This window comes from Antechinus flavipes, chromosome 1 (genome assembly GCF_016432865.1).
Source record: "Antechinus flavipes isolate AdamAnt ecotype Samford, QLD, Australia chromosome 1, AdamAnt_v2, whole genome shotgun sequence".
Taxonomy (NCBI): Eukaryota; Metazoa; Chordata; class Mammalia; order Dasyuromorphia; family Dasyuridae; genus Antechinus; species Antechinus flavipes.
In genome coordinates this window covers 330,070,653-330,133,016 of record NC_067398.1, presented here as the reverse complement: position 1 = coordinate 330,133,016, position 62,364 = coordinate 330,070,653, and the positions used below count along the sequence as shown (strand labels likewise).

At 38.8% G+C, this 62,364-nt stretch overlaps 1 protein-coding gene across 2 annotated transcripts; it reads right to left on the bottom strand.

Annotated features, from left to right (window-relative positions):
• Nucleotides 1-2,057: 2,057 nt before the first annotated feature.
• SLC5A11 (solute carrier family 5 member 11) lies at nucleotides 2,058-52,349 on the bottom strand. Of its 2 annotated transcripts, XM_051967284.1 has the most exons (16): nucleotides 51,873-52,349; nucleotides 44,303-44,476; nucleotides 43,173-43,244; nucleotides 41,937-42,041; nucleotides 40,560-40,619; nucleotides 37,091-37,195; nucleotides 35,851-35,956; nucleotides 32,254-32,334; nucleotides 19,132-19,337; nucleotides 13,801-13,936; nucleotides 12,132-12,239; nucleotides 11,587-11,737; nucleotides 10,851-11,019; nucleotides 8,737-8,952; nucleotides 8,409-8,574; nucleotides 2,058-4,227 (listed from the first exon to the last, which is right to left on the bottom strand). In XM_051967284.1, exons 2-16 carry the CDS (start codon nucleotides 44,435-44,437, stop codon nucleotides 4,022-4,024), a joined length of 2,022 nt encoding a protein of 673 aa, XP_051823244.1. In that variant the 5' UTR covers nucleotides 44,438-44,476; nucleotides 51,873-52,349; the 3' UTR covers nucleotides 2,058-4,021. The 2 variants fall into 2 exon arrangements, with proteins under 2 accessions (XP_051823244.1, XP_051823253.1); XM_051967293.1 differs by lacking the exon at nucleotides 8,737-8,952.
• Nucleotides 52,350-62,364: the final 10,015 nt, after the last annotated feature.

The following is a 62,364-nucleotide window of genomic DNA, read 5'->3' as shown; positions in this document are numbered from 1 at the left end:
TAGATCCCCAGCTACAAGAACCAGATCTTGACAAATCAAGGTGAATCACATGATGGAAACACTTTTAAATAAAGCATACTGTGTCCCCTTTTAAATAGGAAAACAGCCAATCTTAAATGTTAGGAGAGCTGGGAAGTTCCCTGAAACCACTGCAGCTTCTGAGAGACGATGCTGTTGGGTGGGACCCTGTCACATTCACAGGAGCTTAAGATCATGGAATCTTGGGGTATCAAGCCACTGAAAGATCAGAGGACGAAACAGATCCAGGGGTAATGGATGCTCTGTCAGCCCAGGCCCTTTCATTCTAAGCCTGGTCCCTTTTCCACTGAACCATCGTGGCTCTTGGAAGACTGGAACATGGAAGCAAAGAAGAGATTAGAAAAAGTGAAGCTGCTGGGAGAGAGGGATGGGACAGCTAATGAGCACTGAAGACATTAAAAGGAGCCTAGACATATGGAGAGGAAATTATTTCAGGCTGTGAGATCTCTACTCTCCCTCGCAGCTCGCGATTTCAAGCTCCATGTTGATTTTAATCCCACAGTACTGTTTCTTATTAAAGCCAAGCCCATGATCCAAGAGAGGGAAAGGAAGATTTTCTAATCTAAATTCAGGGTGAAGGTGCCTTTGAATAAATCCCTGTAGAAGCAACCAACCAAAGTTTGTGTTGATTGCTGAGAAGCAGCTGCTAAGTGCTTTTTCTCCACTCTTCACTTCCTCCTCTGCCTTCCCGTTTCATTATTGGTAATAGTAATTTGTAGGAGAGTTGAACCGTGCTGAGAGTCCCAAGTAAGTAAACATAGTTATTATTCCCTATATACCCCAACCCTAATTAGGTCTCCTAATTTTCAGGCTTGACAACCAGTTTTTTCAACCTACCTTTATATGGCAGTCTCAGTTTTTTTTTTTTTTTTTTCTGCTCACCAACCCTCTGCAATATTTACCAGACATGACCGGACCCAGAATGAGCGGCAGCTCCACAAGAGGCCAAACCTACTTGTGGTCTGAAAGGGAAACTAGATGGGTTCCACTCCCAGCCTGTGGAAATGAGACCTTTCAAAAGGTGCTTCCTCCACATCTGTGCCATAGGCTTACACACCACAAAGAATTAAAAGGTTTGGAGTCTCTTCCTTAATCATCAAGATGATACTAGACTACTTCCATCTCATTGTCCTCTACTATCATTAATCTTCATGCAAAACAAAGGTTAGGAAGCAGCCTAGATGGAGTTCAGGAGTTTATCTGGTCAGAGAAGAATATGGCATGGAAGGTGTTTACCCAGGCTCTTGGTTGATTGCTTCAACGTTCCCTGGGCTCTTGGTTGATGGTGTCTATTATTCACCAAGCAGTTGAGTAGCTTCTTGGTCTAAAGACTTGCTGTTCACATTACACCCAAAGTCAAACATTTGTCCAGGACAGTGATGATAGTGATAGGGTGAGGGGCTTGAGGTCCCCGTTCACAATATGATACTCACTAACCCCTGTACATGGCTAAGCTCCATCTCATTTCACACCTGATTTATGGGTACCTTTTAACAGAGAAAGGACAAATAAGCCATGGATTTTTCTTGATCTGTCTGAGCCTTCACTAGAGAAGTGCCATCTCAGTTGGCTGAGTCACCTACTCTACCTCTTTCAGTTCTTTCCATCCAATTCCAACAAGACCCCTGGGAGTCAGGCTCTTAAAATGACAACCATGAGAAAAGGAGACAGCTTAAGGCCCCGTGTCCCTGAGGACCATAAAGAGTGTGGTTTGGCTGCTCATTTTCACCTTTTCCTGATGATATCCCCAATGGGAGAAAGCAGAGAAACTGGGGCTAGCATTGGAAATGTTTAAATTCCTTGGTTTTTCTACAGCTCAAACTTATTTGCTGGGAACCAACTCATCCATTTTTTACCAGTCATTTCCAAGAGCCAAAGTTCCTGTGAGAATGAAATTGAAAATCTACCTTCTAGTCTCAGGAATAATAATTTACTCAGAGACCAGGACTATGGTCTTGGATGGGAGGATGCCCTTTTCACAAGTATGCTGTGTTGGGAGGCCTGAGAAAATTGGTGTGTAAGTTGTTAACAATTTTATTTTAAAAGTCACAGAACATATATATGTTTACCATATGAATGAGACTAGAAAAAAGAGAAAGTCTGCTCAACAGGCCCTTTATCACACATGGGCTGAGTGATACAGTACAAATGTGAATATAAACAAGTGACATACATTAAAAGTTTTCTGATGAGGAACAGAGCCTAGATAATTGCTAAATTGACATGCTCACTCTCTCTCACACACACATACAATTCTTCCTCACCTCCAAAGTCATTAAAAAACAGGAAGGGATTTTTGTACGCGTGCACACGTGCACACACACACACACACACACACACACACGCACACTCCCCTTCCCTCCAAAACAAAAAAGAGGAAGGAATTTTTGCTAGTTAAGTAGTGAATTGTGTGTTCAGACTAATGCAGTGGCAATCATTAGATTAATTAAGTATATAGCCCAATAGTAGAGGGATAGGCCATCTTCTATTAAACATTTTGTAGGGGAACAGAACTGGGTTTTTGTCACCCAAAGTTATCCTATACCTCCCTTTTGGGAGGGGGGGAGTGGGAAGGAATTTCCCTTGGTTAATGACTCTGAAATCAGGAGACAGCATGTCTAAACTCCCTATTTCCTGGCTGTTGTCAGATGGAGACTATTCTCCATCAATTCCTTAGATAATTGCTAAATTGGTCTCCTAATTTTCAGGCTTGACAACCATAGTTTTTCAATCTACCTTTATAAAGCAGTTTCAGTTTTTTCCTTCTGCTCGCCTTGTTGAGAAGGCTGACTAATGAAGACCCTTGGTACAATCCATAGAGTATGAGAATATCAGAACTGGAAAAAGGACTAAAGCATCATCTAATCCATCCTCCCTTTCCTCCTACTCCTTTCCACATGGTCATGCTGTTTTATAAATTTATGAAGAAAACAAAACACAGAAGGGAAAATAAAAGAGCTCTGGTTGAGCTCTAATTAGGGACTGTACTTAGAATTTCATTGATAGATTCCCCAGATAAGGAGGGTCCCTTCTTACCATCTTCTCTATAACTTTATTGTCCCAGAATTGCTTTTTAAGTGACAGACCCCAAATAACAACTAGTATAGTATGTGTCAGGCAAAACTTGTACTCAAATCTGCATGGCTCCCAGGCCCACCCACTACAGATTATGCCAGCTGCCTCTCCATAAAAAATAAAAGTAAAATGTGTAAAGAATGAACACAAAATGGTACTCACTAACCCCTTTACTTGGTTAAACTCCATCTCATTTCACACCTGATTTAAGGGTACCTTTTAACAGAAAGGACAAATAAGCCACAGATTTTTCTTCTGTCATTTAAAATCTCTTCAATCAATGAACTATGCATTTTTCCAGCAAAGGACTTTAGAAAATGTCAAGGGTTGAAACTCTGAATAGGTGCACTGGAATCAGACAATGAAGCATTTAAGGCTAATTACCTATTGGACAATACTCTATTAGCATATGCTTGGGAAATGGCCCTTCTCACCATTCTAAGCCGGCTCGACCTTTTAGTGTATACAGATAAATTGTAGGAGGGATTAGGGGGTGGAGTAAGACAAGCCAGAGTCACTTTGGAAGAGGCCAAGGAGAAAGGAGATTGTGGAGTGCTTGTAGCAGAGTCTTATCCATCCCCTTCACTTCTTCCCCTAAAGACCAAGAACTTTTGCTTATTCTGACTCAGGCTGATTCTAAGGCATCCAGGGTGCTAATCTGGACCTCAAAAGAAATGAAGATGGGTTTGTTTTTCTCCTATCTTTTCATCTCCCCTCTCACAAAAATGCAGATCTAAGATTCATTTGTCTTGAAGGTTTACCATAGAGGTTTAAAAAACAAAACAAAACAAAACAAAAAAACAAGATAAAAAACCTACCAACTATTATGTTTTTATGAAATAAAAAATCATTAGAGTAAAACCTTGAAATCCATTTGAGTCTTTGCTTTCCATCCCCCATACCATCATTAGGCAAAGTAGGCCCAGAGAAATATGGCAGTGCTAATACAAATAATCAGATTGACATCCAGAATCCTTCTGACAAGAGTATTTTCTTCTAAGGAAGCCACAATAGGTTCAGGTTTCTTCACAGGTGTCTCACTAGCCGTAGTGTCCATTCCACAGAGCCATATGATGGCTGTCTTTATTTTGGATGGTTTTGTGGTAACATTACCTAAAAAAAAACTACAGTTTAAAAAATGCCATGTGTTCTACCTCTCCTGGGTTTAAAATGTAGCTATGATGGCTCGTTATTTGTTTTCTGTAGTATTTTATTCTTCCAAACACATGCAAAGATAACCCTCAACATCCCTCCCTGTAAAACTTTGTGTTCCAAATTGTTCTCTCTACCGCCCTGTACTCCAAGACAGCAAGCATGTTAAAGATGTACAATTCTTCCAAATATTACTGTATTTGTCGTGCTGTGTAAGAAAAATCAGATCAAAAGGGAAAAAAAAAAAACACAAGAAAAAAATAAGCAAACAACTAAACAACATAAAAAAGGTTTAAAAAAATGCCGTGATTTGATCTCCATAATTCTCTCTCTGGATGCAGGTGGCTCTTTCCATCACAAGTCTATTAGAATTATCTTGAATCACCGCATTGTTGAAAGAAGCCAAATCCATCACAGTTGATCATCACATAATCTTGTTGCCATGTAAAATAATCTCCTGGTTCTGCTCATTTCACTCAGCATCAGTTCATGTCTTTCCAGGCTTTTCTGAAACATCCTGCTGATCATTTCTTATAGAACAATAATATTCCATTACATTCATATACCATCTCTTACTCAGCCATTCTCCAACTGATAGACATTCACCCAGTTTCTTGCCACTACAAAAGGACTGCCACAAACATTTTTGCACATGTGGGTTCTTCCCCCCATCCTTTATCATCTCTAAGTTACAGACCAGTAGAGACACTGATGGATGAAGAGAATGTACAGTTTGAGAGCCCTCTGGCATAGTTGTGATGATTCATTAAGCTTGTTTCTCTAACCATAAAATACCAATTTGTGCCTCTAAGAGAGAGAACTATGGATGTGAAGTCCAATGGAAATGGATCCTAGAGCAACATGGTATGATTTAAGATCCTTAGTATACACCCTCTCTACAACCAATTGTAGCAAGACTTTCCTTGGTCAGGGAAGACTGGCAGAGGGAGTATCAAGGGGCTCTCTGATACTTTCTAAAGAGTTAAATTCAAGATCTTAATGTCAAAGGAATGTTACTCCACAGAACATATTCTAATAGAACCTCAGCAGCACTCCTTCCAAGAGATGGAGAGCCACTTTTGAGGACACAGTCAAGGATTGAAAATAGCACTACGAACTTTCAGATGGTGAAACGGATGGGGACTAAGTAAAGGGATATATCTGGAGAATTCATGAGAAGGTAGAAAAGTAATAGCTGAGTTTTACTGTCTCTGCTGACTTCAATACTAATAGGAGAAAATGGTGGAAAATATTAAGAGTTATAGTTTAAAATCAAGAGATGAGAGAATAAAGGGTTACTTCTAGAAGTTTCACATGGGAATATTATGAATATCTTCTTCAAGAAATAAATCATAGGGTACTGGACATGAAGAATGTAACATAAATCATAAAAATGAAACTTTCTTTTTCTTGTGAAGTTGTTTTTCAATTGTGTATGATTCTCTGTGACTCCTGTGGGAGTTTTCTTGGCATTTCCTTCTCCAGTTCCTTTTACAGATAAGGAAATGGGCAATCAGAGTTAAGTAGCACACAACTAGTTAAGTGTCTGAGGCTAGATTTGAACTCAGGAAGTTAAGTTTTCCTGATTGCAGGCCCAGCATTCTGCTAGGTGCCACTTAGCTATCAAGAACAGCTGATACAGACCAAATCTAAAACAGAAGTCCAGTCTGGATATGACATAATTTTGAGGCTGTAAAGGAGGGGTTCTTAACTTTTTATGTGTGGGTTATGGAACTCTTTGGAAATCTGGTGAAACTATAGGCTTCTTTTCAGAACAGTGTTTCTATGTGCATAAATAAGACATAGGATTACAAAGGAAATCGGTTATACTGAAATACGGTTATCAAAATATTAAGCAAGTTCAAAGACCCTAGGTTAAAATCAATTTCCCAACTACTTGAGAGGGGAAGAGACAAAATGATTACAAAGAATCATGTATTTTTTGGGGGGGTGACTACTGACATATCTGGTTTCTTATCTCTACAAATTATTTAGAAACCAACAAACATATTGAAACAATACTGTATTGTTTTTGTAAATGTCACTATAACTGATCATTTCTTTACAAATATTTGATTGAACAGTGCAGAGTAAAAAAAAAAAAATCTCATTGTGCTAATTATTTGTTAACCACTGGAAAAAAACTGACTTGAATGAACAAAATGCACCCTTGAAGGTTCTCTTTAAATAAGATGACATTCATATATGTTAATATCCTAAAAGATTCCTTCATATCCAAGACAATCACAATAAACTCTAGATAGAAAACACCATCTGCATTCACAAAAAAGAATAATGGAGATTGAATGTAAATCAAGACAGGTTACTTTCACTTCTTTTTTCTGTTTTTGTGTTCTCTCTCATGTTTTTTTTGCTCTTGCGTGAATTTTTCTCTCCTAACATGATTCATAATATAATGTATATTAAAAATTAATTTAATTTAATTTAAATTTTTAAATAATTTTTCATAGATACAACAGAGACAACTGCTGTTAGCTCTGATATGATATGGGCGACCCACAGATGCTTTTTATGGAGGATATCATGAAAAACAACTAGAGAGGAAGTCTCTATGAAATGTGAAGTCTCCTAGTTGCTGGTTTGTGGATGGCATTATATTAAGTGAATTAAATCCCACAATATTTCAGAGCTTCTAAATGAGGTTATATTCACTTAAAAATGTATACTAATGGGTTATGAATCATGAAATATTGAGGACAAGAAATAGTGTGTCTGCAAACTTCCAGATCTTGGGATGAGGTAAAGGTGGAAGGAATGGGGTTAGAATATCATCCACTCATTGTTCTAGATTTTTTGGTGGGAGCACATTAAGAGAGGGAAGAAATTCCTGAATATACCTGGGCCTTTTTTCTCAGGAAAAACCCTGACTGGAGGATTGTTTTGGTTTGTTTCAGACCTGTGATTTCAACTTCTAGATAATTCCTGGTGTGGAAACTTCTTCCACTGATGCAAATTAGCAAATCTTCTATACCTTATAGGCTGAGACTTGTCTAAGGTGAGACAGAGGGGTAAATCTGAATCCAAGATATTCTGACTCCAAGGCCATCCTGCTATACTACACTATTACATGGTGTTATCTAATGGCAGGGGGGGGAGGTGGAGAGAAGCCTTTGCTTTAGAAAAAGATTGTGTATAAATTTGTGAGGCCTTTTCATTTTTATCTTTATTTCTCTCCACTCCAAGTGTCTCATTTTTTGAGACTGATTTTAATCTGGATTCTTGGGGCTCTAGGGGTTGGGAGGTGGGAGCAAATAAACAAGGAATATTAGTTTTGTTTCACACAACAGGGACATTTACACCTCTAGGGAAGAAGACACTCACCCAATATGTCCTTTAATGTCAGATTGAACTGACAGCCCAAGTGTTGACTTTAAATCCTAGGTCTTGGACCCAGGACACTCCATTGTAGTTAAAATTAATTCATCTGAGCCTCAGGCCTATTTCTTTAAACAAAAACTATTTTAAAATCAAAGACAGACTCTGTAGTGGCAAGGAACTGGAGATTGAGTGGATGCCCATCAGTTGGGGAATGGCTGAATAAGTTATGGTATATAAATGTTATGGAATATTATTGTTCTGTAAGAAATGACCAGCAGGACGGTTTTAGAGAGACCTGGAGAGACTCCAATGAACTGATGCTGAGGGAAATGAGCAGAACCAGGAGATCATTGTACATACACTGCAAGAACAAGATTATACAATGATCAATTCTGATGGACGTGGCCCTTTTTAACAATGAGGTGATTCAGGTCAATTCCAATGGTCTTATGTTGGAGAAAGCCATCTGCATCCAGAAAGATTGTGGAGATTTAATGTGGATCACAACATAGTATTTTTACCTTTTTTGTTGTTTTTTTGTTTTCTTTCTCTTTTTTTTTCCTTTTTGATGTGATGTTTCTTGTGCAGCAAGATAATTGTGGAAATATGTATAGAAGTATTGCCCATATTTAACATATATTGGATTATTTGCCGTCTAGTTGGGGGAGGGGGGGAGGAAGGAAGGGAGAAAAAATTTGGAACCAAAGTTTTGCAAGAGTGAATGTTGAAAACTAACCATGTATCTTGCAAATAAAAAGCTAATAAAATAAAGATCCAAGGCAGAAAGGGAAGGGCTCACTTACAGCTTTGGGGTTTAGAAGCCGTGTCCTGGGTGATCTCGAAGCGGGCCCTGGCGCCGCTGCCCTCGGGGGCCCCGTTCTTGGACAAGCTCGGGGGTGAGGGCTCCGCCAGCCCCGGCTCCTGCTGGATCACGGGATCGTGGCGAGTGCCCCAGGTTAAGCGAGTGACCTAGGCAGAAGAAGCGGCCTGTGAGGAGCTGCTCCCTCGGCCCTCCCTCTCCCCCCCCTCCCCCACCGGGAACGGGCCTTGGGGCGGGGCGCGCAGGGGGGCTCGCGGGAAGACCCCAGACTCCGGCGGGGCCCTGACCTCCCCCGCCAGAGCCGAACGTACCATCTCGGCAGTGGGCGGCTCGCTGAGCCAGCTCACCGCGACCACAGTGACCAGGGTGACGGCGGACAGGATCATGGAGAAGTAGAGGTAGTGGATGTACCTCACCACGCCCGGGCGCTCGTCGGGCTCGTCGCAGCGAGGCTGCGCGTAGATGAAGTCCAGCACCAGCCGGATCATGCCTATGGACAGGCCCACCAGCAGGCCCCAGAAGGCGCCCTGTCAAGCAACGGGCGGAGCCCCGCTCAGTGAGTCGGGCCTCCGCCAGCGGCGCCCGCAGCCCCTGCTCGCCCCCTTCACGACTGTTCCAGCCTCGGCCTTTGGCGGAGACAGGTTCCCCCGTGCGGAGCGCCTCCCCACACTTCCTAACTCCCTCCGTTTGCTCATCTCCGCAGCGGGCAGCGACAGCGCCTTCCTCTCGGGGCGGCCCCAGGAGCAAGCGCGAGGCACCGTTTGTAAACCACCCAGCGCAGCGCCCGGCACGCAGCAGGTGCCGAATAAATGCCTGCTTCCTTGCCCTCGGCCCTGAAAGTCTGCCCGTGTGCGGACCTTCCGGTCCTTACGTCCTCTATGTTTCAAAGCCCCTTGGAGCGCCGAAAGCCCAGCCTCCGGGGCCTGAGGCCTGATATTCTGTCTTCTCAGCTGGGGGGAAAGGGAAAAGTCACCCCACCCCTGCTCCCTCTCGCCTGAACCGATTAACTGATCCACCAGCACACATTCAGTGAGGACCCGCAATGGGCCACAAGCCGGACCGGTCTGGCCCTCTGGGAGTTTTTTCTCCCCAGGGATTCTTAGTCCGCTCACTTACAAGTGAGCACAAGACATACAGGAAACAAATATGCCCGATTCGGGGGCGTGGGGGCGCTAACATAGCAGAGAATCGGAAAAGCCCTCCTAAATTAATGAAGTGGGACCGTGCGGAGCTCTGCAGGGAGAAGGGGAAAAGCCATCAAGCAAAGGGCAAGAGCGGGTGGGGGGGGCAGCCAGTGGGGACGCGTAACACTTCCTAGCTGTGTGACCCGGGGCAAGTCACTTAACCCCAACAGGGAGGAAGAAAGGGAGGGAGGGAGGGAGGGGGGAGTGAGGGAGGGAGGGAGGAAAGGAGGAAGGAAGGGAGAGAAGGAGGGAGGAAGGGAAGGAGGAAGGGAGGGAGGGAGGGAGGGAGGGAGAGAAGGAGGGAGGGAAGGAAGGAGGAAGGGAGGGAGGAGGGAGTGAAGGAGGAAGGGAGGAAAGGAGAAGGAGGGAGGGAGGGAGGGAGGAAAAGAGGAAGGGAGGGAGAGAAAGAGGGAGGAAGGGAGAGAAAGAGGAGGAAGGGGAAGAAAAAGGGAGGAAGGGAGGGAGGGAGAGAGAGAAGGAGGGAGGGAAGGAAGGAGGAAGGGAGGGAAAAGGGAGGGAGGGAGGGAGGAGGAAGGGAGGGAGGAAAGGAGAAGGAAGGGAAGAAAAAGGGAGGAAGGGAGGGAGGGAGGGAGAGAAGGAGGGAGGGAGGAAGGAGGAAGGAAGGAAGAGGGAGGGAGGAGGAAGGGAGGGAGGAAAGGCGAAGGAAGGGGAAGAAAAAGGGAGGAAGGGAGGGAGGGAGAGAAGGCGGGAGGGAGTGAGGGAGGGAGAGAAGGAGGGAGGGAGGAGGGAGTGAGGGAGGGAGAGAGGGAGAGAGGGAGGAGAGAGGGAGGGAGGGAGGAAGGAAGGAAGAAAAGGAAAGAAAGAAGGAAGGAAGGAAAGGGAGGAAGGAAGGAAGGAAGGAAGAAAAGAAGGAAAGAAAGAAGAAAGGAAGGAGAGAGGAAGGGAGTGAGGGAGGGAAGAAGGAAAGAAGAAAGGAAGGAGAGAGAGAACGAGGGAAGGAGGAAAGAACAAAGGAAGGAAGGATCCCTTTTCTAAGTATGGATTAGAATAGGCAAATTCTGAAATCCTGGGATTTTATGGAGGTTTCTTCCTATTCAGAAATTCTGTTTTTGTATCTTTCAGGTCCCTCCTGGTTGTGATTATCTATGTTCTAAGGCCCAGCGTTCCCTGTGGTATTGTCTATATGAAGGGCCCTTCCAGTGGCCACACTGAACATCCCAAAGCCTCATTTCAACTTTGACATTAGACAGTTCTACAAGTACAGACTCCACAGACTCTACCTTTTCATTTGTTCTCTTCCAGAAACAGCCCATGATGAAAACGATGGCCACGGGAGGCTGCAGGTACGAGCTGATGGACTGGATATAAATGAAGAGCTGGCCGCCTTGACTCGCCTGCACCAACGGGATCCAGAGGATTGACACCACAACCAGCAGCAGCACAAACACTCTGGTCCAGCCAGGTCCCACCCAGAGAAAGGCCCAACATTAGCTCCCCCTTCTCTCCATTACCCATCCATGGGAAAAGGCCTCCCCCTGCCCACTGAGCCAGAAATCCTGCCAGCCCTAGAAGGTAAGATGGGGAGGGGGAGCAGGGAAGGGGGGCGAATCACGGCACCTTCCAAGCCTGTAATGGAAGAGCTCATTGGCAAGACATTCGCATGTGTTGCACAGGTTATGCTTTCAGTGTGAAGATGCAGATATTCTTTTCTTTCATCCCAGTCTCGTGGTTAACAGCCTCAACCCAAGATCGTCTCCTTGTCAATCTGGGCAAAATCTCCCCACACTTGAAAGAACTCTCTTCCACCTACCCCCTGACGGCAGGGGCTGCCATCGTGGAAACATTACTGATTGGGTTCTATCTCGGAACTTGAAGTTGGTTACTGTATTTTTTTTGTTTTGTTTCCTCCCTCCCAAACAGCACGGATTGATTGCTCCCTTGTCTCCTTCCAAAAAAAGCTATGAGACTTCGGAGAGGGTCAGGATTTGTGAGGGGAGGTCAGCGTCACCCCCTCACCTGCCCACAATCATGAGTTCCCACTCAGAAGATTTGGGCCGGAAATGGAGCCACAGGTCCATGGTGAAGATGGTACTGGAACTATTGAAGATGGAGGTGAGGGAGGACATCAGAGCAGCCACCATCACGGACATCATCAGTCCTCGGAGCCCTGGAGGCAGAGGAAAGGAACTGTGGACCACAGGCTTCTCAGTAACAGTCATCATCCCCAGCTTCTTCTGTTCCTTTTTCCTCCAACAATCCCTGGGGCCCCTTTTGTTTTTAGCAATCCCTGCCATCACAGGGTAGTAGGCGAGTAGAAGGAGGGTCCTCTGGGGGGATGGGAGAGATCCTGATCAGCCCCTCTTAGATGAGACCACTGGGTTATCTTTTACCTTAATCCTTGTCTTGGGTAGAAATATAAGCAGCCCAGTCTGGAGCCCAGAGCCTGAAGCCGAGCCTCGGGCCACCTTGGAATCCCCGTTACTCTATAACCAGAACCCAGAGCAGGACGATATTCATCAAAGACCCCCCCTCTCGCTCTGTCTTCATGGGAGGTCTCATACCTAGGGGCAGGAGCTCCAGAACAAGTTTGGGGTATGCGATGTCAGAGCATCCAGCAGGGTTGCCGCAGACTTTCTGGCAGATCTCAGGGGTAGCGCAGGCAACCAAATCTGTGCAGGAAAACATGGGGAAGAGCTCGAGATGTGCTTTGGCGAAGGCTTAGCAAGCAAGTTCTGGCAAGGCCCCCCTCTTGCCTCAAGTTTGGTCCCAGAAAAGTGGGAAATCTAGCAAGGCATGGATCTGAATCCATCTAGTCCATCTGAAAGCTGGTCCTGGATCCATGACTGTCAATGGGGACGGTGACACTGGCTGGCTAAACTAGTCCCATCCCGCAGAGCACAGGGAAATCATTACCTGGCTCCCCAGAAGCTTCTGAAACCCTTCCTAGATCTCCATACCATGCAGTGACGTAGCCCAGAAATTATTAGTGTCTCCTTTTATAAATGGGGAAACTAAGGCATAGAAAGGTTAAGGGAGCTTCCAAGTCACATTCCTAAAATGATGGACCAAAGATTGAAAATCACGTCTCCTGATTCCCTATCAGACCTGGAAGGAACAAGAGGGCAGAGACAGCTGAAGTCTTGCCCATTTGCTCTCTCCACCATCCTTCAAGGTTCAAACCATCAAATTTCTAAAGAGATCTCACAAATCTTTTAGTCTCACCCTCTCGTTTCACAGAGGAAGAACCTGGTTGGCCTGACCCTCTAAGCCACAGCTGTCTGGCCAATGGAGGCTGGCCCACCATTACTGTTTGAATAGGGCCATAATATAATAAAAATTGGGGAGGTTTTTTTTTTTTTGAGAAAAGTTAGTGACACTGCTTTAGGGAAGCAACTGAACAAAAATTATTTCACCACCAGGAAAATAAATCCAAAACCCCAAGGCCAATCCAATTACATAAGATCATACAGTCAGAGCTAAAAAAGACCTTAAAAGATCATCTCACATAACTTCCAATTTAAAAAATAATTCTAAAGTTCAAGACCAAAAAAGAGCATTTCCTCACATACACACAGAGAAACCCCCCCAAAAAAGATTCTATATGAAAATATGAGTTATATCAGACTGTTGGCTTTTTAAAATATGTAAATTAATTCCTTCACATGACTTTAAAAGCTATTTTACTTGTCTCTATTTCCTTGTGAGCTTACTTCTGTCCTCTTGTGCATTTTTTAAAAAATGACAATGGCCCTCCTTTTCTTTTCATTTCTATTGCTACTTCAAGCCCTCAATTAAAAAAAAAAAATGGGGGAATGGAGAACTGTTGTAACAAATAAGTACAATCAAGCATCCTTGTCCCAAACTGTTGGTCTCTTTCTGCACCTTGTGTCTGTCACCTCAGGTAGTAGGTGAGTAATGTAGTTCATCAGAAATCCTTTGAAGACATACTAACTCCCTCCTTTTATAGACAAGAAAATGAAGCTCAGATATATTGTTATTTGGCCAAGGTCATACAGGGAGTCAATAGCAGAGGGGAATTTGAATGGAGGTCCTCCAAATCTAAACCCATGGTCTTTCCAAGAGCTTCAATCAGTTCAGTCAGTAGTCCGCCCATGGCTCCCCTCCTACACCCTAATTGATTCGATCAGTAGTCCAGTCATGGCTGCCCTTCCACTCCCCAATGGGTTTGGTCAGTAGTCCGGCCATGACTCCCCTCCCACTCCCCCTCACCTGGGAAGAGGACACGGCTGACCATTCCAGGCATTACCATCAGGAAGAGAGGCAGAACCTTCATGTACGCGGCCATCAGCGAGCCCCCTTTGGCATGGGAAAGGTTTTTGGCAGCCAGGGACCGTTGGACAATGACCTGCAAACCACAGAGTGTTTGGGAGGGCCGGGAGCCGCTCTGCGTGGGGCTGCGAGCTCGGCCTGAGAGCAGCAGGGGACTCGGAAGGGATGAGCGGGTTACAATCACAATCATTGTTCATTGGAGGCAAAGAGCTTGGAGGTTCTCTCTCTAGGGGGAAAATGCTTCTAAGTCAGCGGACTCAATACTCCCATTCCCATCACTTCCAGTTCTTTCCATACAGCTGCTCTGATGAAGAGTCCTGATTGTTTATTAGTTATTAATTTTGCCTTTTATCTGTGGCCTGCCATAGTCCTCTAATTGCTGTAATATGTCTCCACTAAGCAAGGCTTGTGGGGATCACGGACATTTTTCTAGTTTTATTTCATGGTCTCTTCCTCACAGCAGACTATACCAAACCAGTTTTCTGGCTGCCTCTCTCGAACCACTGAAGCTTTCCAGCTCAGGATCATGGAATTCTTAACTATCTTCCAATCATCTCTCCTCTCCTCTCTTTCTCTTTCTTTCTAGCAATTGGGATTAGGTGACTTGCCCAGCATCACACAACCAGGAAGTGTTAGGTGTCTGAGGCCACGTTTGAACTCAGGTCCTCCTGACTTCAGGGCTAGGGCTCTATCCTCTGCACCACCTAGCTGCCCCTTATTTCTTTCTTGAAATTATTTTATCTAGGAAATTATTTCCTTATCTGTGAATGGTCATGGAAGTTCAAGGATAAGAGCATTTTCTTTTTTTTCTTTTTCTTTATATCCTTAGTGCCTAGCACTGTGTCTTGTAGACAATAAGCCTTTAAAAGTTGTTTGTGGAATTGTTTGATTGAAGCAAGAAGTTCTGATTAGGGTTAGTGCTAGCCCTGCGTCTAAAAGTGATGTTATCCGTTGTTAGCAAAGGCATAACGATGGAAAGAAACAATATTTTAAATACCTACTATGTGGACAACATGGTGCAAAGTGCTTTACAAATATTTCATACTCAGAACAACCTGGGAGGTACATGCTGTTAATCATTTTACAGTTGAGGAAACTGAGGCAGAAAGAAATTGAGCAACTTGCTCAGTGCTTCATAGTAAGTAAAATAACAAGCCAGATTTAAACTCAGGAAGAGATCTATTGCAACACCCACCTGTCTCTAGAAGGATGGGGATGGGGTTTTGAACAATAGGGCATTTGTGGCCAACATCTCTCTTCCTTGTGAGATATTTATGCTGTTGTTTTTTTTTAAATTTTTATTTAATAATTACTTTATATTGACAGAATCCATGCCAGGGTAATTTTTTTTACAACATTATCCCTTGCACTCGTTTCTGTTCCGATTTTTTTCCCCTCCCCTAGATGGCAAGCAGTCCTTTATATGTTGGATATGTTGCGGTGTATCCTAGATACAATATATGTTTGCAGAACCGAACAGTTCTCTTGTTGCATAGGGAGAATTGGATTCAGAAGGTATAAATAACCCGGGAAGAAAAACAAAAATGCAGATAATTCACATTCGTTTACCAGTGTTCTTTCTTTGGGTGTAGCTGCTTTTGTCCGTCATTTATCAATTGAAACTCAGTTAGGTCTCTTTGTCAAAGAAATCCACTTCCATCAGAATATATCCTCATACAATATCGTTGTCGAAGTGTATAATGATCTCCTGGTTCTGCTCATTTCACTTAGCATCAGTTCATGTAAGTCTCGCCAGTCCTCTCTGTATTCATCCTGCTGGTCATTTCTTACAGAACAATAATATCCATAACATTCATATACCACAATTTACCCAGCCATTCTCCAATTGATGGGCATCCATTCATTTTCCAGTTTCTAGCCACTACAAACAGGGCTGCTACAAACATTTTGGCACATACAGGTCCCTTTCCCTTCTTTAGTATTTCTTTGGGATATAAGTATGCTGTTGTTTCTTTATGGCAATTAATATGTATTGAACACATCCGTTTTCAAACAGATCAAAACATTTCAAGACTAAATGTAGTGTCCCAAAAGTCTTAGTGCAGTTTAAGCAATAAAATAAAGCAATAAAAACAAGTTTAAAGCAATAAAAAAAATTAAAATTGCACTAAGACTTTGGGACAACCTGCTTTCCAAGGTTAGGTGTTATTTGGGATCATCAGCAATAGTTTTGCTCTCTGTCCTAGATAATCAGGAGCTATGGATGAAATGCATTTTTTATTGATGTATAATCACTAAATGTCAACATATGAAGAAATCATTTAACCATGACACCTTCAGGAATATTCCACTGACTCCTTCACAACATCCAGTGTCAGGGAACACCATCCCTTGAGACAGCTCATTCAGTTTTTTTGGACAGTTCTAATTAAGTTGACATCAGCCTATAATTTCTATCTACTCATTTTCATTTTGTCCTCTGATGTTATCCAGTATAAGTTCACATTCATTTAGAGACAGCTGAGTGGTGCCATGGATAGTGTTAGACTTGGAGACCGAGTAGAGGCAGCAGTTCTATCAGTGGGCAGAACACTGGGTCTGGAGTCAGAAAGTCCTGAATTCAAATCTAGCCTTAGATACTTCTTGCCTATGTGCTCCTGGACACTGATTGCCTGATAAAAAGATCCGCTAGACCAGAAAATGACAAACCACTCTAGTATCTTTTCCAAGAAACCCCATGGACAGTATAGTCCATAGGGTCCTAAAAAATTGAACACGCATGAACAACAACAACAAAAAAAATGGAATATATTCCTCTTACATTTAGTGAACTCAATGAAATACTCCAAATGTTTTCTGACTGGGAATCAGGGAGATCACTTCCCATTTTTGGAACAACATGCTTCTATTATATGAAATCAAACCTCACATCAATCCTATCTCCTTCCTCCTTTTTTTTTTTCTGAGAGAGAGGCAATCATGTATAATATTTGACTTACAGTAAGCCAAGAAGCATTAAAACTCTTAGGCCTTCTTCATATGAACTATCCTCCACTCATTTCCTCAATTTTTTGTTCCTCAAATGATTTTGATAATAGTGTCGGAAGTTCTATTAATTCACAACCTTTCAAAAACACTGAGGGCTTTCAATGAAGAATTCACCTTATGAGTCTGCTGTTTTGCACCTTATAGGGCATCCAATTAAGTATTAGGGTTTTAATGACCTCTTTTAGTTCTTGCCATGGTGATTTAACATTAAAAGGAAAAGGACATCAATTGACTTCAAAACTTGCTTGATCTTTTGAGTTATTCTGAAATTTTAAGCAAAAATTTCAATTTAGATCAACTCCAAAGAATTTGAGGCCATGGATGATAGGAAGAGCCCTCTAGAGACCATCTAATTTACCTCTCTTCTCTTTCCTTTCACCTTTAGGCAAGTAGAGAATTGAACCAATTCTGACATTTGTCTAAACAACAGATGAAAAGCACATAGCCAATAACACTCTCAAGTGGGACTGAACCAGATTAAAATGCAATTGGGAAATAATTTTAAAAATAAAATAGAATGTAGATAATGTTAATATGTAATTTTCAAAGTCAACATGTGGTCCCCACAGAGATCCTTATGAACAGTTTATTGGCCCCTGTTTGTATTTGACAGCACTGGACATTGCCCTTTTATGCCTCTCCAGCTACAGAGAGATGCTAGAAACTCCCTGGGTCTTTCACTCTGCTGTCAGATTCATCTCAATGATCGTACAATTACTACATCTATCTGAAATGATCCCTGCCTGAAGTTGTTGAGTCTCTGCAAGAGACTGGAATGGATCACTGGGCCTATACTTGGAGCCTTTTCAGCTTGTCAGAACAGCCTGAGCCTTTATTTCCTACTAAAGCCTTCAAGAACCCAAGACCACAAAGAGACATCAGAATAAGATGATAATGAAAATTGACTCTGTTCAAACAGACCCAACAAACTTAAAATGTCATAGTAGAATGTATTTAACTTTAAAAATTAGACATTCAACAAATAACCGTATTATAACATTTATAATCACACTCAAAAGACCAGCTGTAAAGGAGAGCTTTTTGCACTGGAGAAAACAGCATGTGAGAGAGATCCCAAATACTGCCAGGAAAGCTACAAGCTTGAGGGGCAGATAGGAAGGAGTTCATCTGAAATATGGTCACCAAGGAGAAGAAATTTTCAGGAAAACTAAATCCTTTGAAGAGGCTACTGAGAGCATGGAAAGTATGGGAGCAGAACTAGATTGGAAAGGGGGTTCATAAGTTTCCCTAGTAGCTGCTGGGTAGTTGTTTCTGGGCCTTCTTATTTTAATTCATTATTCTTGCTAAGGAGACATTAATTTTGTTTGTTTTTATGACCCAGGGAGACTTACAAAGGCCATCAGCACTCTGTAAATTTCAGTTATCCAGAATAGTGTCCCTGCTGCCTGCCCTAATTATTAGGGTTTAATATTCAAATATACTGAAAAACTAAATTGAAAGCACAGGCTCTCAACACTACCAAAAATTTAACATATTGGAGAAATCTTTAGAACATTTTCTGTATTTTTAGAAAATGCTTTTAAAAATAACTACTTTGAACAATCCCCACCCCCACCCCAAAGTGACCTATTTTGGGATAGATTGCTTTCTATTTATTTTTAACATAGAAGGTAAAATTGCGCTGAAAAATACAACACTGTTCACTTACAAGTGAGAAGTACTGTCTCTTTAAGAGTTATGGGCTTCAGATTATTTTTACCTTCTGAATCCGATTTTTCTTATGCAACAAGAGAACTGTACAGATCTTTACACATATATTGTATTTAAGATGTACTTTAACATGTTTAACATGTATGAGATTGCCTGCCATCTAGGGGAGGGCGAAGAGGGAGGGAAGGGAAAAGTTGGAACAGAAGTGAATGCAAGGGACAGTGTTGAAAAATTACCCATGCATATGTTCTATCAATAAAAAGCTACAATTAAAAAAAAAAGAATTATGGGCTCCCCCACCATTTTGCTAAAGTTGGAATTTTAGGTTGATTTAAACAGAGTTTGGGAACTTAAGGAAGTAGGAGAAAAAAAGGAAAAAGAAATCAGAGCAGAACTCCAAGAAGACAAGATTAGAAAGAAATAGGACCTAGGAGAGAAAGTTTGTTTAAACAATATACAGTCCAGAGGGAAGATTAATTCACTTGAGCCACATAATGGCTGCAATGACATACACTGAATCACAGAATTAAAGGAATGTGCTGAAATCAAGCTATGCAAATTGAACACCCAACAAGTGAGGTTGACCTGTACCTGATCAGTACACCAGTACCAAAGTGAAGGGATTGACATTCCAAGAAGAATCCCTGGCCAGGGAAGATCAGAATTCACGGGGTCTCGAAAAATGTGGAAAGCGTCATCTCTAGGCAATCCACAGCTGTTGTTGGCACTCCGATTGCTGGCCACAGCTGTAAAGTATTTGTTCTTCAGCCCTTCCATACCACCAACTGCAGCAAAACCTGCAATTTATAGGAAGCATCAATTACCTGTGAGAATGACCCTTTAATCCTGCTAGATGATGACTGAAGCTGGACAGATGTACTCAACCAAACCTCAAAACCAAAGGCAGAAAAGCAGAAGTATGAAATGCTTCTTTTTCAGACCATAATGCAATAAAAATTAAATGTAATAAACAGATCAAAAGTTAATCAGAAATTAATCTAATTATAAAGAATAAGCAGATCAAAGAACAAATCAGAGAAACGACCAATGATTTCATTAAAGAGGACAACAATGAGACAATATTCCAAAAATTTGGGGGGGTGGGGAGGCTGAAGCAGTCCTTAGAGGAAAATTAATATCTATTTATACACACAACAATCAAGTGAGAAAACAGATTAATTGAATATGCAACTAAAAAAGTAGAAAAAGAGCAAATTAAAAATCACCAATTAAATGGAAATCTTGAAAATTAAATGTGAGATTGATAAAATTGAAAGCAAGAAAACAATTGAATTAGTAAATAAAATTATAATCTGACTTTATTTTAAAAATCTAATGAAATAAATCATTGATTAATTTGACTTAAATCAAATTAAAATACAATCTTAATTACTATTATCAAAAATGAAAAGGATGAATATATCAATGAAGATGAAATTAAAGAATTTATCTTGAATGATTTTGTCCAATGACTTACTAGCAAAACTAAGATAGGACTTACATATTTACGAAAATATAAATTGTCCAGATTAACAGAAGAGGAAATAACCACTTAAATGTGGTTAATTACCACATTTGGGGTTTCTTGGCTAAGATACTAGAGTGGTTTGTCATTTCCTTCTTGTCATTTTGCAGATGAGGAAACTGAGGCAAATAGTAACCCTATGTGACTTACCAAAGAACAGAGAGCTAATGTGTGTCTGAGACCATATTTGAACTAACAAAAATGAGTGACCCTAGATCCATCACAGCACACTTATCTCCTGCATGTGGAATATTGAACTAGTCCCACTGTTTTAGAGAACAATTTGGAACTATGTCAAAAGAACTATAAAAGTATACTTACCATTTGATTAAGTATCACTAGATCTTTATCCCAAAAAGGTAAAAGGGAAAAAAAGGCTATTTATACAAAAATATTTATAGTAGCTCTTTTCTGATGACAAAAATTAGAAAATCAAAGAAATGCCCATCAATTGAGAAATGCCTGAATAAGTTATTTCATATGATTGTTATGATTGTGATGGAGTACTATTGTATTATAAGAAATGGTGATGGGAATGATTTCAGAAAAACCTACACTGCCTATATATGTGAACTCTATGCAAAAGGTAATAAAAATATGGTAAGATTGATCAACTCAAAAAGATCTAGCTCCTCTGATCAAGACAATAATCTGAAACAATTCCAAAGGACTCATCATAAAAGATGCTATTCACCTCTAGAGGGAGAAATGATGAGCTCTGAATATAGTGTGAAGCATAATTTTTTTCTGATTTATTTTATCCTTTTTTTATGTTTTCTTTTACATCATGCCCAATATGGAAATATGTTTTGTATAACTTTACATATATAATCAATATAAAATTGTCAACCTTCTTCAAAGGGGGACAGCTGGGAGAAAGGGGATTTGGAACTCAAAATTTAAAAAAAATGAGTTAAAATTTTTTACATGTAATTGGAAAATACATAGTGAAATAAATAAATACAATTTTAAAACATTTTTAATTAAAAACAAGCTCATAGACCCCAAGTGAAGAATCTTCATAGTAGATGATCTCTAAGGGCCCTTCAAAATCTACTTGGTCATCTAATTACATACAGAACATCATGTTGTCTTAAATGGAAATCTAGTGGTCAATGAAGGTCACCAAGGATTTTGGATCTGTGCCTGGCACATAATAGAGATATTTAATAGATGCTTTTTGATCTCTAATTGTTAGATAAGAAAGCAGGAAGGGCTGGGGTTAAAAGTCAGTGTTCTCTGAAACCAGGCCAAAGAAATGCTGAAATCCTAGGGAAGCTGACCAATATCAGCAAAGCCTAAGGCTCAGGGAAGGATTGTGAAGGATGCACTGGTAGAATCCTACTAGAATTAGTAGAAAGGACAGTGAGTTTAGGCAAGAGAAGAGAGTCCTTTTATAATCTATTCACATCACAGACCAGAACGGTTTTAAAGGTGCCTCCTGGGTGACTGGGTGATCAGTCTGGGTACAAGCAGAGGGTAAAAAAAGGAATTTGCCTGGAAATGGGGCTGAATAAGAGGTATATGGAAGGAACCGATTTCTAGCTGTGGGCCATTCTGATCCATCTCCCAAGAAGTACAGATGCCATGTCAACAGCTGGAAAAGAAGCAAGCATATTTTACTTATTTCAATTATACTTGGCAATTCTCCAGGAGATAGCTTCTTTCAAGAGTTATATTAGAGCAGGGGTCTTATCTAAACTTTGTATCAGCTTCGCTACTACATGCTAGTATTTAATAAATATTTGTTGAATTGGATTGGACTGATGTGTTTCCTCAGAAATCACTCATTTTCCTTAAATAGTTAGATTTTTCAGGTACCCTAACAAAAATTCCAGAGACCACACGCAGGCTCTGCTAACAGGACTTGTAACTTATGTGTGACTGTATGTATCAATCACTTTCAGTCTCTGCTTAAAAAGTCCTCTTAAAATTCCAGGGTTTTTTTTTAATGTTCCTAATGCAATATTCCCCTAATAAAAAGCACTTTCACAGAGAAATGTCTGAGAATGATTGTTTGCATCAGATGGTAGTTTATAAAAGCTTAGAGTTTCTAAGATATTGAGAACATTGTACATAGCAACCACAAAATTTTGTGATGATCTACTCTGATGGACCTGGTTCTTTTCAACAATGAGGTGATTCAGGCCAGTTCTAATAGACTTGTGATAGATCTGCACCCAGAGAGAGGACTATAGGGAATGAATGTGAATCACAACATAGTATTTTCACCTTTTTTGTTGTTTGCTTGCTATTTTTTCCCTTTTTAAAAAAAATATTTTATTTTATTTTATTTAATAATTACTTTATATTGACAGAATCCATGCCAGGGTAACTTTTTTTTACAACATTATCCCTTGCATTCATTTCTGTTCCAATTTTTCCCCTCCCTCCCTCCAACCCCTCCCCTAGATGGCAAGCAGTCCTTTACATGTTGAATAGGTTACAGTATATCCTAGATACAATATATGTGTGCAGAACTGAACAGTTTTCTTGTTGCACATGGAGAATTGGATTCAGATGGTAGAAATAACCCGGGAAGAAAAACAAAAATGCAGATAGTTCACATTCGTTTACCAGTGTTCTTTCTTCGGGTGTAGCTGCTTCTGTCCATCATTTATCAATTGAAACTGAGTCTTTGTCAAAGAAATCCACTTCCATCAGAATATATCCTCATACAATATCATTGTCGAAGTGTATAATGATCTCCTGATTCTGCTCATTTCCCTTAGCATCAGTTCATGTAAGTCTCGCCAAGCCTCTCTGTATTCATCCTGCTGGTCATTTCTTACAGAACAATAATATTCCATAACATTCATATACCACAATTTAACCAGCCATTCTCCAATTGATGGGCATCCATTCATTTTCCAGTTTCTAGCCACTACAAACAGGGCTGCCACAAACATTTTGGCACATACAGGTCCCTTTCCCTTCTTTAGTATTTCTTTGGGATATAAGCCCAGTAGTAGCACTGCTGGATCAAAGGGTATGCACAGTTTGATAACTTTTTGGGCATAGTTCCAGATTGCTTGGATTCGTTCTCAGTTCCACCAACAATGCATTAGTGTCCCAGTTTTCCCGCATCCTCTCCAACATTCATCATTATTTTTTCCTGTCATCTTAACCAATCTGACAGGTGTGTAGTGGTATCTCAGAGTTGTCTTAATTTGCATTTCTCTGATCAATAATGATTTGGAACACTCTTTCATATGAGTGGTAATAGTTTCAATTTCATCATCTGGAAATTGTCTGTTCATATCCTTTGACCATTTATCAATTGGAGAATGGCTTGATTTCTTATAAATTTGAGTCAGTTCTCTATATATTTTGGAAATGAGGCCTTTATCAGAACCTTTAACTGTGAAGATGTTTTCCCAGTTTGTTGCTTCCCTTCTAATCTTGTTTGCATTAGTTTTATTTGTACAAAGGCTTTTTAATTTGATGTAATCAAAATTTTCTATTTTGTGATCAGTAATGGTCTCTAGTTCATCTTTGGTCACAAATTTCTTTCTCCTCCAAAAGTCTGAGAGATAAACTATCCTATGTTCCTCTAATTTATTTATAATCTCATTCTTTATGCCTAGGTCATGGACCCATTTTGATCTTATCTTGGTATATGGTGTTAAGTGTGGGTCTATGCCTAATTTCTGCCATACTAATTTCCAATTATTCCAGCAGTTTTTATCAAATAATGAATTCTTATCCCAGAAGTTAGGGTCTTTGGGTTTGTCAAACACTAGATTGCTATAGTTGACTATTCTGTCTTGTGAACCTAACCTTTTCCACTGATCCACTAATCTATTTCTTAGCCAATACCAAATGGTTTTGGTGACTGCTGCTTTATAATATAATTTTAAATCAGGTACAGCTAGGCCACCTTCATTTGATTTTTTTTCATTAATTCCCTTGAGATTCTCGACTTTTTATTGTTCCATATGAATTTTGTTGTTATTTTTTCTAGATCATTAAAATATTTTCTTGGAAGTCTGTTTGGTATAGCACTAAATAAATAGATTAGTTTAGGGAGTATTGCCATCTTTATTATATTTGCTCGGCCGATCCAAGAGCACTTAATATTTTTCCAATTATTTAAGTCTGACTTTATTTGTGTGGAGACTTTTTTTATAATTTTGCTCATATAATTCCTGACTTTCCTTTGGTAGATAGATTCCCAAATATTTTATGGTATATTCTGAATGGAATTTCTCTTTGTATCTCTTGCTGTTGGGTTTTGTTGGTGATGTATAAAAATGATTTTTTGGGGGGATTTATGGGGATTTATTTTGTATCCAGCTACTTTGCTAAAATTATGAATTATTTCTAATAGCTTTTTAGTAGAATCTCTGGGGTTCTCTAGGTATACCATCATATCATCTGCAAAGAGTGATAGTTTGGTTTCCTCATTGCCTACTCTAATTCCTTTAATATCTTTCTCGACTCTTAGTGCTGAGGCTAGTGTTTCTAATACGATATTAAATTGTGATAGTGGGCAACCTTGCTTCTATCCAGATCTTACTGGGAAAGGTTCCAGTTTTTCCCCATTGCATATGATGCTTACTGATGGTTTTAAATATATGCTCCTGACTATTTTAAGGAAAAGTCCATTTATTCCTATGCTCTCAAGTGTTTTTATTAGGAATGGATGTTGGATTTTATCAAATGCTTTTTCTGCATCTATTGAGATGATCATATGGTTTTTGTTTGGTTGGTTATTGATATAGTCAATTATGTTAATAATTTTCCTAATATTGAACCAGCCCTGCATTCCTGGTATAAATCCTACTTGGTCATAGTGTATTATCCTGGGGATGATTTTCTGTAATCTTTTTGCTAATATTTTATTTAAGATTTTAGCATCAATATTCATTAGGGAGATTGGTCTATAATTTTCTTTCTCTGTTTTCAGCCTACCTGGTTTAGGTATCAGTACCATGTCTGTGTCATAAAAGGAGTTTGGTAGGACTCCTTCAATCTCTATTTTTTCAAATAGTTTATTTAGCATTGGAGTTAATTGTTCTTTAAATGTTTGATAGAATTCACATGTAAATCCATCTGGTCCTGGGGATTTTTTCTTAGGGAGTTGATTGATAGTTTGTTTTATTTCTTTTTCTGAGATGGGACTGTTTAGGATATTTACTTCTTCCTCTGTTAGTTTGGGCAAGCTATATTTTTGGAGGTATTCTTCTATTTCATTTAAGTTGTCGAATTTATTGGCATTAAGTTGGGCAAAGTAACTCCTAATTATTGCTCTAATTTCCTCTTTGTTAGTGGCGAGTTCTCCCTTTTCATTTTTAAGACTAACGATTTGATTTTCCTCTTTTCTTTTTTTAATCAGATTTACTAAGGGTTTGTCTATTTTGTTGGTTTTTTCATAGAACCAACTCTTAGTTTTATTAATTAATTCAATAGTTTTTTTACTTTCAATTTTATTGATCTCTCCTTTTATTTTTAGAATTTCAAGTTTAGTGTTTGACTGGGGGTTTTTAATTTGTTCCTTTTCTAGCATTTTTAGTTGCAAGCCCAATTCATTGACTCTCTCTTTCTCTATTTTATACAAATAGGCCTCTAGAGATATGAAATTTCCCCTTATTACTGCTTTGGCTGCATCCCATACATTTTGTTTTTTTGTTTTTTTGTTTTTTTTTGTGTGTTGGAGATTTTTTTTAATTTAATTTTATTTAATAATAACTTTGTATTGACAGAATCCATGCCAGGATAATTTTTACACAACATTATCCCTTGCAATCACTTATGTTTCATTTTTTCCCCTCCCTCCCTCTTCCCCCCCTCCAAGATGGCAAGCAGTCCTATATATGTTAAATATGTTGCAGTATATCCTATATACAATACATATTTGCAAAACCGAACAGTTCTCCCGCTGCACAGGGAGAATTGGATTCAGAAGGTAAAAATAACTCAGGAAGAAAATCAAAAATCAAATAGATCACATTCATTTCCCAGTATTCCTTCTTTGGGTGTAGCTGTTTCTGTCCATCATTTATCCAATGAAACTCAGTTAAGTCTCTTTGTCAGAGAAATCCACTTCCATCAGAATACATCCTCATACAATATCGTTGTCGAAGTGTATAATGATCTCCTGGTTCTGCTCATCTCACTTAGCATCAGTCCATGTAGGTCTCTCCAAGCCTCTCTGTATTCATCCTGCTGGTCATTCCTTACAGAGCAATAATATTCCATAACATTCATATACCACAATTTACCCAGCCATTCTCCAATTGATGGGCATCCATTCATTTTCCAGTTTCTAGCCACTACAAACAGGGCTGCTACAAACATTTTGGCACATACAGATCCCTTTCCCTTTTTTAGTATCTCTTTGAGGTATAAGCCCAATAGAAACACTGCTGGATCAAAGGGTATGCACAATTTGATAACTTTTTGGGCATAATTCCAGATTGCTCTCCAGAATGGCTGGATTTGTTCACAACTCCACCAACAATGCATCAGTGTCCCCGTTTTCCCGCATCCCCTCCAACATTCATCATTATTTTTTCCTGTCATCTTAGCCAATCTGACAGGTGTGTAGTGATATCTCAGAGTTGTCTTAATTTGCATTTCTCTGATCAATAGTGATTTGGAACACTCTTTCATGTGAGTGGTACATCCCATACATTTTGGTATGATGTCTCATTATTATCGTTTTCTTGGGTGAAGTTATTAATTATGTCTATGATTTGCTGTTTCACCCAATCATTCTTTAGTATGAGATTATTTAGTTTCCAATTATTTTTGGTCTACTTCCCCCTGGCTTTTTGTTGAATGTAATTTTCATTGCATTGTGGTCTGAAAAGGATGCATTTACTATTTCTGCCTTACTGCATTTGAGTTTGAGGTTTTTATGTCCTAATATATGATCAATTTTTGTATAGGTTCCATGAACTGCTGAAAAGAAAGTGTATTCCTTTCTGTCTCCATTACATTTTCTCCAGAGATCTATCATATCTAACTTTTCTAGTATTCTATTTACCTCTTTGACTTCTTATTTATTTTGTGGTTTGATTTATCTAATTCTGAGAGTGCAAGGTTAAGATCTCCCACTATTATAGTTTTGCTGTCTATTTCTTCTTGCAGCTCTCTTAATTTCTCTTTTAAGAATTTAGATGCTACCCCACTTGGTGCATATATGTTTAATATAGATAGTGCTTCATTATCCATGCTACCCTTTAGCAAGATATAGTGCCCTTCCTTATCTCTTTTAATTAGATCAATTTTTGCTTTAGCTTGATCTGAGATCAGGATGGCTACCCCTGCTTTTTTGACTTCACCTGAAGCATAGTAGATTTTGCTCCAACCTTTTACCTTTAACCTGCATATATCTCCCCACTTCAGGTGTGTTTCCTGTAAACAACATATTGTAGGATTCTGGCTTTTAATCCATTCTGCTAACCGCTTCCTCTTTAGGGGGGAGTTTACCCCGTTCACATTTATGGTTAGAATGACCAATTCTGTATTACTTGCCATCTTGTTAACCCCGGTTTATGCTTTTCTCCCTTTTTTCCCCTTTACCCCCCTTCCCAGTATTAAGCTTGTGAGCACCACTTGCTTCTCACAGCCCTCCCTTTTTAGTATCCCTCCCCCCGCCTTAGAGTTCCTCCCCCTATCTTATTCCCTCCCAGTTTCTGTATTCCCTTCCGCTTAGCTTATTCCTTCCCTTTTCACTTTTCCCTTCTCACTTTTCAATGAGGTGGGAGAAGTTTCACCATAGATTGAATATGTCTAAAATTTTTCTTTTAAAGCCAATTCTGAAGGCAGTAAAATACTCACTATATTCATCCCCCTCCATTCTTTCTCTCAGATATAATAGGTTTCCTTTGCCTCTTCATGAGATGTAGTACCCCCACTTTACCCTTTTTCTGGTACAATGTCCTTTCCACATCAGTTTCTAGAACAAGGTATACATGTATTATTTATACATCTATATAGCCGAAATATAGTTCCCAAGATTAATCTTTACCTTTTTAGATTTCTCTTGAGTTCTATATTTGTAGATCAAACTTTTTGTTAAGTTCTGGCTTTTTCATCAAAAAGAGGTGAAATTCGCTTACTTCGTTGAATGTTCATCTTCTTCCCTGGAAAAAGATGCTCATTCTAGCTGGGTAGGTTATTTTTGGTTGCATACCAAGTTCCTTAGTCTTTCGGAATATCATATTCCAGGCCCTTCGATCCTTTAATGTGGATGCTGCCAGATCCTGGGTGATCCTTATTGTGGCTCCTCGATACTTGAATTGGGTTTTTCTAGCCGCTTGCAGTATTTTTTCCTTCGTCTGAGGCTTCTGGCATTTGGCCACTATATTCCTTGGTGTTTTGATTTTCAGATCCCTTTCAGTGGGTGATTGATGAATTCTTTCAATGTCTATTTTATCCTCTGTTCCTATGACTTCTGGGCAGTTCTCTTTGATAATTTCCTGGAAAATAGTGTCCAGGCTCTTTTTTTCATCATACTTTTCTGGGAGTCCAATGATTCTCAGATTGTCTCTCCTGGATCTGTTTTCCAGCTCTGTTGTCTTCCCCAGAAGGTATTTCACATTCTTTTCCATTGTTTGATTTTTTTGGATTTGCTTGACTGATTCTTCTTGTCTCCTCGAGTCATTCAATTCCAATTGTTCAATTCTGATTTTCAGTGAAGTATTTTCTTCACTCACTTTTTAAAAATCTTTTTCTAATTGTCCCATTGAGTTCTTTTGTTCCATGGAATTTTTTTCCATTTTGCCAATTTTGTTTTTTAGAGAGCTATTTTCTGTTTCCAGTTCACCAATCCTGTTTTTCAAGGATTTGATTTCTTTATCCAGTCTCTCTTTAACTGAGTGGGATGACTTCTCCAGACTCTTTTGCCAAGCCTCCCTCTCCTTTTCCCAAGCCTCCCTCTCCTTTTCCCAAGCCTCCCTCTCCTTTTCCCATTTTTCTTCTAGCTCCCTTGTGAGAGCCTTTTTAATTACTTCTATGAGGTTCATCTGTGCTGAGGAACAGATGATCTCCTCCTTTGGGGATTCACCTGGAGACTGTCTGTTTTTAGTCTCCTCAGGATTTAGAGTCTGCTCTCTATCTGTATAGAAGCTGTCAAGGGTTAAAGTCCTCTTCAATTTTTTGCTCATTATGTCAAAGAATCAAAGACAAACTAGCAAAGAAAAGAAGAAAAAACTGGATTCTTTCTTTGGGGGAGGGGCTGGGTGGTGTTACCGAGCTTCCTCTGCAGACTGCGGGGGGCACCAGTGAGCCACTAGCAGGACTGTGTGCGCCTGCGCTCTGAGATCCCAGAGCGTGCTGAATCACTGTGGGGGGGGGGGGAAGGGGGGGCGGCCAGGTCCCGAGAGACTCCAGCTGTTTGGGGTTGTGTTCTTCACCCCCGGTGTTTTTAGCTTCTCTGCTGGGCTGCTGACTTGCTGCCAGGGCAAAGTATCCAGTCCTGTAGCGAAGCTCTCCCGCAGAGACGGCTGCGATCACTCCCCACCCCCTCTCCAGTATGCTCCCGTGCTCTCACTGCCGCTGCCCTCAGCCTGCGCCCGATCTAAAACCGTCCCAGCCCTCCAGTAAAGACAGACCTTTCTTGGCGAATCTCAAGGATGGCTTCTCTTGGTAACTATTTGTGGGTTTTTTTTTTTTTTCATCAAGCATTAATTCAGAGGCTTGTAATGAAATGGATAATGAGAGAAAATGCGGAGCTTATGCAGCTGTGTGCCTCCTCTCCGCCATCTTCTATTTTTTCCCTTTTTAATCTGATTTTTCTTGTGTAGCATGATAAATGTGGAAATATGGGTAGAAGAACTGCATATGTTTAATCTATATTGGATTATTGTATAAGGAGGACAAAAGGGAGAAAAATTTGGAACACAAAAGTTTTTCAAGGGTGATTGTTGAAACTATCTTTGCATGCATTTTGAAAAAAAAAAGCTATTATTAAAAAAGAAAGGAAAATATTGTATTTAAATTGCAAGTGACATCTGGCAAAACAGCTAGTAGATAAAAGCGGGAATCTTGACATTTTTTGTGGTAAGGATTCCTTTGGAAGTCTGATGAAGCCTACAGAATCCTTTTCAGAATTATGTTGTTAAATGCATAAAAGAAAAGATACAGAATTGCAAATAAAATCAATTATATTGAAACATATTTATCAAAAACTTGTCAATTCGTTGGTGTTGTTTTCAAAGTTCATTGTAAAGGTTTGAAACTCTTGAATCAATGCATTGAGGTTGCTTTGAGCACTTAAGGCTAACTACTGATTGGACAATACTCTATGGGCATGTGCTTGGAAAATGGCCCTTTCCACTATCCTATGCTGGCTCGATAATTGGTGTATATAGAGAATTGTAGGAGGAACTAGGGGGTGGAGTAAGATTAGATAGGGTCACTTCTGGGCGGGAGACAAAGAAGGAAGGTTGGGGAGATTCTGCTTCCATCCAATTCAATCCTACTTCTAAAGACCAAGAGAAAAGACTAAGGACTTTTGCTTATCCTAACTCTGGCTGATTCTAAGGTATCCAGGGTGCTAACGCGGTCATCACAGTTCATAGACCCTACATTAAAAACCGCAAGCTAAAATTTGAGAGAGAAATTGGGCCTGGATATGATAGATGAATCATTTGCCTCTACAGAAGTTATCTTTGAACAGTTGAAATCCTTAAGGGAAATAGTGCAGAAAGACACAGAACAGAGCCTTGGGAGATGCTTTCACTTAGCAGATGATTAAAAGCTGAAGATTCATCAAAGGAGATTGAGAAAAAATGATTGGATAAAGAAGAAGAGAACCAAGAGATGCAGTGTTATGAAACCAAAGGAAGAAGAATGACCAAGAGAAAAGGACCACAGCATCAAAAGTTACAGAAAGATCAGGCAGAATAAGGACTGAAAAAAGGCAATTAATTTAGCAATTAAGACATCATTTTCTAATCCTTAATGTAGCTTGCTGGAATCTGGTTATATTTGAACTGGATACCAGGGCTCAGAATTATAGAATGGGGAAGAAGAGAGGACTCACTAATCTCAATTGTCTCAGTTAATTAAGAGACAAACTCCTCTGCTAAGAGATTATAGAGAGGAGCTGTTATTGGAGCTTTTAAAAAATAGAGAATGTTTGGAATAGTCAGGAAAAAGAAAAAGATTTCCTGGAAGCAATTAGGGTCTGACTGAGATTAATTAACTAAACTGGAAGTAGGCTGTGTGACTTTCTCTGGAAGCATTCAGCACCATATTACTGGGAATGGAAAAGACAGGTGATGAGAGCAATCCAATTGGATTTGGGCAAGAAGAATGGTAGTGGAAGAAGAGAGCAAGTTTCAAGGATCACAGGTCAAAATCTAAAGAAAAGTCCAGGTCAATTCCAATAGACTTGTGATGGAGAGAGCCATCTGCATCCTGAATGGGACTGAATATGGATCATAACATAGTATTTTCACATTTTTTGTTATTGTTTGCTTGCTTTTTGTTTTCTTTCTCATTTTTTCCTTTTTGATCTGATTTTTCTTGTGTAGCATGATAATTGTGGAAATATGTATAAAAGAATTGCACATGTTTAACATATAGTGGAGGGGTCTCAGAAAGGGGTGGGGGAAGGAAGGGAGAAAAAAATTTAGAACACAAAGTTTAACAAGGACGGATTTTGAAAACTATCTTTGCATATATTTTGAAAATAAAAAGCTATTATTTAAAAAATTAAGAAAAGATCCAAAGTATAAAGGACAGAAAAGATGGCCAGCATAAAGTTTGTGGATAGGGAGAACAAGAAGAGATAGAAGGACTGGAGCTCACAGGGAGGATGAAGAATAGACTTAGGAAATATAAAGCAGAGACTGAAGAATGGAAGGTGATGGTCATTGAGAAGAACCTCAGAATTCTGGACTATAACAGTTATGAATGATGGATCTAACCTATGCCAGTGTGCAATAAAAAGAATGGTCCTAGAAATAAATGTAGAAAGTTAATGAAGAAGGCATTCATTCCCTAAGAATGAGGGCTGACTTTACTATTTTGTGATTTACAACCACTCTGGCAGGTTGGTAGTCCAAATGTTATTCCCATTTTGCAAAAAAGGAGACTCAGAGTTGGGTTCTTTCCACTAAATCATTCTGCTAGCTAGGTGGCAATATACAGCTATCTCTGAAACAAATTTTAAAATACCACAAGAACAGCAATTTAATGAGGTTCAACTTGGAATGCCTGGGAATACTCACTGTATCCCATTAAAGTGAATGCTCCTCCTAGCATGATGACAGTCTGCAGAGCATCTGTGTAGATCACAGCTGCCAGGCCACCTGAAGGGAAGACAGAAAGAATGAGGATGGAGGTAAGCAGGATTTACTCTGAGCCATGACCTAAGGTGGTCTTAGTTATTAAACAGTATATTCCTGCACATATTTAACCTATACTGGATTGCTTGCTGTCTTGGATAGGGGGGAAGTGAGGAAGGTCGGGAGAAAAATTTGGAACATGAGGTTTTGCAAGGGTGAATGTTGACAAATATCTTTACATGTATTTGAAAAAGCAAAATCCTGTTGTTGTTGTTTTTAAAGAATATATTCCGAGTACGAGCATCCCACTATGATCAAATTAGGCAAAATGCTGCCTGGTACTGACAATGACTTAGGAAGAAAATTTAAGGGCTGGCCAATTACCTTGCTGGGCTTGAAGGGTAGGGTATAAGTATGGGATCTGACAGCAGCACAGTGATACTTTGATTTAACTCAAAACCTTGAACTTGTTGGCTTTTCTCTCTTCCTCATTCCCCACATTTAATCTGATTTTAAGGCTTATCAATTCAACCTCTAAAATGTCCCTTACAGTTATCCTTTCCTTTCCACTACTACTCTGATTAAAGCCCTAATTCAGAACCTTGTCTCTTGGCAGTCTCCTAATTGCTCTCCTTACAGTCTACGACTTCTTTAATCCTCCTTTATGTTGCTTGCTGCATGAGCAGCCTGCCTAATATGCTGTACCCATCACATAGCTCCTTTACTCAGTGGCTCCCTCATCGCCATATCTAAGATTCAATAAGAGAAGATTGGACTGAATCATATTTGGGGAAATAAGGCAGTCCTTTCACTGATTCCCAAATTTTCACTCTGCTTGAAGTCTATCTTTTTCACATCAACATTTTCTTCATAAGGCTATATGACTGGGAAATACCAAACCATACAAATCTTAGAAGAATCAGTTTCAGGTGATCCAAAAGGCAATGAAAAAGGACATGTCAGGTTACTGTTAAGATGACTTGTAGGAGAAAAATGTCATAAAAGACACAATTAAGGACATGTTACTGGAAAAAAAAAAAGATGTAGTTAGGTCATATAGTAACAGTGAAAGATAGCAGATGGATCACCCATATGCTGCATTTGTGAAGAATTAAAATAACCAAATAACCTCCATTGCATTGGACTCTCCAATGGAGAATTTATGGGAAGGAAGAATGGAAAGAAAGGAGAATGGAAGGAAGAGAGGGAGAGGAAGAAAAAGGGAGAGGAGATAGAAGGATGTAAAGAATGGAGAGAAAAAATCAGAGAGAGAAGAAAGAAGGATGTAGGGAATAAAGGAAGGAAGGAAAGGAAGAGGGGGAGAGAAAAAAGAAGGATGGAAGGAACGATGAAAGGAAGGAATGAGAATAAAAGAAAGGCAAAGAGGGGAGAGAGAGAAAAGAGGGAGAAAATAGAAAAGAAGGGAAAAAAGGAGAGAAAAATAAAGAGGGAGAGAAAGAGAGGGAAGAAAAAGAGGAGAGAAAGAATAGAAAGAGGAGAGAGAAAGAGAGAGGGAGAGAGAGAGAAGAAAGAGAAAAGATTTGTTAACTACTTAGTGTTGTACACTCTGCTAAGTGCTTTATAAATATTATCTCATTTAATCTCCACAACTACCATGGGAGATAGGTGCTATTTATTATCATCCCCATTTGATAGATAAGAAAACTAAAGCCTCGCAGGCTTCAAAGATTTCCTCAGAGGTCACATAGCTGGTAAATATCTGAGGTCACATTTGAACTTAGGTTTTCCTAACTCCAGGCCCAGTACTCTGACATGGAGTAGTTACAGGTACTTCAAAGTTACTCCAACACCAAAAAGTCTGTGGTTGCTTAAAATATTTAAGTTCTCCTAAGGAGACTATAAAAAGAAGGCAATTCAGTTTAATTCAAGCATTTATTAAGTTCTGACTATCTGAAAGACCTGGAAGACCAAGATCAAAACTTTGGGAAAGATCTACAATTAAGTGGAATGTTCAGGTAGACAGGGCATGAACAGATCAATTTGGTTGAAGAGGAGGGCTTTTAGGAAAATAAAATAAGCTAAAATTAAGATATGTGGGGGCTGTATTATGGAGACTCTAGAATAACAAAGCTCTGCCCTTTATTTTACTGGCAATGGGAAACTATTGAAAGACTCTAAGCAGCAGCCCTTTTTGTGGTGGCAAGGAATTGGAAATTGAGTGGATGCTCATCAATTGGAATGGCTGAATTAGTTATGGTATATGAATGTCATGGAATATTATTGTTCTATAAGAAATGATCAGAAAAACCTGGAAAGATTGTCATCAACTGATATTGAGTAAAGTGAGCAGAACCAGGAGAACATTGTACACAATAACAGCAAGATGATCAACCATGATGGACTTAACATCTTTTCAGCAATACAGTGATTCAAGACAATTCCAAAAGACTTGAGATGTCTGTTTTGAGTCCAACAGTCTTGAGAAAATGTCATTCATATCTCAGAGAGAGAATTATGGAGACTGATTGTGGATAGAAGTATGCCATCATTACCTTTTTTTGTTTATTTTTTTTCTCATGGTTATTTTCCCTTTTGTTTTGATTTTTCTTTCACAACATGATTGATATGGAAACATGTTTAAAATGCTTGTGCAAGTATAACCTATATCAGATTGGGGAGTGAGGAAACAAAGGAGGGAGGGAAAAAACTTGGAACTCAAGATATTCTTTTCTTTTCAATAGTATTTTATTTTTTCCAAATACATGTAAAGATAGTTTTCAATATTCATTTTTGTAAGACTCGTGATAGCAAGTAACCTGAGACAAGTTAAATATGTGCAATTCTTTTAAATGTATTTCCATATTTGTCATGTTGTGCAAGAAAAATCAGATCAAAGGGGGAAAAATAAGAAAGAAAAAAGAAACAAACAACAACAACAAATGAAAATAGTATGCTTCAATCCACATTCAGTCTCCATAGTTCTCTCTCTGGAAGTGGATGGCACTTTCCATTCCAAGTTTATTGGAATTGTTTTGAATAATTTCATTGTTGAAAGAAGTCAAGTCCATCATAGTTGCTCATCACATGTTGTGTAACAGTATTCTCTTGGTTCTGCTTACTTCACTATGCTTTAGTTCATATAAGTTTTTCCAGATTTTTCTGGAATCATCCAGCTGGTCATTTCTTACAGAACAATAATATTCCATAACATTCATAGACCATGACTCATTCAGCCATTCTCCAATTGATGGGTATCCTCTCAACATGGGACACTATTGTTTCTTATTATTAAATATTTCTTATGCCAGTGAATATGGAGATTTGCCATATGATTTCACTGAACCAAGTCTCATGTTCCTCCTCTGAAAGGGGGTCATGATAAATAGGATGACCATTTCTAATGAACGGTTTTGTGCTTCCAGTATTGGGAAGGGACCTTGATTACCTATCAGACAGTGTTGTTGGATGGAAGGGTGCAGAAATCATTTCTGGCAAAAAGTGCTCCAGTCTCCTGGACAGTACCACATTAATTGCTAACTTGAGACCTCCCAGTGACATCCCCAGGGGTTTCAGCCTTACCTGCCACTGTGTACAGAGCTGTAATTGCCAGCAGCCCCACCACTGCAAGGTACAAGTCCAGGTGTAAGGATTGCTGGATAAAGATGGCTCCTGCATACATGTCCACCTGAGGAAATAGGTAATACCACTGAGGTAGAGCAGAAAGTCCATTTAATACAACTCTCTGCTTTTAAAGATGAGAAACCTAAGACTTAAAGATGTCAGAGGTGAGATATAAAGTCTGGTCTTCCACACACCGAGTCCAATACTTTTTCCATTCTATCACTCTATGCTTCCTCCTCAATGGAAAAGCTGCTTCTTCTTTCCCCTCCTTCCTTCCCCTGCTTGATAAATTCCTATTTTCTTTTGTTCACTATTGGAAAGACAAATAATTCACTTTGATTGACACCCAAAATCTTTTTTCATCCACTACTGGAAAAACAAATAATTCATTTTGAATATCTTACTAGAGTTAAGGTTGGCATCCTCTCCCTGAATTCAGGTCATTCTTCCCTAACCTGGACCCTGGGATTGCTGAAATAAATCATTCCCCATTGAGAGGTGCTTTCCTTGTCCTTTAGCTTGTTTGATTGTTCAAAGGGTGCATGTGTGGGAAGGTAATTATGGGAGCAGTGAGCCTTAACATTCAATTTTCTAATACCCAGGTCACTTTATTAAAGTCAGTCTTGGAGGATTGCCTCGAAGTATGATCTGCCAAAGGAGCTGACCCTGGAATGATGTACCTCCTATGAAGAAACTAGGTCCAGCTTATTTAGGACTGGAAAGCAATGACTAGTCAGTAGCTCATGCACCTTCACTAAGTTTTACCTTTTACCTTAAGCCAAGGAGTAAGCCAGTTGTCTAGCTACTCTTGGCCACTTCCAGGAAAGAGAAGAATCCCTGGTACCTACTTCCCCTCTCATCTTCTCTTCCTATTTTTTATTTTTTTCCTCCCTACTCCTCCCCGCTTTTTTCCTTTCCTCTCCTTATTCTTCTATCCCTTTCTTTTTTTTCCTTTCCCTACCTCTACCTTTCTTTTCCACTTCTCTTTTGAAGTGTAATTCCCATTTCCAGATGGAAAAAGTCACCACTGAGAAAAGAGGAAATGAGGAAAAGAAAAATATGGCAGCTAGTACTTTCCAAGGAGTGACTGGAACTTGATCTGGTGATCACGTAGACACCTGCACCAGTTATGAGGGATGCAAGTCTTTGTCTTTGGAAGGATGACTGATAAGGAAAGGCTTTAAAGTTGAATTCTTACCGAGATTTTGGTGAAGATGTAGATGAACAAATAGAGAATAGCCAAGAACAAGGGAATCCGTTTGCCTCCAAATCTCTTTCGTAAGTATTCAGGCATGGTGGTGACCTGAGAGGAGGGAAGATAGATCTGGTATTAGGTGCTCCAAGCTGATTTATAACTCACTAAAGTGAGGAACCACACTCATAGCAGAGCTCCCCTGCTCCAAAGCACAGGCTGCTGGGCTCCCAGGATCTCAGAAAAAGATAGTGGTGGTTTCCCAACTAGTACAGAAGAGATCAGAAAGGAGGAAATCAGGAAGTCGGAAGAAAAATGTAGCACTAACCAAATGAGTCCCATGCTTGATCAGGAAGTTGGATAAAAAATGTACAGGGATAATTAATAAATGATTTAAAGATATGAACAGTGGCCAAAGGGCTAACCATAAAATCATGCATATCCTTTGACCTAATAATACCACTACTAAACATGAATCCCAAAAATATTTTTTAAAAAAGGACCTATAGGTACGAAAATATTTATAACTGCTTTTCTCAGGTCAAAGAATTGGAAATTGAGTGGATGCCCATCAGTTGGAGAGGTGGCTAAATAAATCGTGGTATATGATTATGAAGGAATATTCTGTTCCATGGGAAACAATGAGCAGGATGCTATCAGAAAAACCTGGAAAGGCCTCCATCAGCTCTTACAAAGTGAAATGTACAATGTACAAAGTAATAGCAATGTTCTGGGAGGATCAGCTGTGGACTACTGTGAAGGACTTATGATGAAAAATGCTAAGGGAAAAAAACTGATTGTGTCTTAATACAGATTGAAACATACTTCTTTTTTAACTTTATTTTTCTCTGGAGTGGGAATTTATATATTCTTTTGCAACATGACTTTTATGGAAATGTTTTGCATAACATCACATGTGCCTTCTTAATGGGGGGGGGGAGTGGGAAGAGTGGGGAGGAATGGAGAGCATCTGGAACTCAAAGTTTTAAAAACAAATTTTTACATGTAACTGGAGAAAATAAAAAGTATATATCAAATGAAAAAAAATTTAAGAAGTGAGAGAAGAGGTAGATTCACCACCTGGTAAATCTTTTCTTAAAAAAGAAAAAAAGGACTATAGATTTAAAGCATAAGGAGACTTTAGAGGCCATGGAATCCTATTCATTTATTTTACAGATGAGGAAACTGAGGCACAGAGAGGCTATGACCTGTTCCATCTCACACAGTTCCTAAGTGTCCAAGGTAAGATTTGAATCTGAATTCTTCCTGACTCCAATCCAATGTTATATCCTATCCATTATATTACATGACCTCTCAGAAAGGAATTTGAAGATTTCTTGACTCCACTCCAATGTGATATCCTATCCATTATATTATATTATCTCTCAGAAAGAAATGTTATACACAAATAAGGGGGGGAGAAGACTAAGTTAAATCCAATTCTAAATTATTGATCTTGTGGTTTTCACCAGTGTGAAGAATTCCCAGTGAGGAAATTCTCTCCTTCAATGCCAATTTAACCTATATGGCTTAGTGAATAAGTTTCAGGGAATTTTCTCAAAGAAATTAGATCAATAAGTACCCATTATATGCTAGCCATTATGTTTGTACTGAGGCTACAAAGTAAGGCAAAAATCAATCCTCTGCTCTGAATGAGCCAAATGTAAGCAATTACATACAAATAAGATTTAGATAGGATAAATTAAAGAGTATCTAAGAGAGAAGGCACTAATATTGAAGAGAATTGGGGAAAATTTTTAGAAGGTAAGATTCAGCTAAAACTTGAAGGAATCAAGAGAAACTAGGGGGTGGCAATAAGAAGGAAGAGATTTCAGGAATGGAGTGAAGATGCTCATCTACTTGCTTTCCTGTCATAATAAAATGCATCAATAATTGGGAAAAATGTGATTTCCTCACTAAGGAGCTCTTCACTGAGATAGATCTCCATCTTTGCCCTAGAAAGCAAAATCCTTGTGTAAACCAATTATTTCATTCATTGCTTTTGTATCACCAGTGCCTATCACAGTTCCTGATATACAGAAGGTAGTTATTAAATGCTTGCTGATTGAATAATAGATGGTACTAATTAATTGCTGAGACCAAACAAATTCTCTCATTCTGGGGCAACGAATCAATTTGCTGATGATGAGCTTCTTTCTCCACACTTAGCTAATCAGGCCCATAGCTTCTTACCATATAGAGCTGAAGTTTCTGCCTACTTCCCTCAACTATAGGGCCAGAAATTGGCCTTTCCGTAGTCAAAATGTGCAACTGACGCTCTAGGATAATTAGTTTTGTAACCTTCCCAGAAGGTTTGGGGCACATTGTACTATGGATACATATTTGAAAGATTAGTCCAAAGATGTCTAATTGATGACCACTCTTCCCCACGGTAGCAATAAGAGGGAAGTGCAAGTGGATTGATGAAAAATTGTTGGGATACGTGGGAGTACTCCTATCTTGGAGTCCTGATTCTGATGCTAACTTTTACACAAACTTTAGGGTTAATGGAGTTTTGTGTTGAAAAGATTCTCAGGAGCAGAGGAGCAATGATGAAACATGTTCAGCATTCACATCTCTGAAAGGATTATATATACTCAACTTGCAGAAATAGATATTTTTGAACATGGACAATGGAGATAATTCTCTTGCTTGACTATGTATATTTTTTACAGGGGCTTTTTTCCATTTTGGGGAGATGAGAGGGAGATGGAGATTAGTCATGGGGTTATCAAAGAAGAAAACTATGAAAATCACTGCAGAATTTATTAAAAATGCACAGAAAAGAACAGAAGGAAATAGACAAGTATGACAGCTTTGAAAGTTATATGAATTTATCCTGCACTTAAAAAGGAAAGCAATTTATATGTAATAGACAGTTTCATTCTCGTTTTTTGTTCCATTTTATGTATGGAAATACTCATTTTATTGGTGTTAAGGTCAGAATAAAAAATAAACACTTTTTTAAAAAAGGAAAGCCAAATTAGCATTTGGCTAGATACTTTACAGATGAAGAGACTGAAGTCCAAAAAGGGGAAATGTGTCCAAGTTTACATGTATACTGAGGACAAAGTTGGAATTCAAGGGCAGCTAGGTGGTGCAATAATATAAAGTCAGGACCTGAAGTTAAAAGACTCATTGGCTTGTCTTTAAATCTGGCCTCAGACAATTAATAGTTGTATGATTCTAGGCAAGTCACTTAACTATTTGCCTCAGTTTCCTGATCTGTAAAATGAGCCATAGAAGAAAACGGCTGTTTTTGCTAAGAAAACTTCAAATAGGATCACAAAGAGTTGGACATGACTGAACAACTACCTCATTCTAAATTGAATTTTTCCCCCTCCAGCATGCTTCACCCCTAGGAGATCAATAAATGCTTGTTGATTGAAAGAACAAATGAATGGAAGAGGTTACTATGGCAATGTATTTTAACCTGAGATTTTAATATCCTTCCCCTACCCCCAATCAGACTTACCCCTCCAGCAATGTAAATAGGAAGGAAGATCCAGCCCAGCATCAGCACCGAAAAGATTCCCTGTGGAGGAAAGCACAATATTGTTCCAAATTCTTCTAGAAACATACACACCTGAGTGACTGATTCCAAAAATAAGAGGTTAATTTGGATTGGTAATAGGCAATAATCTGGGCCTGGAAGTGAACAGGGAAAGGAGGAGAGAAGTCTAGATTTCATTTGAAAATTGTGCTTTAGTGATTAGCTTCTTAAACTGTCATAACTGAATGTGGGGGGTTGTGAAATGATGATTTATTATTATTGAATGTTTGATTTGTATACCCATTTTATATACCTATGTACTTGGAGTCAAATAAAAATTTCTCACATGAAAAGTGGAAAAAGTTTAAGAAACTTTGCTTTAGAGAATCTGAAATTTAGAGCTGGAATAAAGAAAGATGCATTTATTAAATGCCTACTATATACCAAACATTGTGCTAAGCACTTTACAAATATTACCTCATTTGATGATCTCATCTGATTCTTGCAACAATCCTTGCCAGTAGGTGCTATGATTATCCCCATTTTATAGTAAAAGAAACTGAAACAGAAGTTAAGGGACTGGTATAAAGTCTCACAGTTAATAAGCATTTGAGGTTGGATATGAATCCAACTCTAACTCTAAGCCCAGCTCCATAAGTCTTCATATATTACTCTGCATTTAAAGCAGGTGTTTTGGCATTTAACTAATGTCAAAATAATTTCAGGAAAAAAACCCACATCCTTTACTACTGTTGTTTATCTCCCAATTTCCCAAACATTCCATTTCATTTCAGTGAAATCTCCCTCATATTCTGATGTATAAATTATTTAGCTATCTATGTTTGTGTTTTAGGTCTCCCCACTAGATTGGAAGCTCAATGAGATCAGAATATCTACCAAGAACCAATCCAAAATCAAGTAGATCACACACAACATATGGTATCCTGTGTACATATATTATACATTAACACAAAGTGTTGAAAGAGTAAATGAATGAATGGAATGCAGGGGTAGGAATCTGGAACTCTCTTCTTTCTCTTTCAAAATGATTCAGGTCATGATCTAGGTATACAGAAGGTCCTAGTTTAAGAGATCCCACAAGAGAAGGAGACAGATTCCTTGGGAGATTTGTAAGAACTGATGTAGACTGAAGTAAGAAGAAGCAGGAGTTCATTTTATAGAGTAACCGCAACACTGTAAAGGAAAAACACTTTGAAAGACTTAAGAAGTCTGATTAATGGCAAGAACCAATTATGATGTCTGAAGGCTGATGATGGATCATAATTGGAAACTACAGTAATGACAAGAATGAAACTCAATAAAAATTCTAACAGTTTGTTGATTGAATAAAATACTTACATTAAACTCATAAGCTGTTACTGAAATCCCCACAGCTGCTCCTGATCCAGCCAGGCCAATGAAATGCCCACTTCCTATGTTACTGGCAAAGAGAGAAGCCCCCACCTGTGGGGAGAGGGTATGTCAGCATGAAAAGGCTGAGCCCTGAATGGCTTCAGAAGCCACTTAACTCCATCTGGGATAGAGGGTTGAATGACTTCATAGGCTATTGGACTTCTCTATCGCCCCTGGTTCCATCTTTATTAGTAGAAGATTTAGTTAGGGATTTGAAGAAAGCCTAATGTTATCATAATTTTTGTTTCAGGTCCTGATTGACTCAGATTGAATGTAAATAGTCATTTCTGCTTTGGCCAGAAATCTTAAGCATCATCCCTCTCCAACCCCCATTCATTCATTCATTTATTTAGATTTTTTGGGGGGGGACCAGGTGAAAGAGGAGATTCTTTGCCTAATTGCTACCACTGAATTTGCTAATTGCTCACTGAATGGGAGCAGCCTCAGTTAAACTGAGACCTGCTAAAGACCTTAGCTTAAAAAGGCCAAGGTTTCCCATTTCTTCCAGGGCCATCTCTAGTCATTTCACCTTGCCATTGGACCCAGATGGCTCTGGGGGGAAACTGAGGCAGGTGACCTTGCCCAGCCCTCCCTCACTTAAATCACTCAATCACATGTCATGGCTTCACCTCCCTGTTTGTCATGATCCTCTCTGAGAACGAAGGGCAAACAACAAAAAATATTGCTTATGAAAAGGCCCCCAGATAGGGCAGCCATCAAACACTAACTGGAGAGTTACCAAGAGGGCAGAGGGCGAAATAGAATGGGCTCCAGGAGCTTTAACACTATTTATTATCCAAGCAGCCACAGATGCCATGGAATTATAATGGGGCAAAGCCCCCTTGTTCTCCAGTGGTGAGTTAAGAAGCTTTGAAGCCCTCTGACCCTGAGATCCCTAACGATAATATATTAGGAAAGTGATGGAAAACAGTCCACAAGCTCAGAAAGCTCTTCGAGTGTGTCTTAAGTGATCATCTTTAACCTTCACATCAAATCATGATGATTTGGATGTCCCAGCGGAGCCAAAAGAGGGACAAGTTTTCTCATTTCTTCCTTTTGCCCCCGGCTGGAGATGGCCTGGTCCTATCCAATCTGATCTCTAAGAGGGGGTCTACACTGCCATTCTGGGGAATACTCCTTGTCTCCACTAGGGAGGCTCGGCTGAGCCCCAGCCCTACTCACCGGCCACCACGTCATGTCCCCTCCAGCCAGGAAGTAGCCTTGGACAGTGTCTCTCTTGGTCTTCCACATAGACTGAAACACAGGCAGAAAAAGTCCATTCTAGGTGGGAAAACCACTCTTACCTGAAAGTAGCTGTCAATGTGGTTGTGGTCCCAAATATGGCAGCCAGGGGATGCCATGGTTGGGGATGGCAGGGATGGCAGCCAGACCAGCTGCAGGGAATAGGAACACTCCTGGAGCAAGAGTGTTAAAGCCTGCTGGAATCAACCAGGAAATCCTCCAAGAGCCCTAAGACTTTTCAAGACTTAGTGGAAGCCCTGACACTGTTATGGGGAATTTAAAAATTTAAGTAAATCAAGGTAAGGGGCAATGGGGGTAGAAGTGGTGACAGAGAATTTCCATTTAATGTTGGATCCCATCCAGAAAACCACAGGAAGCTAAGGGAAAGGTCCGCTTACCCTAAGTCTGGCAAATAATCCCTCCAATTTTTCTACCAAAGCCCTTTCTTCTTCCCTGCTCCTGGTTGACACTGACCCCCTTCTAACCCAATGAGGGAATCTAGAATTCTATTCCAATCAGGCTCACTCCCAGTGGTAGTGTAGAGCAGGGGTCCTCAAACTTTTTAAATAGGGGGCCAGTTCACTGTCCCTCAGACTCTTGGAGGGCCGGACTATAGTAAAAACAAAAACTTTGTTTTGTGGGCCTTTAAATAAAGATACTTCATAGCCTTGAGTGAGGGGGATAATCATCCTCAGCTGCTGCATCTGGCCTGTGGCCGTGGTTTGAGAACCCCTGGTAGAGGGAGCTCATACAACTTGGATGAGCATAAAGTCACAAATTACAAGCCTTCTGGTAAAATTCAGGGTTCCGTGCTTTACCATCTGTGTAGCTACTATATTGTTCTGACCCATGGGTACTATCTGACCTGTAGCTTAATTCTCTTATATCTCCCCAAATTAAAGTGTAGTCTCACAGGGAAGAGGGACTGTCTTGATTTTCTATTTGTTCTCTCCTCAGCTCTTAGCAGAGATCTTGGTACATAGTGAACACAATGAATGTTTCATTCATCTCTTCCCTTCAGAAAGCCAGCTAAAGCTCTAGGTGGGAAGGAACCACAATCTTTGCCTTACCCAAAGTCCTACAGCTAAGACGAATACGAAATAGAGCACCAACACCACAATGTCCACAGTCTCCAGTCTCTTGTCTGGAAAGGCCTCCAGGCCATCACGGTGGGAAGGCAAGGGGCTGCTTGGGATCCTCTCCATGGCCGTAGTCTTTTGCCTATCCTGCAGAGTTGCATCTATCTGTAATAGATGGGAAGTCACAGAGCCTGGAGTTAGGATCAGAAGCTCTGGGCTCTGCCCTGGTCAACAGTAAGGGAAGCCCCCCGGCCTTTTCTAATTCCCACAGGGTTCACTCCATTGCAAACAATCTTAACACAGGCTGGTCAGCATAGGAGGAGCAAAGCAGAAGCAAACTTGCCTTCGGACCAGATTTGGAGGAGAACAGCTAATATTCTCAAACTCCTTGTGTGTGTGTGTGTGTGTTTTTTTTAAAGACACAGCATATATATTATCTTATTTGATTCTCACAACAAATGACTCTCAATCTCATTTCCTTCTTTTTGCTTTAGAAGGCCCCTTTACTTAATTTGAAACTTAATTCAAATATCATCTTCTTCACGAAGCCTTTCCTGAGGGTCCCCAACTCCTCTTCCCTTCCCTTCTTTAGCAACTTTGGGTTCTTATATGGTATATATGCCCTCTTCTAATAAACTCTAAGTCTCACTTTCCTCATCTGACAAAAGAAGGGATTAAATGAGCTCGAAGGGGCTTTTCAGCTTCAATATCCTATGATTCTGGAATGATTTCTCTTTCCACAAAATTCTCCGAGGACTCTGTGGGGACTTCTTTGCTTCACCATATTTTAACTTGTCATAGTTATAGGACATAATATATATATATATCTTATTCCACCTCCATCTCCAAAAAGGGAACACAATCTCCTTTAGGGCAGTTTATGTCGTGGTTCATCTTTGGATTCCTAGCATTATAGGAAATGTCTCATACCTCACCCGTGTTTAATAAATGCTTGTTGAATTTCATGTAAATCACATGCAAATCAAAATTCTGGGCTTCACATCATTAACCTGAGAATTTTTATTCCGATTAAATAACTCCTATGCAACAAGTCTGGTGTTTGGCTGGTGAAGGGAGAAAAGTACAGCTTCAAGAAGTGGGAACAAGATTTTGAGGAGAAAAGGGTCTCACACACACACATAAACAAATACAACTTTTCTGTTTCTTCTATGTTGGACTCAATGTTGTGTCTTGTAGTCATCCCCAGTACCATTATTTTATAAAATATTCGTTATCATCTTCCTGGATGATTTTCCATTTGTTTGTTCATTTAAAATAGTGATTTATATATTTTGTTTTTATATTTATATTCACAAAGCATGTCCCAGAAGTCTTAATGCAGTTTAAAGCTATTAAAGCTTAAGACTGCATGAAGACATTTGAGAAATCTTCTGTATCTGTAGGGCAGCTAGATGGCGCAGTGGATAGAGTTCTATGCTTAGAGATAGAAGGGCTTAAGTTTAAATCTGGCCTTAGACATATACTAGTGATATGATTCTGGGTAAGTCACTTAATCCAACCTTATTTTCTTCATGTATAAAATGAGAAGGAAATGGCAAACTACTGCAGTATCTTTGTCAGGAAAATCTCAAATGGAGTCACAAAGAGTTGAATATTACTAAAATGACTCAATAACAATAGAAATAACAAAAACTCTATCCTTTCCTTTGGCTCTGGTTTTGAAACTTCCTTCTCATGCTGACTAGTTGTATGATTCTGGGCAAATCATAAATTCTCTGTATCTCAGTTTCCTCATCTGGAAAAGGCAGGGAGTGAACTTGACAGTGTCTAAATCTACGATCCTACAACCTCCGCAAAGAAGGGAATTGTTCATCCACTGCCATTATTTCTTTTATTTTTCCTCAGTAGTATTTTATTTTTTCCGATTACATGTAAAGATAGTTTTCAACATTCATTTTTGTAAGATTTTGAGTTCCAAATTTTTTTCCCTTCCTCCTTTCCCTCCCCCTCCTCAAGACAATGTACAACAATAGTTTATACATGTACATGTATTCATGTACAATCCTTTAAAATATATTTCCAAATTAGCTTTGTTGTGAAAGAAAAATCAGATCAAAAGGGAAAAAAACCATGAAAAAGAAAAAGCAAGCAAATAAAAAAGTGAAAATACCATGTTTCAATTTGCATTCAGTCTCCATAGTTCTTTCTCTGGATTCAGATGGCATTTTCCACCTAAAGTCTATTGGAATTGCCTTGGATCATCCATTGTAATCACTTCTTAAACAGTATTATTTCCTCTACTCAATTGCCTTCCAATCATCCCTCAAAACTATTTCTAAAGTCATCTTTAGCCCAGAGTTGATTTTGTCTCTTTTCTACTCAAAACTGTTCAGTTTCCTTACTGCCACACTAGAATAGTATTCATTTTTCTTAGTTAACCAATCAAGACTCTCTAGCCTTTCCAGTCTTCTCTCTCTGTCTCTCTGTCTCTCTCTGCATCTCTCTCTGTCTCTCTGTCTCTCTCTCTGTCTCTCTCTCTCTCTCTCTCTTTCTCTCTCTCTCTCTCTCATACACACACACACATTATCTGAGGCATTCATTCTGTGTTTCTCTGCTTCTCCGCCTTGGCTTATCCTGTTGCCTATGTCTAGAATGTCCTTCCTCTTCACCTGTTGAGGTGCTCCCCTTCCTTTAAATTCCCTCTCCACTTTCTCTTACACATGCAGTAATCTCCTCCAGCACAGTACTTTAGGTGCTTAAGAAATGCTTATTGAATTGTAGAATTGACTAAGTATCAACTTGAGGTTTCGAGGAAGAAAGGTTGCTAGTTTTCCAGGGGTCAGAAGAGTAAGACATAGGCTCTATCTTTCACTGCCACAGACCCAAGTCTGGTACCGCAGACCCAAAAAGTCCATCCATTTTCTCAAGTGAAAATCAGACTATTACTAAGTAAAGATAAAAGGACAATGAAAAAGAGAAGGTACTATAGGAATTGGGCTGAATGAAATCCAGACCTTCCCTTATAAAGGGCATGGCCCAGACTAGACTTTAGTACCCTAACAGGATAAAGAAGAAAGGAGAAGGGGGAAGACGTAGAAGGAGAGAGAGAGAAGGATTGTAAGGAGGGAGAAAGGGTGAAGAGGAAGGAGCAGAGGAAGAAGTAGAAAAGGGGAGGAAAGAAGGGTTGTAAGAAGAAGAAGGTCAAATAAAGAATTGGGGAAAGAGAGGACCTCTTCTCTCACTTTCTCTTCTCTGGCTCCTCTCACCTGCTGGTACAGTAAGGGAATTAGCCTGGGCCAGATAAACAAATTGGTTATTCATCGTATCTTTCTGGGCATCAATCTGGGAAGGTTGGCACAATCCTCGATTCCTTAAATCTCCAGGATGCCTCTCTGGGACCTCAGCCTAATTGTATAATAGAAAAGCCCTGAACTGGTGAATAGTATACCTGGTTTCTAGCAATGACTCTTTTACTGCTCACCATAATTGGGGACTCAGGTTTCTTATCAGTAAAAATGAAGGGGCTGGACTAGAAGAGTTCACAGATCCCTTCTAGTGCTAATACTCTTAAGTTCTCTGATTTAATCCTTCTCACACAGACTTGACATCCTTGAGGATAGAATCTTATCCCTTCCTTAAGTGGGGAAGAAGGGAAAGAGGCAGGAAACTGAGCCCCTTGACACAGGAATGAGACTTTGGAAAATATAATCCAATTCATTTCCCTTTATTGTCCACAAAGTCAAAGGGGAATGAAGGACTACTTTGTGGGGGTCTCTTATGAGAGAAGATGGAATAAGAAATTCAATGTGATAAGGGGAGGTACACACAATGAAGGATGTTCCAAGTTCAGGGCAAAAACATTCTTTTATGTCTTCTACACTAAGATGGGGTAGCTAGATGGCACAATAGATAAAGTACTGGGCTTGGAACTGGAAAGACTCATCTTCCCGAGTTCAAATCCAGTCTCAGACATTTACTAGCTGTATAATCTTGGGCAAATTTACTTAACCTTACTTATCTGCTTTACTTTCTTCATCTGTAAAATGAACAAGGAAATGACAAATCACTTTAATATATTTGCCAAGAAAACCCCAAATGGAGTCACAAAATGACTCAATAACAAGACTGATAGAATGAAATTTCACTGACAGCAGGAATTGTTTCATTTTTGTCTTTGTAGCCTGGCCTCCAGATTTATCACAGTGCCTAGCATACAATAGGTGTTAATAAATGCTTATTGATTGATGTATTGCCTTGGAGAGTCAAAATTTTATTTATAATCTTGCTACTGTTAGACATGGTTCTGCCACTTCATACCTCAAAGTTCACATGCTCCTATTACAGATGCAAATTCAAAGTTAGAAGGGATCTTGGACATACCTACTCTAATTCCCTCATTTTACAAAAAAAATCAGAGTTAAACAAAATAAAACAAAAACTACAAAATGATTAAAAGTATAACTAAGCCAGGACAAAGGGATTTTTCCTCTGGGCACCAAAATTTAGAGCGTGTTGACAATACTTCTTGTGTAGAGCTTCAGTAGTATAAAGACCACTGAATTTAACAACTAATGAACAATACTATAAGTAATCCAAGGGAACTCTTCCCAACTCAGACACTCCTTGCCGCCCAACATGGATGATCTGGTGTCCTAGAATCTCTCCTATGTCCCAAATAAGTTGTCTAGCTAAACTTTGTTGAGGAAAATGAAGGTTTCACTTTTTGGTTACTTAGCCCAGCACCTGACATATAGCCAGTGCTTAATAAATGCTTGCTGAAATAATTAATCAATAAGCTGACTTGAGAGCATACTTTATGCCCCAAGTACAATATTAGTTAGGGCTCTGCAAATAAGGAAACTGAGGCCCAAGGAGATTAAGTTCAAAAGTAGTGAGTACTACTCACCAAAGTAGAAAATTGCAGTCAAGATTTGAACTAGGTGTAGTTTGACCTACTTTTTATACACAAAGAGAAGATGTAGCAGATATTTTTGAAGAGACAACTATTTAGAGCAGATATACACTGGGGTACTACCTTGTTAGTTATTACTTGTGAACCTTGGGATCTTGGGCTTAAACTAGTTTGGAGATTTATCCTAGGGTAGGATCCCACTCTACCCCAAACAAGCCTTATTTGGCTTAGCGTCCAGTATCTAGCCATCTAGTAGTGACAAGAGGAATGAGTGTGTAGGGTAGACAGGCAGAGTAGACTGGAAGCATTTCCTGTTTATGACAGGGAAGTATCTGGAGACAGAGCAAGCTTGGGTCCTAGAAGCTTCCCATATTGGAAGGAAAGGGAAGTCACGAGCCCCCAAGTATTTCATAATGAGACACAGAACACTTTTTTGAGCGTGTTTTGGTAGTCCTAGCTCATATGTTTCCATCTGTGTTAATGCAGATAGCGTAAATATAGAGAGATGAATAAGATGGGGTAGAAGAAGAGATTTTTTTCCTCCAAGGGAGAAAAAGGTCAATGGATGCTGAAGAGCATGCTTCCTACCTCGCTGCTTCTGCTACTTCTTGCCCATTCCAAAAGCTTTGCAATCAGCCTACTATTCACTAATTCAAAGCTTCTAAAACTCAGTCACAATCCCATATAGGATCGTACAAATCGATGTGGGGGTTGCAAAATTATGATTTAGTATCAAATCAGTTTGATTTGTATGTCTATTTTATATAACTATGTACCTGGGGTCACGAATAGGATCACAAGTAAAAGAAAATTTAAAAGCCCTGTACTAGCTGATAAGGTTCCAGCCCCTTTCTTTAAATATTTGCATTTTAAAAGAGGGTTCTAGAGGTTGAGAAAGTATTAAAATATCAAAAAAGTGCATTTCTAGTAATGGAGTTTCAGGAACCTGGACAGAGTCTGAGGGCATAGAACTAGAATGGCTGAGTCTTTCTAGTCCAAACCCTTCATTTTATGGATGAAAAAAAAAATGAAGACTCTAGAAAAGAAGTAATATACCTCGATTATATAATAAGTTCATGAGATCATCTTGCTGGAATGAGGCCCTTGGTGACCATAAGATTATGGAATCTTTGGTCCGAAAGAGAAGTCAGAGATCATTTTCTCCCCAATATTTCTTCAAAGATTGGGACCTGACATGTATAATCTTTTTTTTTTTTGGCCTTTTCATTTTTATTCATTTTTTTCTTTATAAGGTTGTTTTAATAGCAAATGAAATAATATATGTAAAGCACATATCAAAACATAAAGCACCACACATAGAAATACAATACCCACAATATGTATGTGTGTATATGCTTATATGTTCACCTATGCATGCATATATATATACATGCACAAATGTATATTTTAGTATTTCAGTCATACCAACTCTGCATGGTTCCATATACCATCCTATCTATGAGGTTTTCTTTTATTTATTTATTTTTTAATTGAAATTTTTTATTTTCAAAACATATGCAAGGATAATTTTTCAATTGATCCTTGAAAAACCTTGTATTCCAATTCCCCCTTCCTCCCACTCCCTCCTCCAGATGGCATATAATCCAATATATGTTAAACATGGAAAAAATATGACATGTGTAATCTTTAAACCTTCCATCTTGGGAGTGGCTCCAACCTAACCTTGGAGCCTACCTTAACTTACTAAGGTTAACCAAACATACGAAGGTTGAATTCAACATCCAGCTGAAGTTTGTGAAGGGAGAAGGATCAAACAGTAGGGGACCAATGATCACCTAAGTTCCTAGAACTTCGGGAAAAATAAATGGGAGAGTTGCCTTTTACACGTGGGTGTTGATAGGACTTCTGGGAAGAGTAAACTGACTATCCCATAGGTTTACCAAACCCTTATCAGCACAGGAAGCTACGGCTAGAATCTGACCACCTTCTTAGAAATAAATCAGAGATTCCAGCTCAAAGTGACTGTAAAATCTTCAGCACCAACATGTACATATCAGAAATCAACAATTCTATAAACAGGAATTGATTTTTTTTTTTTTTTTGGTTATTTAGACTTAAGAAAGCAATGGAAAAATTGTTAATCATGCAGGTTAAATTTAACAGCATTTTGAAGAGTGAGTTGTTAAATATTTACCAGCACGTTACTGAATAGAATTATGGAATAAGTGCTGGATAGCACTTTGGTCTTAGGATGTCAGAAGTGGAATCGGGTTATATACTAGTAGTCCAAACTTTCATTTTTCCAATAAAGAAACAGATCCAGAGATGGAAAATGATTATGTCCAAGATGATACAACTATTAATGACAAAGTTACTTAAACTCTGATCTTCTATGTTTCAGCCCAGTGTCCTTAAGCTCCAAAGAAATCAGTTTCTAATGATGGATTTTCAGAAATTCTTTGTAATACCCCATAGATATACAGATTGTTGCTTCACCTTCTGGAGAAAGAACTCATTTTTTGGATGCATTTAATAGATTTCCAATTTGGAAACAAATAAGGAGGAGAAATACTACAGTAATTTTTGTTTCACAGTAATTCCATTTTCAAAGGTAATGGGATTCTGGAAGAAACTATTCAAATCTTAGCCATTTAGTCTTTATTAATCCCATTCTGAGCCCCAGTCTCGGACAACTCCAAAAAAGGAGACAAACAGAAGATTGCTTACCTTTCTGAGAACCTGTGAGTTGATCTGACTAGTAAATCAACAATTCCCTAGAAAGGCTGAGGAGAGCAGGAAGATGAGCAAGGAAAGGCAAGATCTGGAAGCAGGTTCTCCTCTCCTTCCTGCCTTGAGGGATTGAGGAAGCCGATAGTTCTGGCAGCTGTTGCTTCCACACTCCTGAGATGTTGTGGGTCAAACTCCAAACTCCAGTCTTTACTGACACTGCGTGGGGGATTAGAAAAGGCATCGTACTGTCACAAAGGGGCAGGAGTCAACAGGGAGTTCCTGGAGGAATGGCAGGAACCTTGATCCCTGAATCCATTCAGGAGGTTTCCACTTCATTTCGTCCATCCCTGTGGTTTACTCAGGTCTCTGAGAAGGAAGGGGTCGTTGCCCCTTCTACTTCCCAGGATCCCATTCTTCCAGAGATCTTCAGGGACTCCGATTCCTTCAGGCAAGACCTTTTTCTCTCCCTACAAGGCTGGGACAGGAGAAACTGGCAAACTAAAAGCACATGGTTTCTGTTTATCCATCTCTCTCTCTTTCTCTTTCTCTCTCTCTCTCTCTCTCTCTCTCTCTCTCTCTCTCTCTCTCTCTCTCTCTCTCTCTCTCCCCCCCCCCATCCTTTTTGTCATTGGGATCAGGCAGGGATAGGACCAGGGGTGTGGGGGAGGGAAGAGAGTAGCAGATGTGGCAAAGGGAGGCATCTGCCTGCCTTTGAATGGAATTGGATGCGTCCTCAAGGAAAAAGTTCTAGAGCACCTGGAAGAACAGCTCTGGTATAAGTGGCAGGAGTAGGTCTGAGTTGCAACTCTGCCCTGTGTGATTTTGAGTGAATCATTTAACTTCTCTAAATCATGTTTCTTCATCTTTAAAATGAGAGGTTTGATCTCTGAGGTTCCTTTCATGTGAAAGGAACTTCCAAATTTCTTTTATTCTATTTAATTACAGGATCATTTCTTTCCCACACAATAATAAATCCCAAACTTAGGCTGGCATTCTAGGCTTTGAAAAATTGGATCTCATTTCATCTATCCAACTTGATCTCTCACTATTCTTCTATATGTTATTTTTTTAAAATAAAAAATGATTAAAAAGAATATGTTCTGATAAGTGTGGAAATATGTTTAGAAGAATTGCACATATTTAACCTGTATTAGATTACTTGTTGTCTAGGGATGGGGGGAGGGAGAAAAATATGGAACACAAGATTTCTCAAGGGTGGATGTTGAAAACTATCTTTGCATGTATTTTGAAAAATAAAAGGCTATTTTTAAAAAAAAAATCATATGCTCTTTTCCCTTTCTGTTCCCCTCTCTTTTACTGGAAAAGAAAAACAACACCAACAAAATAAAACTCTTCTAATAAATACCCAGTCAAACAAAATATATTTTCACATTGGCTGTGTCCAAAATGGTGAAACACTGTGCACATTTCCTCTTTGTTCGGAGGATTCCAATGCATATATACCCTGACACTGAATTGAACAGCAATCTTAAATCCTTAAAAAACATTCATTTTTTAAGGATATTGTTGTTGCAGCATAAATTGTTCTTGTTCTGTTCACTTTGCATCAGTTCAAAATGTCCAAGTGATGTTTTTCTTCCCTGAACTCTTCTTCATTTATATAGACTTCTACTTGTTCTCCATGATTTTGTGAGATATATACCTTATATTCCTTTCCTTCCTTCCTTTCTGTATCTTTCCTTTCCCTCCTATCATTCTTTTAAAATAATCAAAAGTTAACAAAAATAATTCCCAGGTCCTCCATCTTATTTGACTTCCTTATAATTCTTGCTGATAATAACCCATTTCTTAGAAGATACTTGTATCATTCCCCTTCTGGCATCAAAATATATGCACTTCAAATGTATACATTTTATCTTTGTAAAATCTTGTCTCATTGTTTCCTCATATTTATCTTTATATGTTGCTGTTTATTCCCATGTTTCTATTTTAAAGTTCCTATTAGGTTTCAGTCTTTTCATCAAGAAAAATTGGAAATTCCAAGGCAATCCCAATAAACTTTGGATAGAAAACTCCAACTGCATCCAGAAAAAGAACTATGGAGTTGAATGTAAATCAACACATGCTATGTTTGAAGCGGGTTGCGGTCCCTTTAAGAAACTGTGTTCCCTTTTGATCTGTGATCCCTTTCAGATTCTCAGCCCCTCCTGGGGAAGGCATATCTCCACAGATAAGTTATCTTTCCAGGATGCCACAGCCTTTGATTGAATTAGAAATCCTAGTCAAAAAGCACCCTTTGAAATGTTGTTAATTCCAATTGGAGATCTGGGCTGTCCCAGCCCCCACTGAGTCTGACCTGCTTGGGCTGTCCCAGCCCCCACTAAGACCCAATATAATAGCTTCCTTCAATGAAGGTCTTTGGCAGATGGACCTCTGTAGCTCACTCAGCTATCAGGATTCTTCTGTCCACTAAGAACTGTATTCTCAGTGCAAAACTCCATTTTCCATAGATCTGTCACTATAGAAGTCAGTCTCTGGGTAATCTGATTTTTATCCAACAATAAACTTTCAATTTGCAACTAATATTTTGGGAATGAGTGAATTCTTTCACTCCTAGAACCTGCAACTGATTTAAAGAGTATTCTTAACAACTCTCTTATAGTCACTAACCTCTACCATCAGGAATCTACACCACTCAAACTGCAGCATGCTCGTTTCTTTTTTCTTTTTTCCCCTTGGTTTTTCCCTTTTGTTCTGATTCCTCTCCCAAAACGATTCATTAAGAAATGTATATTAAAATATATTAATTTAATTTAAAAAAGAATAATTGAAAATTCTCTATTTTGTTAAAGATCCACTTTTTTCCCTCTAGTAGGATTATACTAAGTTCTTTTCTGGGTAAATTTGTTTTTGTTATTATTGTTGTTTTTTCCTCAAAATTTATTTTATTCAAAGAAACAGAATAAGAAAAAAGAAAAACAGAAAGGCAAAATGAAACAAAACAAAAAAGGACATTGTCATGCGCCCAGCAGAGCATCAAGGAGGATTCAAAAAATATGACAATAAATACCAATTTAAGAAAGTGTATATGTGTGTGTGTGTGTGTGTGTGTGTGTATAATATGTAATATATTAGTAGGAGAAATGATATTCATGAGTGTCCATCTTTTCTTTACTTCCTTGTAAATTGTTCTCTACTGCACACCTTTTTTTTCTTTATTCTTTTTCCCCCTTTCATCTTCCTCCCCCACTTCCAAGCAGGCTATAGTTAAGAAAGGATTTTTTATATATATACATATGTAAATATATACATACACACACACACACACATAGACACATACATGTCTCCCTTTCATTTCCTCTACCACCCCAAGCAAGATACAATTAAGAAAGGATATATTTATATATATGCATATGTAGCACATACACACAGACACACATCCACACATACCTCAGATACATATATATCTTTCCTGTCCCTGCTGACTCTTTTATTAAATTCTGCGCTATAACTTGGCTTACTATATCTTAACTTCCCCCCTTCCAGGGATCTTTCTCTTTTCATCCCTCACCCTTTGCTTGCTCATTTGCCCAAATCTCTCAATTTATTTCTTTATAGAGGGTTCTATAGTCTTCATGGTATTTATATAGTGTTGTCTATAGAACCCATTCCCAATGTGAGTAGATTTTCAGAACAACGAGCCCTCCACCCTCCACCCTCCTCTAATGCCTCTGTATCTATTCTTCCTCTGCACCTCGTTTGTATAACATGATTATTTTTTATACCTTTACTCTGTTGATCTTTCTTTTGAGCTTACCCTATTGTTGATATAAATCTGTAAAAAACCAATTTGTCCAGGTTTAAACAGTTTATCCATGTTGAGTTCTTTAAAATTGATCTTTAATATTGCCTCTTATATCTTACATTTTCTGTTAAGTTCGGGTTTGGTTGATGGAAAATCCTTAAAATCTTCAAGTTTGTTGAATGTCCATTTTTTCCTCATTTGAAATTATAGAAAATTTTACTGGATATGATATTTTTGGCAGCACACATAGTTCTTTTGTTTGTCTATAGATCTGATTCCAAGACTTGCGGTCTTTTATGGTAGCTGCTGCTAAGTTTTGTACAATTCTAATTGTAGCTCCAGTATATTTGAATTGCTTTTTTCCTTGTTTCTTGCAAAATTTTCTTTTCAATCTGGGGATTTCAAAATTTGGCAATAATATTCCTCCATGTTTTCCATAAAAGATCTCAAGGTAGTGATTAGTGGATTTTTTTTCTATTTTCCCCTCATGTTGTATCTTTCCCCTCATGTTGTATCACTCCAGGATAATTTTCTAGGATTATTTCCTGCATTAGAGTGCACAACTTTCTAGCAGTCCAATTATTCTTATATTTTCTCTTCTTGATCTATTTTCCAGATTTATCATTTTTCTCATAAGATGCTTCACATTCTGTTCTAGTTTCTAATTTTTTATAATCTATTTTGTTATTTCTTGGTCTCTCATAGCTTCACTGGCTTCCCTTTGCCTGATTCTAATTTTCAAAGAACCATTTTCATCTTTGAGACTCTGTATTATCTTTTTCTAATTGGTTAACATTTTGGGGGATGGTTTTCATTTTTTCTTTAATTTTTTCTCAGTGTCTCTCATTTGATTTTTGATTTTTTTTTGGAGTTCTACTATAAATTCTCTTAGTGGGGAGGGAACCATTTCACTTTACTCTTTGGGGCAGAAGCTTTTTTTTTTTTTTTTTTTTTTTTAACTGTCTTCCTTTGAAGATGAATTCCAGTCTTCCCTGTTCCCATAATATGTTTAGTGGTGGAGTTCTTTCTTCTTTGTCAGTTCACTTTTTTAAAATTAGAGGTACTAATGTAAGCACCTCTACTTGTAGGATGGGGGAATGGTGCCTCAAGCTTCCCTTCAGCTTTTCACTTTGACCAGGAACCCAAAATCAAGAGCTCCATTCTTTTGCAAGCAGCAGCATCCCTGCCCTGCTGCTTCTGCACTCATCAGGTGTCGCTTTCCACAGCACAACTGAGTTTGGCCTTTTCAATAGCTGAGGTTCCCTCATTCTTCATGGACTCAGATTCCATTAGCTCAGAGGTGTTTGCACTTCAGACAGGTTAATCGTAGCCTGGGGTCTTTCTTCAGATCTTCTCAGATTGTATCTTGAGGACCCCTGTTCTGCCCCAAGTCTTCTTAATTTTTCACCACTCTATATGTATGATCTTGAATGTGGATGAATTCTGAACTTTCTATTTGGACTGTTTGCAGTCTTTTTTTTTTTTTTTTTTTTTTAATTTAATCCTTGACCTAGAGGTTTTGGATTTGGGATATGTATGATGTTTCTAGGAGTTTTCCTTTTGGGAGATTTCTTAAGTAAAAAAGTGAATGCCTCACTTTACTCTTTGGTTCTAAGAGATCTGGGCAGCTGTCTTTCATTTCTTGAAATATGATATCTAGGCCCTTTTTTGGGTCATAACTTCTAATTAATCCAGTGATCCTTAAATTATCTTTCCTTGATCTGTTTTCCAGATCTGTTTTTGATAAGAAATACTGTTTATTTTCTTCTTTTTTAATCTTTTGACTATTTCTTATTTCTTTTATTGTCTCACGGTGTTATTCACTTTGGTTTGACCCATTCTAAGTTTTTGTAATTTGGGTAAGATTTTGTACCTCTTGTGCCAAGTTGCTAATTTTCTTTCCAAATCTCTCCTCTTTAACATATTTCTTTTCTATTTTTTTTTCCTTTATTATTTTCATAACTTTTACAAGACCATTTTAAAGTTATCTTTGAAAAACCACATTATTTCTCCGAGGAATTCTAATTAATTTTGGGTACAAACTCTGTTTTGTTCTGAGGTTTTGTTTGTAGGTATGTATCTTGGGAATCTCTGGCTTCAAAATATAACTCTTATCCTTTTGTTTACTCACTCGTCCCGAGACTTTCTCTAGACAAACAGGACTTGTTGACCTACCTGGGGACTTTCTAGGAGATGAGGCTATGATCTTGATCTTTCTGAGAGACATCCCTTCACTACTCACCTAGGCAGGAAATTGCATCCATAATCTTTTCTCATTCATTTTCTTTCTTTCTTTCTTTCTCTCTCTCTCTCTCTCTCTCTCTCTCTCTCTCTCTCTCTCTCTCTCTCTCTCTCTCTCTTTCTCGCAATTGCGGTTAAGTGACTTGCCCAGAATCATATAATCAGGAAGTATTAAAAATAATACTGGTCTGAGGTCCGATTTGAACTCAGGTTCTCCTGACTTCAGGACTGCTGCTCTATCCATTGTGCCACCTAGCTGCCCACACATCTCTTTTTTCAATGGCTCCTATTGATGATGTCCTGGGTCACTAGATGGGGTTGGCAGAGAAAGCCTGAAGTACTGATAAAATTACTCCCTGAAGCAAGCAGGGAAGGGTACGCTGGGGATCAGTTCCCTCACCTTATTGTATCTAATCAGAAAGTCAATTTATGTCAGATCTCTGAGGTTAAATTTCCCCTATAAATCTGTTTATGGTCCATACCATCTTTGCTCTATTCTTTTGGCTTAGCTCAAAACAGCATTCTGCTTTACGGCATCTTTCTTCCCATCCCTTCTCCCATGACTCCTGGTACCTTTCTCCTTCTTATAGTCTAAACTCCTCTATGGATTTAGCCTGCTCATTCCCACCTCATGTAGTTATTTTCTTTCTCCTGATTAATTGTGAGTTCCATTAGGGAACTTGTCTTTTCCATTGTTAATTGTTATGTGCTTTTCCAATTCTGTTTCATATTTACTATTCCTAGTGCCTATTGTATCTCTTCATTTTGTTTGTAACTTCTTCTCATAAAAAAACCCTGCCTTTTATCAAAGAGAAAGGTCATTGTGAATTCATCACATGATTGAACCTCAACATTTGGTGCCAATTGATCTTCTCAGTCTCATCATTTGGTGCTGAACCTCAAAATCACTACTTCCCAAGATACCTTCCTTACAACTTCTATCCCAAACTCCTCTCCTTTCCCTCTATTACAAAGCTTCTTTCTTCTTAAAGCATGTTTTATCTTATCCTGTTTTGTTAGAGGGGATTCTTATTCAAATAATGACATCCAACAGTTTGTATGGATATTAGTAGATTTTATTGTAGTGAGATCTCTCTTTACTGATATATCTAACACTCTTGTACTTTTGTAAATACTGAGGAAGGAAGAAGAGAACATTTATTTAGTACCTACTATGTGCCAGGTACTAAGAACTTTTCAACTATTACCCCATTTGATCCTCACAACCTCTAGGAAATAGTTGCTAATATAAGCACCATCTTACAATTATGGAAACTGAGGCAGACAGATTAAAATGATGGAAACTCTAGATCAGGTTATTCTCAGGAATTGCTAAAAGGAGCCTATTTTGTTCTTATTGTCAATCATAATTAGGTCAGACTACCTTTTTTTTCCCCAGACTATCTTAGAGACTAGCATAGAATGATGTGAAGCTGGAGTCCACAGTTAATCCATCCATCCTGCCTCTAACCTCTGAAATTGTCTTGGTTAACATATATTTAAACAACTAAACTCCTCCCTGATTTTTCTCCTAGATCCTGCCCTATCCCCTGCTCCCTGAGACTTTAAAAGTCTTTTCCTCCAAAAATCTGGTTGCTTAATCAGTCTGATTCTGTCTTGCTAAATCATATTTGGTTAAGTCTGTGAGCTATTTCATGGGATGAATGGCAAATCTTTATAATCTGTGATAAATGCCTATGTCATGGTTGCTCCATGTTGCTCTCCCAAATCTATTTCATATTTCTACTCCACATTCCCATGGTCCCTAATATCACTTTAAAAAGACTTTCCCAGGGCCACATAGCTAGTAAGGATTTGAGGCAGGATTTGTACTTGGGTCTTCCCTCCAGGCCCAGCACTTTGTGCACAATGGAATCACCCAGCTACCATGGTCTTTATGAATTACTTGACTCCTAAAGTTTATCAGTTGACATCCTACTTTTCTAGGAGAGAAATCTTTAAACTTAGCTAGACTGCTCTTCAGTAGACCGATGTAGTCACATTTGTATTTATAGATTTTCCAACCTAATGGGAACTAGCTAAGTTTGTGCTCTGCTGCCATTGCCTCAAGAACCTGATTTGGCTCTGCATCCCATGGAATAGGACTTTAGTGGAGGCTTGAGTAATAATTAATAATAATAATAATGATAAAACACCTGGAAAGAATATGGGACTTGATATCAGAGGGTGGAGCCTCAAATCTAGTACTTACTCTGTAGCAAAGGGAAAGTTCTTCCATTTCTCTGATCTTCATCATCATATGTTAAATGTGTTGAGTAATACTTGCAACATGTACTTTATGAAAAGCATTTTTTGTGCTAAAGAAATGAGGATAATTCCATGGGGAAGTGGGTCAGTTTTTTATCAAACTTCTATGAAGCACCTACTTTGTGCTAAGCACTGGGAATACAACCTGCCCTCAAAGAACCTGCATTTTAATGGAGTAGGAAACAACTACACACATACAAGATATAACTGTGTAAATGAGATAGCAAATAATAAAGCATTTTGTGAACCATAAAATGGCGCTGAAATTCAAGTTATGATGATTTCACTGTTGTTGACTATGTTTCTTAGCGACTACTCTGACTTAATTAGAGGAATGGTATTAGTTTCTCTGTGGTTTTAGCTCCCTGTTGCTCTTAGATCTGTTTCTATGCTACAAAAGCAAGAAGAGAAACAAGAAGACAGGATAATGGTACTAAGATTTAATCCTTATAACTAGAATACCTCAAAAACTAACACAAATGTTTTCTAACAGACTATCTTTATTTAACTTTGTATATGAGTATTTTTCCTGGAGTGTTTTCCTCCAGCTTCTCTCTGGCTGAATGCAATCTCTAATTGTAGTGAAATTCCTTTATATTTCTGTTTAAAAATATGTTTATGCCTTTGAAAATTGGTAAACATAGATCTATAGTAGGAAAGTTTCCTTTAAAAGAAGGTAGACCTTTACTTTAATTGAGACATATTTACAGGGTTTGAACTTCAGGAAAATTAGTTAATTAGTAGACATTAATTAGTTCATTAATCTGAAAAAAAAACCCACTTCAGCAAAGTTGTAGGATATTTAATTCAAATATACCATCTACATTTCAGGAAATAAAAGCTACAGAATTGACATAGAACTTTAAGACTTACAAAGCTCTTGACAAATATTATTTCATTTTATCCTCACAATAACCTTGAGAGATATGTGCTATTATAATCTCATTTTACAGATGAGGCAATTGAGGCAGATAGAGATGAAAGGATCCCAGACTGGATTTAAATTCTTGTCTTTTTACTCAAAGTCTAGCAACTGTGCAAACAACTGTCATTACCAATAAAACCCAGAACAAAGAGATAGGGAAATTCTATTTAAAAATACTATAGAATGCATAAAATATTTGGGAGTCTACCAAAACTTGTACAAGCACTATATGAATGCAAATATAAAATACTTTATGGAGACAAAGACAGAACTAAATAATCGAAGAAATAGTAGTTTTTCCTGGATAAGTCAAGTCAATATAATGACTACACTTCCTAATTTAATTTGCCTGTTCACTGCCATACTAATCAAACTACTAAAAGATTACTTCATAAAACTAGAAAAACATAACAAAATTTGCCTGAAGAAAGGTCAAGAATTGTAAGAGAAATAATTTTTTAAAAATAGAAAGGAAGGAGGCCAAGTAATACCAGACATCATATACATTATACAAGGCAGCGATTATCAAAATAATTTGTTTCTGGATAAAAAATAGAAAGATTGACTAGTAGAACAGATTATATACACAACATCCTGAAAAAAAACAAAAACAAAAGTAGTTGTGCTGTTCATACATCTCGGAAAAACTTGCCTTCAGTGCTAAAACATAGAAATGTTGGGCAGATTTTGGGAATTTGTTTTGACTCATAAAAATATTCATGATAAACAGATTGAAATCTGGGCCTATAGAGAAAATCAAAGTTAGTTTAGGTAGTAATTAGTGATTAGAAATAAGGATTAATGAGAAAGATATCAAAAGTACCTGTTTATTTCTTTGATTTTTTTTCCAAAGCAATGTTTAATTAAAAAAAAATTATAACTAGATTTACAGGATGATATAATAGAAGGGAAACTGGATTTGGAGTTAGAAGACCTGCTTTGGATTCAAATTTTGCCAAGTCATAAAAATGTTTGGAATAACTACTGAAGAGAATGAGATAGCCATCTAATTAGAGAAGAATAGAAGGATTACTTTGCTATAATTAGGCCCCACTTAGAAAAAATAACATAAGTTTGTAACCCACCCAATAAGCATGATTTCATGATTTCTTCTAGTTCCATTCCATAGCAAAGGAAGTATTTATTTAGTGGGAGTAATCTAGAACTAGTGTTTGGCAAGGCAGGATCTGAAAGGAGAAAATTGGAGTTCAAAGAGTCAAGATAAGGAAGGGAGGAGAATATAGTCTGTGAATGGGATGGGAAAGAACTGGGGCTGGGAGGAAACAGGT

What these genes read in the sequence shown, in the direction of transcription:
- SLC5A11 (XM_051967284.1), bottom strand. Translation starts at nt 44,437, where the DNA reads ATGGAGAGGATCCCAAGCAGCCCCTTGCCTTCCCACCGTGATGGCCTG. An exon ending in AGCTCTGTACACAGTGGCAG is followed by an intron (nt 32,335 to 35,850) that starts GTAAGGCTGAAA and finishes TCTTCCCTTCAG; the next exon opens with GTGGCCTGGCAGCTGTGATC. An exon ending in GGTACTGGTGTACTGATCAG is followed by an intron (nt 13,937 to 19,131) that starts GTACAGGTCAAC and finishes TGTGGTTTGCAG; the next exon opens with GTCATTGTCCAACGGTCCCT.